General features: G+C 45.1%; 3 protein-coding genes and 1 pseudogene across 3 annotated transcripts; 2 read left to right on the plus strand and 2 right to left on the minus strand.

Annotated features, from left to right (window-relative positions):
* Positions 1-3978: 3978 nt before the first annotated feature.
* On the minus strand, positions 3979-12175 carry LOC144099257 (uncharacterized). Its single transcript, XM_077632428.1, has 3 exons — positions 10712-12175; positions 9952-10120; positions 3979-4303 (listed from the first exon to the last, which is right to left on the minus strand). Exons 1-3 carry the CDS (start codon positions 10725-10727, stop codon positions 4162-4164), a joined length of 327 nt encoding a protein of 108 aa, XP_077488554.1. The 5' UTR covers positions 10728-12175; the 3' UTR covers positions 3979-4161.
* Positions 12176-20655: 8480 nt separating this feature from the next.
* On the plus strand, positions 20656-41251 carry LOC144115474 (protein argonaute-2-like). Its single transcript, XM_077649875.1, has 6 exons — positions 20656-21353; positions 25864-26279; positions 31305-33338; positions 37620-37847; positions 38824-39176; positions 41162-41251. The coding sequence occupies exons 1-5, from the start codon at positions 21296-21298 to the stop codon at positions 39136-39138; spliced, it is 3051 nt and encodes a 1016-aa protein (XP_077506001.1). The 5' UTR covers positions 20656-21295; the 3' UTR covers positions 39139-39176; positions 41162-41251.
* Positions 23704-23846, plus strand: LOC144116823 (U2 spliceosomal RNA; annotated as a pseudogene).
* Positions 41252-58470: 17219 nt separating the features above from the next.
* LOC144099264 (uncharacterized) lies at positions 58471-68013 on the minus strand. The gene is made up of 3 exons (XM_077632443.1): positions 65209-68013; positions 64448-64616; positions 58471-58798 (listed from the first exon to the last, which is right to left on the minus strand). Exons 1-3 carry the CDS (start codon positions 65222-65224, stop codon positions 58645-58647), a joined length of 339 nt encoding a protein of 112 aa, XP_077488569.1. The 5' UTR covers positions 65225-68013; the 3' UTR covers positions 58471-58644.
* Between the last annotated feature and the right edge of the window lie 4076 nt (positions 68014-72089).

Raw genomic sequence — 72089 nt, forward strand, 5'->3', positions numbered from 1 at the left:
CCCCCGCACCGCCTTCCTCTCCGTTTCTCTCGTTTCGCCATCTCCTTTTTTTACCCCATCCTTCCTGACTATAATAGTCCCCCCCCCCTTTTTTTTCTTTTCTTTCTATTTTTTTGCTTCCTCCCTCAATTTTGTCCCTGTCTGCTCCCTGCCCCCTATCTTTATTTTTTTTACTTTTTTGTTCAATTTTTTTTAACTGTTGTTGCTATTTGCTTGTTACACTCCTTCTGCCCTCCTCTGCAGCTCACAAACTTAAAACGTCCATTTGTTTTGGGTGGGGGGGGGGGAAAGAAAATGGCGCAGTATATGTCTCATATATCGTTGGACACCTGGACCGCGCCGTAAGGGAACGAATAAAGGAGGGACTGAAAGAAGAAAGGAATAGGTGCCGTAGTGAAGGGCTCTGGAATAATTTCGACCACCTGGGGATCTTTAACGTGCACTGACATCGTACAGCACACGGGCGCGTTAGCGTTTTTCCTCCATAAAAACGCAGCCGCCGCGGTCGGGTTCGAACCCGGGAACTCCGGATCAGTAGTCGAGCGCCCTAACCACTGAGCCACCGCGGCGGGTCCCCAACAGCCAATTTTCATGGATTGGATTGTAAAACATTTATTGCGTCGAAAACAGATTGCAGGAGACATACTAGATGGCCGCTAGCCCATGGCTAGCGGCGACTTCATTGGCTCGCTGGAATGTCCATACTTGAATCTTGGGATCCGACCTCACCAGCGCGGCGTCCCACCGCTCGGGAGAAGGGAGCTGTATCAACTCCGCCTGAAGCGTATCATTTGCGCAGTTTCACAGAATGTGGTCGTATTTGGCCCTTTCACCACATTTATGGCAGTTTGGGTCGTACTGGTCGGGGGTCCTTGAGGGGAAGCACTGCCGGATTCAGAAGGGAGCGTGTTTGCAGTCGGCGCCAGGTAACTTCCTGCGCTTTTGTGAACAACTTGTGGGGAGGGGCATAAGCGCGCCTCTCCAGTGTAAAGTGATGGGTGATGTCATGAAATGAGATAAAGCTGTCCCTCGTAAAATTCGGGTCGGAGGGCGCGCTCACTGCCCTAATGCGAGAGCCCACCCTCTTCGATGACAATCTTGCCACCTCTCTCGGCGAAGGAATGGGACAAGCTCTTGGCAAGTTCAAGAAAACAGCGCAGCTGGCCACCATCACGCGAGCTCAAGAGGCCGCCCCCGACTGGAGGCCACACTGCCTCGCACCAGCCCCAACTAATCCAGGCTTCCATTTTGTGGCAATAAAGTTGCAACCATCACCTTATTGTAGCAGAACACTACGGCGGTACCAGCGCTCCTATTTTCGAACGGGCGCTGGTTTGAAAGCGGATTGTTCCACCGAGAAGCGAGACAATTACATCGCCGTTTCCTTTTTTCAAAACCAATTTTTCATAGCCCAGCGCTGCGGCATCAGGTCTCAGCGCTTTGCGAACTACACGACATTCGATCAGAAGCGCTCATGAAGAGTGTGGCGGCAGCACAACGCTGCAGTAACGGAGTTCCATTATCATCTAGCGTTCCTAACATCAAAAAAAGGAAGAAAACATTGTTTGGTTTGGTTTGAGGGGTTCAACGTCCCAAAACAACTCAGACAATGAGAGACACCGTAGTGAAGGGCTCCGGAAATTTCGACCACCTGGGGTTATTTAGCGTGCTCTGAGATCGCACAGTACACGGGCATCTAGAATTTCGCCTCCATTGAAATTCGACCGCCGCGGCCGGGATCGAACCCGTGTCTGTCGGGTCAGCAGCCGAGCGCCGTAACCACTGGGCCACCGCGGCGGCTAAACGTTGTCACGTGGCGCTTCCTTTCCTTGATGCTGGCGTTGCTGTGGTAGGCAGCAGTGTTCGACCCAGCATAGCCTCTTTCCCGAACACGAGGTGCCGACAAGCGTTTAAGCTAAATATTTAAACTACACTTGCCGTTCGCGCTCATCAAGCGAAACGTGGCGACTGCATTGCCATTCTACTCGGCGCTTTGCCTGAATTTGATAGCCAGCATTAAACGCAGGTTCAAGTCAAACGTGGCCATCGTATAGGGGGGTACTGCAGTAACTTCGAACACACAGGGTTCTTTAAATAATTTCGCGTATACATCGAAACGGGGCCGTCGTTGTCAGGCTTTGTTCCCACGTCCTCTGGCTAAGGCACCTAACGCCTAATCACGAAGACACGCTCGGCACCATTCTTACATGAGCGCTGTGACGCGTGCTGTCGCTATCTTGCAAACGCCACACAACTGACTCTACAAACAGCGCCCCACCAGAACCACCGTCGCTCCGATGGTCGCAGTTGATCGAGCGCACCATTTTTCTTTCAGTAGTTCCTCTCACACCTCTGAACTGTCCTTTGTTTGCACGCGGCATTGCTTGGTTACGCATAGCTGGAGCCCGTCGGCAGGCCCGTGCACTTTCCTGTATCGTCCTGTAATCGCAACAACATGGATACCTTAGGGAATGTATAACCTCGGACATGGATGCCTGCGATTATCTTACATTACCATCAAACGCCCGCGGTAGATTGTCAGCGAGACGCGTATCAGATATTCCGGCTGAGCTAAGCCTGGCCTAGCGTCGCCGACTTGAGTTTTTTTTTCGCCTCGCACAAAGGGAGACGTCAAAGTTTGGCGGCTCCTCTTTGCCGAGCGAGTGCTACGGTTGTGACCGGCGAACCGTGCATCGGGGGCCTCCTTCGGGAGCAATGGCCACCGCAACGACTCGACATAAACTCTGATTGGCGCCCGTATGCTGTGCGATGTCAGTGCACGTTAGAGATCCCCAGATGGTCCGAGTTATTCAGGAGCCCTCCACCACGGCACCCGTTTCTTCCTTCATTCTTAGTCCCTGCTTTATCCCTTCTCTTACGGTCCGGTTCAGGGTTCCGCGGATATGTGAGACAGATACTGCGCCATTTCCCCCCAAATCCAATTTTTCAGACTGTCGCCTCACAGGTGGGCAGTAAAACACACTCCTTACTCCGAGACTTAACCACGCTAGCACGTGGGAATAAAATGAATTAAACGGATGCATTAACAAATACATAGAGACATAGGTAAAAGCCATAAATGTTGACAAATCGCTACAGTTCTTTATTCGCCGCTTTCTGGTGGCTCAGTCATGCGGATCTCTGAGCTGAAACCACGGACTTGGACAAAATTGGAAATGAATGCTAGGAGCACTCGTCCCATTTTTTCACTTTGTACGGCCGTGACCCCTGTATGCGCCTCTGTATTTTGCGAACTAGACCCTCTCAGCAAATAGCCTCTAGGACAAGTTGGGTTTCGAAGCGGAGTTACCCTCCACTGTAAGAAAAAATCCCGCATAAATACAGGACATGTGGCCGCTAACCTTTTTGCCGCAACATGTGCTGCACCACTCCGTTGTGCACACACCCCGTGGTAAAGTGGTGCGGTGCATTTTGCGGCAACAAGGTTAGCACACACACGCTACGCACCCTGTTATGATGTCAAATGTTCTGTATGCCACGGTGTATGTGCTGTTATTATGTCAACATAACACCAACCATCACAACAATGTATAGCATGCGTGCTGTAACCAAGTTAACATGACAGGATCTGTGTTATATGACTACATATCACGTTCTGTTCTCATGCTCTCCACTGCAAAGATGCTAACATATGCATGTCCCGTAGCATTTATGAGCAGCCCATGTTCATCTTTGAAAGCTGACTGAGCACATGCTGTTTAATGCTTGATGGCACATGATACGCAATATTACACTCCTGTATTTTCTGATCGGAGCCAGGCCCACGTTCAGGTAAGAGGCATGCTATGCATGGTAAATGTGTCATGTTTGTAGCATGCAAACAAATTTTTCTGCACACAGATTACGTATCAAAATGAACACACTTTGAAAGTAAATAGCTTGCGTGTGGTATTTTGCACCTCCTTCAAACACAATCTAGGAAGTGATAAAATTGCATAGAAGTGAATTAGTTTGAAACAGTTTTAATTATGAACACAAAAAGGTACAAAAATAGCAAAAACAAGCTACACATCAAATGATATACATTATGCATGTACTTGAAAATCGAATCTAATTTCCAATATCTAACTTCCGATATCAGAGTTCGTAATCTGAGCTACGCAATAAATCTGAAATGAAAGTTCAAAGTTCACAAACACACTAAATCCGAGACATGCAATCTTGCCACTTTTTTTTTAATTTGTCAAGCTGCTGAAGGGCACTGTGCACTTTTGGGTGGACTGAGGTGATCCTCCGGTTCAACTGCCGGCTCCCTTCCTCTGGGTTCATGCCCACTAGTTGCCTGAAAAGAATAAGACATATTAAGAAGCTAGATCATCCGAATTAAGACGTGCAGAATTATAGGGCGTCTAAATGTAGATCTGCCTTTGCTCTTCGCGCCACTTCTGTGGAAATAAGGGTTCATGTTAACATCATTTACATGGTTATACTAGCTTTTCAAGAAAAACCACGCATCACAAAACATGGAGGAAGAGATGCTGTGATGCCAAGAAAGCAAATGCCTCCAGCATTAGGCAGGCAACAGCAATAGCAATACTGCAGTTACTCACTGCATTCTGATTTAGCATGCTTTACACAGCAAATTTCTGGTGCCAGAGATATGCCTTGTGCGTGCTGTTGCTGCACAGCAGTACAGTGCTGTTGCTGCCTCATGCCTAAGCTTCTAATTTTAAGAAAAAGTTTTGAATTCTGTGAATTCCATATGAAGAATCTGCAATATTCTCCGCGGCCTTACAGCAGCGGCTCGCATGCCATCGCTTCCTTTTGTCACTGCTTCATGGTCCATGCGGCACAGTTCTGTGCTTGTTAGCAATTTTTTTCCTTCCCTACTACTCAAGGCTCTTTCAGTGCCTTCTATTCTTTCTCAGTAGTCTGCACGGTTTCCTTTCCACGTTCCTGGCCACCAAAAAGTTGGCTTACTCTCGCAGCTCAATAGTCTGTTGGGTGAGCTCGCTATGGGTGTAAAAAAGTTAGAAAAAAAATTGCTCTGTATTCATACCTTGGATCCAATATAACGTGAAGTGATTTCTGAAGCATATGATTTTAAGAATAAACTCGTGCTGCATTTGTGCATATATGGTAGTACTGCTTTTGGCAGGTGCCCGTGCTGTAAACCTCATACAAGAATGTGAGTGAGAGCATTGCTGCCAGTGCTACAGGAATTTTCTACACTTAAAAGCGTTTATGAAATAATCACTTTAAGATGTAATGATGCAGTTGTGGTACTTGTCTACAGACCACCAGCAGGGAAAATACCCTGTTTCATTGAATATTTAGACAATTTTAATGGAATTATCCCAAACTGATGGCAAGGCTATTGTTGGAGACATCAATATTGATTTACAAGTGTCCAGCAACGCTCAGAGTGACTTTTTATCAGTGATGATTTGTCGTGGCTTCAGAAATACTATAGCTTGTCCCAAGCTCATGCAAACTTGTACTAGTTTGCATGAGCAGAACGGTAGCAAATATATCAAAACATCAGCTGAACTTTTTTCATTGCCAGGTTGTACCCTTCATGATAAGTCACGTGACAAACAATAGCATTCGTATAGTTACGTCATCGTACTGATTACTGAAGACACAATATCGTCCAAAAAAGATAATGTGGCTGCTAGCCCACCATTGCACAGAAATGCTAAAATCAGCGGGTTTTTTTTCAAAAACTAGGGATCTTACACATGACTAGCCAATGCAGTTGAGCTCTGATTTTAATACTGAGCCAAATGATTAATGTAGCTTAAGAAAGTTATTAACTGAGCCATAGTCACATAAATGCTAGCCTTCAAGATTTCAGGAAGGCCATGAAGAACTGCCCTAAAGCACGATACACAATAAGCAGACAGGTTGAGCGCACGTGTGTGCATGCCGTCTTTTAGCACAACTCTTGCTGGGTGTGGAGAATAGAAAAAAACAAGCACCTTTCCCAAGACTTACTTTGCAACTACAGCACATTAAATTACAACTCATCTCTCGAGGAGGGCCGGCTCAAGGGCGGTAAGAATATGAAAATAAATATTCTTTCCTAGCTGCCTTGCTAAACTGCAGGCTTACATAAGCCATGCCCAACATGAATTCAAGAACAGCAGATACCAAAATATTGCTTGCATGTTTTCTTTTTTCAAATCATGTATTAGGCATTAGTATATATGAATTACCTTGTAGTATTTCCCTATTGCAGCTAAATTATTTATAATCATATTTTTTCTTGATGCTATTTATACTTCATGAACCGAACAATAGCCTCGACATGTGAGGAGTGAACTGCAGTATAATCACTGATTCCTAGTTATAAATCACTGTACATGTGTTGCACCGTCATAGCAGCTCCATGTTTGAAAACAGTCACTGCGGAAACCTGAGCATTTTTAAATCCACGTGTTACCGCCTGCTCTGACCTGCACTGCAGAAGCTACGCCTTGGACTCAATCATGGCATCTGTGATGTCACATGCAACCCATGTAAGCAGGGAAGCTGGTCTTAGAAAAAAAATTTCCAATCATAGTCACAACTATGAAAATTCCATGGAACGTGTTTCTACGCGGTGATTCCAAATATGCAACTGAATTTTATAGACATCTAGTGCTTGTGCACTTATATGTTAAGTAAGATTTTGGAGAGAAACTAAGAAATTTTGCTGCAGAAAACTTGCTGAAACGCATGCTATTATTTTTGTCTTGACATCAACAAAAGGTAAAATCATCCTGCCTATCATAAAACTTGAGTTATAAGGTTCTTGTGTTGCCATTTTAAAAACAAGAATATGTACACGCTTGCCTTCCCGTTTCTGAAGTGGCAACTTCAAACACCAACAACTTAATTTCTATGATAAGCAAGATGATAATTTTACCCTTATTGCATTCCCTGACATCACTACAAATGAATGGCATGCCTTTTAACAAAATTCCTCCAGCAAAATTTCTTACAATTTCTCTCCAAAATCTTACGTATTACATAACATAATGAAATTGAATGGCATATTTTCAATTAGCATACAAAAACACAGTGGACAGGGTTTTTACCTTCGGCTTTTTTTTGGCTTTTGGTATATTTTTTGATTTGGTATATTATTGGCCTTTGGTACCTTTGGTATTTTTTTGTCACTTTAATTATTGGAATAAGCCTGTGATACCTATGCTGGGGCACACATTCCCACACATTTACTTTTCCTTTCTTTGCCATGTTCCTTGAACATGAGACACCAACATAAGGAAATGACAGATGTTTGATTCTTACAGAAAAAATCACAACTGTGAAGCATTTCTTTCATTTACGAAAGTCCTGTTATACTTGTTTCAAAGAACAGAAAAGACATCTTGAGGATGATTACAGACAGTTAAGCATCCAGACTGACAGCGAAATGTACCTCCGAACACTTGTGATGAGCTTGAAAATCTAGCTAACGATGACGTTAATCATAAGCAGGGTGCTCAAGTGCAGTTAGGTGAGTGGCTGTTTCCTTATTCTTTTAGTTAATAGAAGAAGCATTCATCGCAAACAAGACACCTATAGAGGGTATAGATTTTTAGTACCGAAGTCAAGGCATTTGCCCATTACACCTTCCTACATAAACTTCAGTTTGTTTTACCAGTCCATTGTCTTTATGCATTTCATCCTGAAAATGGTAGCAAAAATCATGTAATCTGATAGCTAAACATAGAGATGCATATTACAAAAGTACGCACTTCAATATTATACTGAACATTTAGACATTATTATGCAGCTTCAAGAGTTGGCTATCCCGTAGCATTCACACCAGCAGAATATACGTCTCAAGTAGATGATACGAGCCTGAAATTTCATCTTAGATGTAGCACTTCGACTTACGTTATTAAATTGCAATATGGAACGTTATTTCCAATGCACCACATTACTCTTTCAACATAAATGGAAAGCAACGCGTTCTTAAATTTTATTGTGACCTCAAGCACAGCAAATGACAGCTTGGAAAATGCGAAATGAAAATCCTGCACACATTTTCTTTGCAAAAAGTTGATGTAGGGCTACAGAAAAGACTCCGAATAAGGTGCAGCCAACTTGACATTATTCTGTAATTAAACCACATTGCCTGGCAGGTCGTCTTAACACAATGGTGAAACATTGCAATGGCATGCAAACAAAGCAAAGAAAGGGCGTAGCACTCCTGTACATTAGCAAATCAGTGCGTTACATCCACTGGTCTCCACTAAGGGGCTGAATGATGCAAAAGATGCCTGAGCATGAAGTCACTGTAAGTGAATGGGCTTGTGCCAGAAGCCAGCCTTTCACAGTACACTGAATGGGACATCAGCAAAGTTCTGAGGGGTTCCGTTTCGCATCATTCATTACACATTTCGTCTTTCCGTCACTTTTGTCTTTTTTTCACAACAATGCGTGGTTGTTGCACAATCAACTATGCAAGAAGACTAGAAAAGTTTTTGAGAAAGACATTTCAGGAAGAAGGGGCCTTCAGAGTGCAACGGAACAACAAGTAGGAGAGCCGACGACATGACAGCGCTACAGGCAATCTAGAGCCTTGTCTCCTAGGCTCTGTGTTGTCCTGTTGCACTACAAAATACCCGTCTAATAATATGCACCACGAAGCCCAGCATGAAGTTTTGCTTAGTATTCAAGTTCTAATTTGCGTGATACCGCTTATTATGTTGCAGTTACCAGGTTGCAAACGCTGATTTTTATTGTCATGTAGTAAGTGGAAAACTTCCGCAGCTAGCCAACCACTTTGCCAAGTTGTATTCTTTTGAGCGAAGCCGACAGAGGATGTACCTACTACCCAATGTGACGTCAGTGGTGTCCTGGTACAAGAGGGTATCAAGTACTGCTTTGTATTGTAGCAGATAAAGTACTATGCCTGAATGGGCTTTTATTCATGGGGCTTGGTGCAGTTGGCTTAAAGCAGCGCATGTCCTCTACCACTCTCTCCTGTTGGCCATTTCTCTCGCGCTGCACATATCTAAAATGGCACATGCTGCCGTAAATATTCATCGTTCTCACAAGTCGTTCCTTTAGCTCATGACTAGCCCAAAAACTATTTTGCGTGCTTCAGGTAGGTGCCGCTAGATAAACTTGGCTGTGCTATAGGCATGTCCGGTAGTTTAATGAACGCTTAAAGCAATGAACATCTTCATCCACCATCGATGTCAGGAGACATCGGCTGTTTGCAACTTCTAGCGCTGTATATTTGAAGTATTTAAAATCGAGCGGCTGTTCAAAGGACGGGTGCCCTGGTTTCTGTCATGGTTCGCCTATTCTCTGCTATGCGAAAATTCAGTTATAAGATGACCTTAGCCTCATTGTCATTCTACTAGTACTCCATTGCACTCTGAAGAAAAGAACGCAGAGTGCTATGCAAGCACCTCTTTACCGCAGCATTTGCATGGATATTTTCCTGGATTTCCCTGAAACTGGAAGGTATGACAAGCGATGCTCATATTTCTCGTGTTCATATTTCTTATTTCTGTGATACAACAGCAGTTGCCACCAGAGAGTGGCATAAAAACTATGTACGAAAGGATGAAAGCTGTGGTTGCATTCACTGAAAAGCACAGCAGCCTTCCGTCTTCTGACACAAGCCATCCAACTTCCAGTGGCTTCACGTATGCTCAGCTCATATGAGAGAATGTGCCATCCAGCCACCTAGTGAAGATTAGTAGTTACTTTCTTTTTTTGTCCGTGTGCCACTGCACTGTTTCACCATAGTGTTAGACCAACTCGCCCATCAGTTCGTGTTATTAAGGTTGTCAAACTATGCACAAAATGCACGTGCACAGTGAATCGGAACAATGTCGAGATGCTGCAGGAGGGATGCCAGGCATATGCAGTTTACATGCTATTTTTTTCCTCACGTCTTACTGAGTATATACTGCAACAGTCATAAAGAGATAGATATGATAAAAACTTGTCTATACACAAGAGAAAAATTTATGTGGTTACCTCTGAATGAATTCCAATGTGGCTTGTACTTCTTGATTGTATTTCATGTTGAGACAAAAGTACGCAGCATACAGGGTCTCCACGGCGGCCAGAAAGCTCAGCCCTTCAAAGCACTTTGCTCCGTCGAGTGTCACAATGCACGTACAATCACAGTCAAAGATGCTTGTGCCTGAAAAGAAAATTATCAACGACTGCATCAAAAACTGAGTTCGGATTAAATATTAGCAATTGTGGAGCAATTCGTTTTTTTTAATGCTACAGCTCAGAAGAATAATTTTTAGCATGATAATATGAACATGAGGCATACAAATCTTTCTCACATAGCTGGTCATGTCAGCACAGCTCACAAAAAAAATATGACGGCACCTCTATGTAGATGCAAATGCTAGACACTGAAGGTATTTATAAAGCAACGGACAAGAGCAGATGGATGAATGGCAATGCATGCGATATTCTCAAGTTAATATTATAGGCCACAAACCTGAATTTTATAGCTACACTAACAAGGTTCTAGCAGCGGGTTATGCTGCCAGGTACAATCTCAAAGAGAAGACTGTGGCATGCGGATGGTTAATTTAGCTTGCTTGGCATGCCTCATCGAATTCTTGAAGCTGCATTGAGTCTGACATACAGGGTAATTCACAACAACCTCCTTCGTTACCACGCTCTAATTCTTTGTGATCAATGAGGTTTCATACTTCCATGCTTTTTAGAAGGTTATACTCTGCTCAAAGCATTCAGAAAATTATTAAAATCTTACCAAGTACAACCACCATTGGTGTAGGAGGCAGGTCACTAATCAGTTCAGAAACACAGGGTGACGTCTGTGGAGGTAAGAAGCCATTATCATAAGCAGATGAATATAAGGAAACTGCATGTTCAACACAAGGGCACACAGGTAACAAGTGTGCTGAAGAATCACAGGAATAATGAACACCTGGCTAATTGCAGCAGCAGGACTACAAAAAGGAAAGTTCACAGCTTTTTGCACTTCGGTAAACTTTGAGGTGGTGCCCATAAAATTCTACTGGAACAATGACGCATGTTAATTGTTAATTTTTCGTTGCCACTGGCTACAATTTCTGTGAACTCAAATGATGGAGCAAGTGCTCTAGAATTTTACAGAGATATGTGAAAGTTTCATCTACGGTCATAAAGCAGAAATTATGTTAATGCTGAGAGGCTACCAAATATCCATCCCCGCAATAATCTCACCTAAAAAACACTAAATAGGAACTCTGTCTTTTCCTTGAAGAAAATGCACAGCAATGGGAACACCCCACTGAGCAGAGCTTTTGGACGGCCCATGTCCTGCCCTGTCTGTCATAAGGAGCCATTGAAGTGCCTCGTCTCCCTTCAGGCTGTGCCGCAGGAATGCATACAAGACCTCGAGGTCTGCAATTTCTTGATTGACAAATAATCCTTCTAGCTGCGTGTCCGTTAGCCTAAAAAAAAATGATGTTTAGCTGTAAAGCCTTCTTGACATTGCTGAAAACAACCATAACAGTGAGTGAAAGGTAATTTGTGTGCTTGCACAATACATTCACCCTTTTCAACCTAACGATCCAGTGCTGACCAATTTATCAACATCTACAGGGTATGCCCTCTCTTCTTTGTGTCATGCATTACCCCTTCATTTTTTGGCCCTGCCATCTTGGTGCGAAATTGATGGTCATATGCAATGTGTTTCAGGGAAGCCTGCCACTAATTTTTAAAAATCGGCTTTTTGAGTTATGAAGACTTTCTGCGGCAGAATAATACCAGTGTAAGCGGGAAATGCAAACAGGTGAATAAAGTCTGCTAGTAAGTTGGTTAAATAATTTCTGATAATTAAATTCATAACTATCGCAGTCAGGCAACTGGCAGTAATTAAAAATTGTAGCCGGTCATTAGTAAGAGCCATATCAGTGTTTGAATTTCGAAAACACGATTACTCTAGATGCTGTGGCCCAGAAAATTTTAGCTAGATCATGCCAAGATACAAGCACTTTTGAAATGCATGCAGACAAACCAATCCCTCTTGTGCACGTAACTATACATTCGAAATAGCCAAACTTTCCATGTCACAGCGCCAAAGGTAATCGTGTTTCAAAATTCTAAAAATTGACATGGCTCTCAGTAATGACCAGCTAGAAATCTCTAATTGCAACCAGGTGCTAACTGTGACAGTTTTATCAGAACTTAGTTATGCACCTAACTAGTTAACATGCGGGCTTCCCTGAAATATCTGGTATACACTTATATGCATGACCACACTAATACTTCATGCCTACTGCGACATACTATCAACAACAAGAATAAATGGACTGCAAAAATTGTTGATCTTGTACTGCAAGGTAAGGCTCTCAGAAGGCAGCACGACAGACTTACAAAGGCAACTGCACCAGGTGCAGTCATCATCATCATCAGCCTGACTACACCCACTGCAGGGCAAAGGCCTCTCCCATGTCTCTACATTTAACCTTGTCCTTTGTCAACTGTGACCACCGTACCCGGCAAACTTCTCATCCGCCCACCTAACTTTCTGCGCCCCCTGCTATGCTTGTCTTCTCTTGGAATCCACTCCGTTACCCATAGGTGCAGTCTACTCCCGACTATATTAACTACTGTTGCACCGAGTTTCAAATTAAGTAAAATTTTAACCCAATTTTTTAATTTTGTTCACTTTTCAGACATGATAATGAATGCTCACAGCCTGTAATTTATGGATTCCTTATTACCTAAACAGTTATTGCACTAATTGTTGGAAGTTATTCTTTGACATTGCATCTGGTAGTAGAAGTGCCCTAATCCAATACGTGGCTTACCCTGCACATTCGGCATCCAGCATTACTTTAACACACACTCAGCAACAGTTACTTTTCCTGAAACCTCAAACAACACTTCAATTTACTGACATGCAGCTTGCAAATACAGTTGCATACATGCCTTCTAATATGGGCCAGGAAGTGCCGTTGCGTGAACAGCAAGGGCCACTCTTTCTGTACATCACAAGCTCGCTTGCCCTTAGTGTTGATGGTCGCTCGAATTGCTGCATAAGCACGCATCAAGAGTTCTTCTTGCAGAGGAATGTTTTGCTCCTCTAGAGCTTTCAGCAAGAAGCATTTTTTTTTGCTTCCTCACAATCATTGAAGTCTATGGCAGTGACTGGTGGCTGCCATTCTGTGCAGCCATAAGTTGTCCTTGCTGTTGCCCTCTTCAGAGGCCCTCCGCACAATTCCTCAGAAAGGCGCTTACATCCGCGCCTTGCGTTTTCAATTCGGCACTTAATTTTGTAAGCAAGTCCATGAAACGTTTTACCCCCTGAAGAGGTGGACAGTGCGTCACAGAGTGCTGACGAATATTTCTGGCCGACACGATTGGCCACTGACCGGATTTGCTTTGCAGTTGGCCTTGAGGCCGCTTTGCACATTGCTGTTGCTATTAGTCTTACTACTTCTTGATATTGACTTCGGTCAAGTGGATTTGGTGCACTCAGGGCTGTTAGAGTTTCATGAGACAGGGAGTTCTATGGAATCGTCAATGACTGAAAAGCTTCCAGTGATGGCTGGGGGGACGACGTTAAAGGCTCCTCTGTAAATTCAAATGAAATCAGACTTGGCAAAGGAGTTGAGTGGCAACAATACCAGTACCTACAGCAGCCGAACAAATTGCAAGATGGAATTTATTGCACAGCATTTAGAATCATTTAAACCTCTGCCCCATATTTTTGATCAAGTCGGATAGTCCAGCGTGATGTATCATCATCATCACCATCAGTCTATGTCCACTGCAGGACAAAAACCTCTTCCATATCCCTCCAATTAACCCTGTCTTGTGCCATCTGCGGCCACTTTAACCCTCAAAACTTTCTAATTTCATCTGCCTTCCTGACTTCGTCTCCTGTTATGCTAGCCCTTGTAGCACTACCCTTTAAGGACTATAGACAACTAATTTTATTACGTGTTTTCTTTTTTCAAATGATGCATCAGACATGGAATACATGGATTACCAGATGGTACTAAACCTACAACAGCTAAATAATTTATAATTGAATTTCTTCTCCCATGCTGTTTCGGCTTCATCGACCAAACGATGACTGTGACATCAAGTTGATGTTTTGGTCACGTGATCAACTAGAAAAGCTAACATAATCAGCAGATATGTAGATTTAATTCACTACGACATTTAATCCAGCTTCTTCCAACACCTGAAATGACAAAAATGATTTCTCACTTGACGTCAGAGTCTTCGTTCGGTCAATGAAACCGAAATACATTAGAGAAAAAATTCAGTTATAAATTATTTAGCAGTTGTAGGCAAATACCACCTGTTTCATTCTGTCACCGAATGTTACAGCTATCAGTTTCTTTTCCATAGCTTACTGAATTGCCCTGAATTTAAGTTCACCGAACTTGTTAGCCTCCACACTTCTGCCCCATAGGAGAGTACAGATATGGCTGTTACTTCCCTCAGAAATGCTTGTAAACTGCCATTCATCACCTGAGAGTACCTGCCAAGTGCACTCCACCCCATTCTTATTCTCCTAGTTATTTTACTCTCATAATCCAGGTCTGCAGTCACTAACTGTCCAAAGTAGGTGCATTCCTTACAGCTCCAATCTTAACCACATTTCTGCATATTATTTTTAGATGCACTGCTCTACTTTGCCTGCCTAGGTCATTGACCATGCTTTATGAGAAATGTTGTGGTGGGGAGCTTCAGATGATTTGACCACCTAGGGAACTTTAATGTGTACTGGCATCACACAGTGTACTGGCGGTTTTCTATTTTACCCTTTTTAAATTTGGCTGCAATGGCCAGGAATCAAACCTTTGAACTCGTTGACCTTTGACCACTCACAGAGTTGTGAGTGGCACTCCGTCCCATTATCTTCTCTTGTGTGTGTTTTGGGCGCCTTTAAATAATTACAATGAGCTGCTTTAGCAAGGACATGTGGTTTGCTGTGTCCAACATAGGGGCAGCAGAAGTCAATTATATGAGCAGGATGCAGCTTTGCTTTTTGTAGCTGCCTTTGCTTAATTTACTCTGGCCTTATGTCAAGCAGGTGCAGTCATTTGAAAAAAGCTAATAACAGCAGCCACACCAAAATAATATTGTGATAGTACAAGTTTTGCTTGGCAGAAATTGCTCCAGCTCTCTTTTCAGATTATGACTACACTGGCATTTCTCATTACACTCAACCTGCTTTCCACTCATTTCTGTAGCACTTTCCTTTCTTCGAAATAGAAAAGGATACAATCAAGCTTGGGATGACAGTATGCCAAACTCTAGTGCCTTTCCTTTTTTCACCTTTAATTTTTTCTCTGAGAGACGTCTTGGTCCAGAGAAAAGTATAGCAACTATAGCACTATGTTATAATTTTTCTGGTTTTCTTACACAGCTTGTTCACATGTACAGTCATACACAAAAGCCTGTGTGTTGCAGATTCGTGGCAATAAATGTATTCCTGTGTAGCCAGGCAAAGCACGGCAATGAAAAGTACACACGCATGATGACATATGCGTGCTCCATTTGCCGGAATGAATAGCCGACTTTCTAGCGAGGTAATGCTATTTTTTTTTCGGCCAATCTGCATCCTGCAAACTTTTGTCAATGACTGTACAACCATCACATCGGAGCTCTGGTGTCATAGTGCAGTAGCAGGGCTCTTAATCAAAACTCACGGATCTTCTCACTCAATATAACTAGGTGTAGTGGCTACAACAATGCAGACAACAATACAATGCATCCTTGGCATGCAGTTTGCTTGCTTCAAGATTTACCAGTCATGAGAAAAAATTTATTAAAGCAGAACTGTTTGTGCACATAGTTTGGTAAATACAGTTAAACCACTACAGTCCACCACTCTAAACAGATGCTGTTGATCACTTGACCCCATCGTTAGCCTAGAATAAACTTGATGCTCAGGCTAATGCTTGCTTCAAGTTATCACATATACTGATAGCAAATCTAAATTACTTCATAATTAACATGCCTGCCGTTTGTGTACATCAGGGTATAATAAGAATGCATATTAGTCAGGTCAGACCCATAGAGCCGCATAACTCTACTGATGCAAAAGGTGCGCATTCTGTGCGATGCCAGTGCCTGTATATTAAAGAATCCCAGATGGTTGAAATTATTTCGGAGCCCTGCACTAAGACATCTCTCTTAGCCCATGTGCAGCTTCGGGATCACAAGCCATACCAGCCTAATGAATGCAAAGCAATGTGTAACAACACACTTCAATGCACACTCGAGAAATGTTATGTTGTCAGCCTCATCTGTGAATCCTCTGAGTACCAGGGCTTGAAATTTACCTTGGCCAGAAGATAGGTGGTGCATGTGCTTATGAATAGCGACAGAGTGTTGCATGCACTGAAAGCATCATACCTGCATTGAAATGATCTGAAGTGAAAGCACTGGAGCCAAGTATGAATGTGCAGCCCAAATTGCCACCAAAGTTTTCTTGCATGTACTTAAAGCTTTCCTCATCAACTTCTGTGCTGTCTTCAAGAAATACCTAGAACAAAAAAGGAAATTTTAGAATGTGAATTTTTAAAGCAAGGATCCATACGGTCTAGCAGGCTGGTTAACGATCTCGAGGCTAAAGGGAAGATGTGGATCTTAAAAATGAAAATGTTTATTACAAGATATAACGTAAAGAAATTAGCTGTGGATATGTAATACTTCCTTCTATTTTCGAACATGTAATTAGTTTCAGAACATCTAAATCGGTTTTCATATTATGGAAAAATAACTGAAGCCTAATTACGTAATTTATTACAGGTTGTTCAGACACTTTCCCTCAACCATGCAAAGCTATGCTATTTGTATTGTTATTGAGGTACAACATCATACAGAAATGTTCAATTTTGTTAAAGCATCATAATTACAAAATATAATTAGGTGACATTAAAATTTGATATGTTCGACCGAGCTACAAAAATATAGCATAGCTCCATGGTTCAGTTCTTTCTGATCTCGACAGTGTAAGTTTAATTGAAATTGCACCACAAAAGCATAATGAAAACATCTGTAAGGGTAATCAAGTTGGCAAAAACACGAAGTGGAAAAAACTGCATTTGAGATGCGCATGCCAGGCACTCTAGAGGCCCTTGTAGAGGCCGCAGAAAATGGCAGAATGCAGATATTCCTAGAGAACTTCCCCATACTAAGTAATACTTAAATGTAGGGAAGAGCGGCAGTTTTCAAACAAGAGCAAAATGGTGGCCATTGGATATGCGGTTCTGCCGCATTTTGCCCCGAAATCACCATTTCAGTGTGTTGGTGGCATCAAATATGTCATTTTTAATTTGGTAGCTGGAGGTCAAATAATCATGACAATATAGCACAGACAAGGACGACGAAACAATACGATGGCACAAACGCTGTCTTTCAAGAAGGTTTACTGCAAACCATGTCAAATATATACATTGCGCCCCCCCCCAAAAAAAAACAATGAACAAGGTATGCCTTACATATTCACACTGGACGCGTTGAAAACAAAACAAAAATTGATTATGGGGCATTTAACCACACGAACTCTTTCTTAGTGAGTGTGAGTGACACAAAAGGTGCGCTACCACAATGATTGTGGTTATTTTAAAATTTTCGTAGCCTTGGTTATCTCAAACATCAACTTTTCTCTGTGTCTGTCTAGCACAATACAGCGCATGAATTCCAGCACACAGCTCTCAGGATCTGGCAAATGATCGTAATCACGACAGTGAATCATCAAATTCTCCCTCACAGCTTTGTTCACATCATAATGGCGCTTTTTTAACCTCTCATTGGCACACCTGCCAGTTTTACCATTGTAAACATAGCCACAATTCAAGGGGATCAAGTACACTATGCCCTCTGTTTCTGAGAATGATAAGAGTTAAACAAGAACAGTACTGAGAGATGCATGTTTAAAACAGTGCAATGCACATATACCTTTAACCAGAACAGCCAGCCATTCCAAACTTGTGATCAAGTTGGACTTTTTTTTTCTGAACTGCACTTTCCGGAACCCAGAGGGTCTCCTTTGTGCAGCATCTGCTCATGTGAGAAGCTGATAAGGTGTCGTGATGTGGCCTTCGTAAGGTAAGACTCTGGTCGCCCGAGGCGATCATATTCGCATTTGTGGATGCCCCCTCGAGCCACCAGATTCCGTCCTCGCACCTCGCAGAGCATGGCTTTTATAAAAACAGCACACCAAAGCATCTCCCAAGTAACAGTGCAGAACACAGACGGGTGCACGAGATGAGAAGGTGACACAACAAGCGCTGACTTGCAATGTTTGTTTTGAGAAATACAGAACTTCATATACCCTTCCATAAAGTCGCCACATGTTCCAAGGACACGTGGCTTGCACACTGTGTGGCACACGCACTCCTGCACAGTCGTGAAAATCAGTGCACGTTTGACAGCTCAAGTTCTTTTTTTGTTAGCAGTAGGGACGGTGTGCTGACGCATTGTTCTCGTAGTCTGAATAATCCTAGCTGCCCCAATAATCTCACAGACCACCTGTTCACTGTGTGTTTTCAGCACTTTGCATCGATGATTGATTGAGGAATTGATTTTGCACCGTTGCATTGAGCACTACAGCATATTTTTGTCTGGATACACAGCACAATGCACTTTTTCGCAACTTTGGAACTTTTTTCCTGAAAGTTATTCAGTTTAATTTTAGTGTAAACAATTTATCCATGTAGTACATGTTTTGGCGAGGCAATGAAAAGTTTTATATAGCTCATAAATGTCGTGTGGACTTTTTAAAAAAAGTTCCGAAATGAAGCATTTTGAGCTAAAAAACAAACTACAAAAAACAAAAACCTTGTGCAGGCATTGTCTTGACACATGATAAAAAATACAACTCATATAAGTTGTCCAAAAAAACTTTGGAGGCCAAAAAGAAAATAAACATTTTATCATGAATTTTGTACGGAGACCTACTTTTGCACTAGTCTGGAAAATTCAAAGGGCTGTCAGATGATGAGAAAAATTTTTTCTCATTCGATATTAAGAGAAATTTCTTTTGTGAGTTCAATAAAAAGACAAATTTTTGGACCAAAATCAAAGAGGGTTATGAGCAAACATTGGTGCGTTTGGCATGAAATGACCCATGTAGTCAGCTGCATAAAATTTAGATGAGCTATATTACATGCACACATCTTTTTTTTTAAACAATGTTACTGCCTCAGGGCATATAAAGGGGGTATGTTTGGGTGGTTTCGCTAGATGCTAAAATAAACTGATGACCACTTGCTTTGAACATGTATAGCAGACCTACTAAAATGACAACTTTGGTCCAATACACAAAATTCAAATGTTATGCTCATTAAATTTTTCTGGTGCTGGCGAGAACGGTGGTAGAAGCCGCGTCAGAACTTGAACATTTATTGTGCCAAACACAAAACAATTGAACACTTGGAAATTCAGAAGTGGAAATATACCAGTATTACAAAAATGGCAACCCTTATCATTCATTTTAATTAATGAAATACAACCAAATTAACCTATTCAGTTCAAATCTGCATTAGCTATTATAATTTACTCAAGTTCTCTCATGGCCCATGCAGAGGCAGTAAGAGAGGGGAGTGAGCGGTTGCAAAGTGATACATAAGAACAATGCTGAACTGCAGGTTTTTCCAGGAAAAATAAATGCACGTATATATTAAAATATTGCAACATCATTATACAGGTTTACGGGGCAAAGGAAATACACATTACACATTGCTATAAAAAATATGTCTTGTACAAAAGATATTAGGGTGAGAAACAAAACAATGCAAGCCGCAGTATCATAATTGGTTCAATATGTTTAGAAACAGGCGCAACAGCAGCAACCAACAACACCACAATGGCAAAACAATGTATAATTAGTATCAAGAACAATAAAAATAATGCTCAAACATGAAAAATCGGCTCAGTGAATTCGGCAGAATATTTCAATTTAATTGTTTCAATTTGCTTGGAGACGAGTATTGCACTTCACTTAATTAATACATTAATTAATTACTGAAATAATAAAATTCGATTCAGCTATTGCAGGCACTTAATGACATGTTCAATTCTAAGAGATTCACTTGTCACATGGTTTCACTTGTATATAGATTCACGAAATTATGCAGACAAATAAAAATGCGTACATGTTGTCCTATAGCTGCCTCATCTGTCGAAGACAGGATAAGGTGCGGATTACCTCCCAGGCGCAAAAAAAAAAATGTAATAACGGTATGTATGGCATGTGCCCATCACCTTGTCACTTCAATACGGCGAATCGAAACCATGTGCGCCCGCGCTTCGCATGTATACGGTAACGAGCCACGATACTCGATCATGCTGTATTTCGAGCTGGCCAGGTTTACTGATACGCCGATGCGAGGGCCATTTTGGGGCATGCATATATGTTTTCTTTGCATTTCACGCGACAGTACGCGCTAACTCGTTCGGATGGTTTCTTTTTCCCCTCTCGTTGCAGCTGCCGATCCCTACAGTGAGTTGTTCGCCGCGACAACTGACAGTGCTGTCTTGATAATCGCAGCGCTGATAAAAGCTGAATGTATACATACCTTGAAAACGAGCAGCACTTGCTTTGTCCGGCCAAGAAATGCTGTCTTGTTTGGCAAACAGCTGCAGTCGCCGTCAAACGACGTGCTGTTCACGCGCCATTAGTGGCATCAGCAGCCGCGTTTTGTGGCACTCCGCGCTGTGTGCTGCGGCTCCAGGGGTGGTATCACTCCGCAAGACAATCATGTTTCGAAGAATAAAAGACGCTATTTGCGCTTACGAACAGCCTGACAGTGCGTGACGCTTATAATAAGCGTGCAATCGCTCTGTGTAGCGCTGAGCATAATAGCACGAATGTACCAAGTCTTTCGCACTTTAGTTGCACATTTCTGAATTGCGCAGCAGTTCCCGTTTCGAAACCGAAACTACACTTTGGCGATTACGCCGACGTGCGGGACGGGAGCCGTTCAGCTTTTCCCGTAGTTTTACAGAATTTTCTAACAGTGTCCATTTGCAGTCTTCGAGTTCCACAGCGCGCGTGTTCGAGACGCGCCGTGACTGCGTTCCCATAAGGAGCAGTGGTAACGCGGTATCGTACGACGATTTCCTTTGGATCCATTGTTTTTTTTCTTTATGCGTTCTTGGAGGCAGTAGCGCCGGCACGCGCATGACGTCTCCAAGCACAGCCAATGACGACGGAACACGTGCAGCTCGTGGCGAAGCATATGAGCGAATCACGGAGCGGAAAAGGTCACTATAAAAGAGTAACAACGCAGCCTTTTTGCCTTTCTGAAGGGTCTCGGCAAACAGTCAAGACGTCCGTTCCGGTGATTGTCATTTGTGTTTGTGGCCCGCTATCTAAATGGGGAAAGGAGAGCGCAAAGACAAGAAGAAAAACGACTCAGCTGGTGGACCTCCAGGTGCGTAGCGAATTTCCTTTCGGTTCTGTGGCCTCCGCCGCTGTCGTTTGGGTGCTCGATCCCTTTGTTCATCTGGCGTCACATGGTGGGCGCTGTAGGCCTAACCTCGTGGGCTAGGATGATTCTGTTCTAAAGCATTAAATTTTTGCGAGAAGGCTGAACGAAATTCACGAGCTTCGTTACCCGTTTGTTTTCGCTATCATTTTTATTTGAGCGTGAGTGACCGTGACTTGAGAGAAAAAAAAAACCGCGTTTGGTTGAGCCGAAGCGACCTCGAGAGCCTTTATATCGCGTTAAGGTTGGTTCACGTGCAAGCGACTGAGCGAATACAGCGATTGAGCAACGCGTTGCAGCGAAAAATGTCGATATTTTTAATAATAATAATAATAATTGGTTTTTTGGGGAAAGGAAATGGCGCAGTATCTGTCTCATATATCGTTGGACCCCTGAACCGCGCCGTAATGGAAGGGATAAGAGAGGGAGTGAAAGAAGAAAGGAAGAATTAGGTGCCGTAGTGGAGGGCTCCGGAGTAATTTCGACCACCTGGGGATCTTTAACGTGCACTGACATCGCACAGCACACGGGCGCCTTAGCGTTTTTCCTCCATAAAAACGCAGCCGCCGCGGTCGGGTTCGAACCCGGGAACTCCGGATCAGTAGTCGAGCGCCCTAACCACTGAGCTACCGCGGCGGGTCAACGATATTTTTGGAACCTCTTCACTCTGGCCGCTTCCCCCGCCGCGATGGCTCGAAACGGCTTTGTGCGCCGCGGCGGCATGCGCTTCTGCACGCGTCGCCCGTGCGCCTGCATGGTCCGGCCATGCTGCTGACCTGACACGGAGCAGGTGCTGTGGAACGCTCTTCCGCTTGATGAGTGCCTTTATCTACGGCATGTTTCCGAGCGCTGCCGTCTCGTTTTAGTCCGTTCTTGATGCATAGCAACACCTCCGCAGCTCCGCACCCTAATCCCCTAAGCGCATTTACGATTTCTTTATGGTTTATTTGGGTTTAACGTCCCAAAGTGACTTAGGCTATGAGAGCCGCCGTAGTGGAGGGCTCCGGAAATTTCGACTACCTTGAGGTTCTTTAACATGCCCTGACAACGCACATAACACGGGCCTCTTCAATTTCGCCTCCATCGAAATTCGACCGCCGCGGCCGGAATCGAACCCGCGCCTTTCGGGTATCGCTTTTGAGCTTCCTTAATCTCTTTACGCTGCATTTTTTGCTTGGCCTATCCGGATTACCCGCAGCGGTGGCTCAGTGATTAAGGCGCTCGGCTGCTGATCCGGGGTACCCGGGTTCGAACCCGACCGCGGCGGCCTCGTTTCGATGGAGGCGAAACGCAAAGGTTCCCGTGTGCTGTACGATATCGGTGCACGTTAAAGATGCCCAGAAGGCCGAAATTATTCCGGAGCCCTCCACTACGGCACCTCTTTTTTTCCTTTCTGCACCCAGTCCTTCTATCCCTTCCCTTACGGCGTGCTTCAGGTGTGCGCCGCGATATGCGAGACGGTTACTGCGTCTTTTTTTCCTCAAAAACCAATTTTCAATTTTCAGCAAAGGTCTCTCTTTCCCCGGATTGTGGTCGCTGTTTATCGCGACTGCGTCTCTCTTGTTTCTAGGTATGAGTGCGCACTCTATGGGGCTGCCGGATGAAATCAAGCCGGCTTAACAGCTTGGCGTCCCGCTGTGTGGTGCGATGTGTGGCAGAGTTTTGTTGTCGTTGTTGAGACTTAGGGAAGAATGAAAAGTTCACGGACCCGCCCACCGGCTCAAGCTGATCCACAGTAGCTACCACGTGCAGGTAATCACTGACACGTGAAGATAATCGCTGCTACGGGCAGACATTTGGAGAGTTAAACGAGATTTGAGAGAAAAGATTGGCAGAAAGGACTCGCAACAGCCGCCTCATCTGAAGCGACGACGACGGTTTAGCAACAGGTACTTCCGGTGACAAGCAGCCCTCGCCACATGTGCGGCAGCCCCTACATCGCAGCTCAATAGGGCCGGGCAGCCATCTAATCGTCCCCTTCCTGTGAAGGGAATGCTTTACTACTACCTTGCGTAGCTGCTTCGCCGTGTAGGAGAGTTTTACCTTGAACCGAGGACAAACCACGTGACAGCTATGACGTCATTCAGCCGCCACCGCCGCGTTCATTGTGATCATTGGCATTGGCGTTGACGATGTTCTGGACTCCGTCGATTTTGAGGAAAGGCAGGGATTTGGGGAAACGTTTCTCACAACCAGCATGTGTTGACATTCTCCGTGACAGCAAGCGTTGTCAGCGGTACGAAAGGTGCATTCTTTACGCCCGATATATAAATTAAAAAAAAATTGACGCCCCATTATAGTTGTCCGGACCCGTGGAGTATCTCTTACGGGTCCAAGTTGGACTTATTTTTGGAAATGTGGCGGGGAGTTTGAAGGATGCTTCTTTCCCGCCACCGGTTGGCCCAGTATTGCACTACCTCCGGGATCGGCCTTGTCTTTAGCGCGTCTTTACTATCCTGTCTTTCTGTCCCATCTTTCAACTCTCCTACTATCTGCACGTGGTAGCGATTGTGGCTCGGCTTGAGCCAGTGAACAGGCCTGTGCACTTTCCTTTCTTTCTTCCAGGCAGTAACAGACAGACAGACGACCCATTATGACAGACGGTAATTCGGAATTTGAGCGCAGCTCTTCGCAAGCCGCTTGCTACCGCTTGGCAGGTTCCTGTTGCGTTGCTAGCGACCCTCCGGCATCGTCCCGTAGCAGCCGCCTTCCGGCTGTCCATTCCTCTCGTGTGTCAGGTGGCGCTTCGCTCTGGTGCTACCTGCCAACACGTCACCTGTCACACTCCGTAACACGTCACCTGTCAGGTAGCATGTTACAGCGACTACGACGCGGAACGCAGCAACGGGCGAACTGGGCTCTAAAAGGAATGAAACTAAAGAAGTCACGGCAGTTGAACACGAAGCGAAAAGCTTCACCACGTTGGTAAAGAAGTCGCATAGGCCGGAGAATAGCCTTCAATGACTTTCAGCCCAACCATGTTAGCCATGTATGACCGTACGTGGTACAGTTATGGCGTGGAACTCTTGACCTCTGCCCTTGACCCATGACCTTTAGTTGACCTCTGATCTTTGACCTTTGACATTAGGTGACATTTGGGTTCACCTTTGACCCTGAACACATTTGATGGGGGTGTAAGACCATGAGATACGTCTAAGCCACGTGGTCGTGTGTGTATATACTATAGAACGGCTGTCCATGCAGGCGCTGCCGTGGACGAGCCACAGGTGCTTAGCAAGCGTCCTTGTTTTCGCTGAATTCCAGGGTTAGCGAAGTTAAATTTAAAATTGTTTTTTTTTGTTCTCAAGTATACAACTAGAAGGAAAGCGTGCGCGTGTGTCGCAAATATATTGAATGCGCGGCGGGACATTTGTTGCTTCTTCGTTGCTGTGGGGGAGGGCTGATCGCATTTGTGTGAAAATTAAGACCCTGTGCGACAGCTAGGGCCTCACACTCAGTTCTTCCGTGCAAAGGGTATACGACGCTGTTTGGGGGCGCTGCGTGTTTAGTCGTGTGTAGTTACAGAGCATGCCATTGTCGGCTTGCACAGCTGTCTTAGTTGGGACGGCCATTGCGACGTATGCTCTCGACCACAGTATACTGAATTTTCGGTCACTGACCATGTCAGATATGTTAGCTGAAGTCAGCTGACCATATTCACATGGTCAGTAAACCGAAGATTCATTCTGCTGACCTGACCAGACGGCATTCCGTCAAACCCTCGACTAGGTACTCTATACCATCTGTCTTTTACCGTTGAGCAGACAAGGGAAGGGACAAGTGGTGCTCGTTATGACATACATGATGGAGGCCAACAGTGACCGAACCAAGAAGCATAAGGGATGTTTTTTTTAATAATATGTGGTGTTCATCCGTGGGGTCTTAATACGGCAAAAACTTGTTAAAGAGTCTGGGTCCTTGGAGTACGCCTTCATCGCAGAGGACAGCTTTGAAGGCACCTTTAAAGTTCTTGAAAGACTCAGGACTGAGTGCAAGATTGTGAACAATCAGTGTGTGCCCTGTGTACCCTGCAAGTAACGGCCGACGGACACGTGGAAAAGTGATCATATCCCTTTGTTCTCTCCCTTTTCTATCTCTCCCTTCGTTCTACTTCCCACGTGTAGGGTAGCATACCGGGTGTTGCCTAGTTAACCTCCCTGCCTTTCCGTCTTTCTCTGTCTCTCTCTTTGCGACGTTAAACCCCCATGAAGAAAAAACGAAACTTTTTAAAGATAATTGATTATAAAGCAGAAGGAAAACAACCACATGCCACCGTTGGTATCCGAAACCCACTACCTCTGAATTTAGCGTCCGGTGCTCTACCAACGGAGCTCCGGCGACGGCTGTCCAGTCTTCAGCTTTCGGCGGTGTATATATGCGTGTCGTAGCGATCGCTATGATCGCAAACGCAGCAGATGTATGAACGCTACGTTAAACGGGCATTTTCGGCTCGCAGCGGTGCCTTCGGCCAGCGGTGGCAATCAAGCCACCGCTCCTGCTCCGTCGCCCGCCGGTACGCCGCGGGATTTGTTCGCGCAAGTACTGCAGCAGGGCGCCGCGCCCAGTCCGCAGCCGCGCGCCGTCAGCCGCGGCCCGGCCCCTGCCGCGGTGCCCAGAGCTCAGCCCACCGCGCAGCCCACCGCTCAGCCCAGCGCCTCCCGTCCCAGCTACGGGGCCCCCGCCGCCGCAGGTGACGCCAACGTAGCGGCCAGCAGCCCGCGGCCTGCATCCGCAGCAGCCGCCGTGAGTCGCAGTCAGCCGGCAGCAGCTGCCCTACCACCGTCGCCACCATGTACGTCGCCCGTTGCAGTAACAGAGCAGACCCCCGAAGCTGGAGACCAGGCCACTCCAGGCGGCGATGTCAGTATCAAGGTGCGTACTGTTTTCCGAAAAGGGCTTCACCTTGGGCTATGGCATGTAGCTCGCTTAACCTCGTTATAACAAAGTAGAAAGTGTGTTCGCGGCTGTTACTTCGTTATATGCAGTGTTGACCGAGCTTCCACGGGGAATCGTAATTCCTTCGTTATATCCATTATTTCGTTATAAACCATGCTGTGCAGCTTGTTATGCCAGGGGTCCATATAAAGTTGCACCTATTAAAGCGGTTGAACCTCTTTACCACGAAGTTGAAAGTTTCCGGCGATAACTTCTTTGTAAGGGTAGCTTCGTTATAGCTCCTGTTGGCTGAGCTTCCACGTGCAATCATAATTTCTTCGTTATATCAGTTGATTTGTTATAAACCGCTTCGTTACAAAGGGCTTTAACTGTTAGTTTCAAGGCAAGAGGAAACATCACATTTCCAAAATATCGACTTGCACAGACGGTACGAGAACCAAACCCCGGTATAATACAACTCAATAATAATAATAAAATTAATAATTGGTTTTTGGGGAAAGGAAATGGCGCAGTATCTGTCTCATAGATCGTTGGACACCTGAACCGCGCCGTAAGGGAAGGGATAAAGGAGGGAGTGAAAGAAGAAAGGAAGAATAGGTACCGTAGTGGAGGGCTCCGGAATAATTTCGACCACCTGGGGATCTTTAACGTGCACTGACATCGCACAGCACACGGGCGCCTTAGCGTTTTTCCTCCATAAAAACGCAGCCGCCGCGGTCGGGTTCGAACCCGGGAACTCCTCCGGATCAGTAGTCGAGCGCCCTAACCACTGAGCCACCGCGGCGGGGCATACAACTCAAGAACGAAACAGCATGTTCCTCTCGAAAGAGGCCCTCCAGCCAAAGGCGTCGACTGGTTCTCATGACTTCATGGTTAGTCAATCCTCTTGGACCTGCGTGACATCTCAGGGAGTGGCATATGAAAGGAGATGAACCACCGTTTAATCAGATTGAGAGCGGCGTCCGGAGAATTGGCCGACGCCGTTGGCTGCAAGGCTTCCTTGGTAGGGCATCCGTCGCTTCTTTCTCGAATTGCAGCCGACTATGCAGGGCTTAGTTTTTACTAACAAAAAGTTCTGTGGGTAGCAAGCATCGTGGTAGTGATTGACGTATAGGGCGCTCTGGAAGTGAAACATCAGATTTAACCGCTGAGAAAGTCAAGATAGAGAACAACGTTTGGGAACCGCAATGAGTTCCTTGGTCAACAATGATATAGACAAGTCGAGTGGGCGAAATTTAAAAGGAAAGTTTGTATTTCGATGAGTGGTTTGAACCCGACCGCGGCGGCTGCGTTTCGATGGAAGCGAAGCGCTGAGGCGCCCGCGTGCTGTGCGATGTCAGTGTATGTTAAAGATCCCCAGGTGGTCTAAATTATTCCGGAGCCCTCCACTACGGCATTTCTTTCTTCCTTTCCTCTTTCACTCTCGCCTTTTGCCTTCCCTTACGGCGCGTCTCAGGTGTCCGCCGATATGTGAGAAAGGTACAGTGCCATTTCCTATCCCCGATAACCAATTTTCAATTCTCACAGTTTCTTCTGTGAGGTTCAGGGCCTCAGTCGTCGCCTGGATAAAGGGTGGCTCGAGGAATTATTGCGTCGTCAGGTTTAGCCTTTGGGTTCACTACTTACGCACCAGCGGCTGAGTGTTGTGTTGCCAGCGTGTGAAATTCTTTTTAAAGCGGAAGCTTTACTGACCGCAGGTTGAGCAGTTTCGCGTGATTCCTGGAGAGCCGTGCTGCGCATGCACGAGGAGCAGTGACGACACATGGCGCATTTCTCTCTCTCTCTCTCGATCCCTACTCACTACTGCGCATGCGCCACTAGTAACACCGAGCCACAGATGTTCAGCCGCTGCGCACCGCCGCACATTTCCTAAAAATCCAACTTTAAATTTAGTTTCCTCTTTCCCTCCCTCCTTTATCCCTTCCTTAATTCACGGCGCGGTTCGGGTGTCCACCGAGATGTGAGACGGTTACTGTGCCATTTCCTTTCCTCAAAAAACCAAACAAAACAAGTGAGCCGACGGCGTTCATAGAGTTCATTGGCGTGGACAACTTTGCAAAGACCGTTCATTTTCACGAAACGAAAAGCGCACAATCGGCTCCGTGGTTCAGTGGAGACCTCAATCTCGGTTTCGCTTTGTATATCCTGGATTAGCGGGGCTAATCCAACCCGCCGCGGTGGCTAAGTGGTAAGGGCGCTCGGCTACTGATCCGGAGTTCCCGGGTTCGAACCCGTCCGCGGCGGCAGCGTTTTTATGGAGGAAAAACACTAAGTAATAATAATAATTTTGGGGGAAAGGGAATGCGCAGTATCAGTCTCATATATCGTTGGAAACCTGAACCGCGCAATAAGGGAAGGGATATAGGAGGGAGTGAAAGAAGAAAGGAAGAGAGAATTGCCGTAGCGGTGGGCTCCGGAATAATTTCGGTCACCTGGGGATCTTTAACATGCACCGACGTCGCACAGCACACGGGCGCCTTCGCGTTTTTCCTCCATAAAAACGCAGCCGCCGCGGTCGGGTTCGAGCCTGGGAACTCTGGATCAGTAGCCGAGCGCCCTAACCACTGAGCCACTGCGGCGGGTAAACGCTAAGGCGCCGGTGTGCTGTGCGACGTCAGTGCACGTTAAAGATCCCCAAGTTGTCGAAATTATTCCGGAGCCCTCCACTACGGCACTTCTTTCTTCCTTCTTTCACTCCCTCCTTTTCCCCTTCCCTTACGGCGCGGTCAAGGTGCCCAACGGTATATGAGACAGATACGGCGCCATTTCTTTTCCCCCAAAACCGATTATTATTATTATTATTATTATTATTATTATTATTATTATTATTATTATTATTATTATTATTATTATTATTATTGGGCTACCTTTCTCTCATATCGGCAGACACCCGTACCGCGCGCCGTAAGAGAAAGGACAAAAAGGCGAGGGAGTGAAAGAAGAAAGAAAGAAGCGCCGTATTGGAGGGCCTCGGAATGATTTCGACCACCTGGGGATCTTTAACGTACACTGACATCGAACAGCACACGGGCGCCTTAGCGTTTCGGTTCCATCAAAACGCAGCCGCAGCGGTCGGGTTCGATCCTGGGAACGCCGGATCAGTGATCGAGCACTCTAACCACCGAGCCACCGCGGTGAGTGTATTGTCTTTTTTTAGTCACTCGTTAAATGCTCTTTAACTCGAAGCGAAATGGTGCACCGTCGAGCCCGAACATTCACTCTGGCAAACTGATGTTTCCTTGGACTGCAGCTGTTGATGCTTATAAATTACGCGTCTGCACATTCTCAATTCGCAGAAAAATTCATGTGAATGTTGTTCATCTTTCGCTGTTAATGGGCAGCTGCGACGTCTTCTTTTGGCCTCCACGAATGCCGAAATTTCCAAGGTAGTTCCTTGTGCCGAGCTTCGCCGCCGGGCGTCGGTTTGTTTCAGCACGAATAATTAAATGTTTCCAATTTTGTCGCCCCAATCGGGACGATTTCTGTGGGAGACCTTGCACGTGTGACGTCACCAGCTGCATGCCCTTCCATATTTGCTTGGAGTTTGCGCAAGAAGAAGAAAATGAAGACCTTTGTTTTTGGTCATTTCACACAAACGGTGGTCTGTCGCTTACAGTCTCCAGTTTAGTCAGTCAACGCGCCGAAAGTTTTTGTGACAGTATGCATGACGACAAGCTTCTATCTTGACGTCATTCTTTGGGAGAAACCCAGTTTTAGTTTCGGTGTTCTTTGCTTTTGCTGGTTTAAAGGGCTTCTACTCAGGATTTTGAAAAACGCTTTTAAATTCACAGAGAATTGACTCCCAAGAAATGTTATGCGAATAGGAACACAATACTACGTCTAAAACATTCAAAATCGCCCACAGTTGCCCTTTGAGTGGTTCTGAAACCTTGGAAGAAATACTTCAGCACTGGCGCTATCATGGGCTGGGTTCCCTGAATAAATAAATTAAGGCACAGAAAGAACTAGTACTGACTGTCTCGCTTTTGATGTACACCACGACCACGCAGTGCTGTTCCTTGATTTTGCAGTCGACCCGATCGCCCCTGTCATATGTGCTCAAGATAGAACAAGGCTTTGAAATACCTTCCGAGGAAAGTACAGGGTAGGTCAAAAGTTCCCAGGCCATAGGGTCTGCTTTTGAGCTGTATAATCAGGCAGACATGACACACCCAAAGACTCAAAATATCCGTAGAGGGCGGAAGAGGTATCGTTCTATACTCTGCGAACCTTGATAGCTTTAATCGCACCTTAAATGCCACGATATACCGATGAAAGAAGCAAGCCCTGTGGCCCCGGTACTTTTGACCACCCGTGTACATAACCTCGCTCAAGTACTACGAGCTTGCGTCATAAACACCTGAACCATATATTCCTACATTGAGCACAGAACCCACAATCCCGAGCGAAGGTTGGCGAGCTCTTTCCAGCGATTTTTTCACGCCCGCGCATTTCTCCGTCTCGTGCTCCTGCGTATTTTTGTTCTGATGTGGCTGTCGGTTAGATTCAGAAGTATGGCAGCTACTGTGGCCGCTGCCAATAATAAGTGTCGTTTCGGCGGTTCAGGAAGCCCTCCTCACCCCCCCCCCCCACCATTACCGGGAAAATTCCCGAACGCGTCTGCAGCCGGCGGTGTGGCCGAGTGGGTAGGGCTGGCTGAAGAGCGCCGACCTGTGAGCATGAAAAGAGTGATGAAAGGAGATAGAAAGGCTAGAAGACGCTGTAATTTAGATATTGACTGCAGATAACTTCGCTTGCACAAAACATTTAAGACATTCTCAGGGGAGCTATAATAATGTTCAAGCGCCGTCCTTTAATAGGCTCGCTACAACACACGGGGTGCAGGAGGCTTTCCCCGTTAAGACTCACCGGAACCGGTCCTGCACTGTAGTGTAGATCGAAGACCATTCGGCCAAACTTGTGTGACGCTCAACACACGAAACAGTGCGTGCATACTTACTTCTTCATGCCCTGCTCTAATTACCACCAATCACGGCGCAGGAGCTCGAGCGAACCCTGCCCTCCCACTTCCCGCGGAGGCCCGCCCACGGCCAGCTGGGCCGGACCATACAACTTCTTGCCAACCACTTCAGCATTGAGATACCGACCGGCAGCGTCTACCACTACGACGTCGACATCTCCTCGGAGACTGCCAAGGAGACCAAGGTTCCTGAACAGAAAAACTACCGATGCCTCAGTACAAAGATCAACAGGATAGTCATCGAGCTCCTAGTAAAGAAGTACCGGCAAGACCTAGCCAACTGCATCCCGGCTTTCGATGGCCGCAAGAACCTGTACACGCGCCGCCAGCTCAACTTCCGCGAGCGGACATTCACAGTCGACATCGAGGAAGACCAGAGAAGCCAGAAGTTTATCATCAAGATCCAGTATGCCGCCACCGTGAACCTGGATGCCCTGCATGGCGTCTTCCAAAAGCGCGTACAAACTGTGCCCCAGGAAGTCCTCCAGGCCATCGACATCGTCTTGAGGCACAGCCCCTCGATCAACCTTGCGCCGGTTGGACGCTCGTTCTTCAGACCGCCGGGACCCAACGAGCACAATGACCTCGGAGGAGGCCGGGAGGTGTGGTTTGGCTACTACGCGAGTGTTCGACCCGCCCAATGGAAGCCCATGCTTAACGTCGACATGTCAGCAACAGCATTCTACGAGTCGCTTCCACTGGTAGACTTCATGTGCAGGTTCTTCAGCGACAGCCGGCGTGTGTTGACACCCGCGGACTTACGGTCATTGCGCGACAACCAGTACGCGCGGCTGAATAGGGAGCTCAAAGGACTCCGCGTAAAAGTGACGCACCTTCCGTACCCGCGCAAGTACAAAGTGGTCAAGATCACGAGGGAAGCTGCGAAGGACATCTATTTTGAATCAGAAGGTAGTCAGATCTCCGTCGCCGACTACTTCCAGAGCCGCTACAGGCGCTTGTCGTACCCGAACTTCCCTTGCGTGCAGAGTGGCAGCCCGACGCATCCGGTCTACATTCCTCTGGAGGTGTGCGAGCTGGCCGAAGGCCAGCACTGTCGGAAGAAACTCGAGGAGAGTCAGACCGCCGAGATGATCAAGCGCACGGCCAAGCCGCCAGCCAAGCGCTTCCTGGAGATTCGTCAGTCTGTGCGCGACATGGTCAGCACCTCGGACAAGTACCTGCGAGAGTTCGGCGTCAAGATCAACCCCGAACCCACTCAGGTTGTTGGCAGAATTCTCGACCCGCCGTCTTTGGTTTTTGAGAACAACAGCATGTGCAAGCCGCGCGACGGTACGTGGGATCTCCGAGGGCAGCGCTTCTACAAGGCGATGTCGATGACACAGTGGATTGTTCTCAACGTGAGCCGCTTCGCGCAGAAGGACTGCCTGGACAACTTCATCAAGATGCTGATCCGCATCGGCCAAGAACTGGGCATGCGCATTGCGCAGCCGCTTGCGGTCATCACGTTCGACACAAACCGCAAGCCCATGCGGACCGTTCTCACGGAGCAGCGCAAGCAGCGCCCGCAGTTGGAGATGGTTGTGGCTGTGATCACAAAAGCCACGAACTACGCTGAGATCAAGCAGGTGGCAGAGACTGAGCTCTCCCTGCGCACACAATGCATCTTGGACAACAACGTGGTCCAAAAGTGTAACGCAGCGCTCATCCAAAACCTGTGCCAAAAGATCAACGCCAAGATGGGCGGCATCAACAATAGTCTCCTGATCCAGGAGAAGCCGAAGCTATTACATAGGCCCGTGATCGTCATCGGAGCAGACGTGTCGCACCCATCGCCTGGGGACAAGATCAGGCCATCCATCGCCGCGTGCGTCGGAAGCTTAGACTCTGTACCGTCCAAGTTTCACGCCACCATTCGGGTACAGATTGAAGACTCCAAGGCTAAGGCGCGTGTGGAAATTATCAAGGACCTGAAGGACATGATCAAGGAATTGCTACTGGTTTTCTACCGCACCACCGGGCACAAGCCCCTGCGGATCGTCTTCTACAGGGACGGAGTGAGCGAGGGGCAGTTCTTGGAAGTCCGTAACCATGAGGTAAGCAACTGCGCCTACTACAATACTGTGTCCACTAAACTCTCATCTTGTTAAGACAGCTATACCGCATTCAATGCCGCTAGCGTCATTGGATAACCTTTTGTCTTATGACAAGCGGACTTCCTGTGCATATACGTAACGGCACCGAATAGATCTCCACAGCGCTACAATTTCAGGACATTCGGGACATTCATTTCTGGAGACGTCTTCTCGGTGTTAGTTGACGTCAGCTTGATCGTTTCTCTTCAAAAGGTGGTAAACATCCAAGACTGAGGCTTGTGGTTGGGTTTTGTGCGTGCCCGCTCCGTGTCTCACCCCTTTTACGCACGGGCGATATTAACGGCTGTGCAGTTTACCGTCCGTTGAACTGAACGACAGTTAGAGGTGCTATACCAGTTTCACAAGGTCATGTTTAATGTCATTAATTACTTAGTGATCAAGTTTTAACGCCATCGGAACAGTGTCACGTGCTCGTATTTAATGGCATTAGACAGACTAACTGCTGTTTGCGACCTACTGAGTTCGCCAGAACTCATTCGCCACAGCAGTGCATACTCTTGTCCCCATTCCGCATGCAGAAAGATATGCAACTTTTTTTGTGAAAAGTCACTATCCTGTGGATAATGGTTTATTCATAAAGAGCAGCATTTTTACCAGCAATTCTGAAGCACTGTTAGCCTGTGAGCTGGCACGCCAGTTCGACTTTTACGACTAGTCAAGCAAGAACAGTGGCATTTTCTACAAATTTATTTTTATATTATATTTGAATGACATTGCTGAGGTTCTGACTCATTGAAACTGTTTATATTCAGGTGATTTTTTTAGCCCCTTGAAGGCGTTATCATCACCGTGACTTTTTAAAATTTCGTTTTCTTTCTTTCTTTTTTTTTATTTTTTTATGTATTTAAATACACCTCACAGGTCTCCGCAAAGGCAGTGTGTAAAAATAAAAAGGGGGGGGGGTCAAATACAGAACATTGCGCAAAATATGTTACAAATAAAAAATAGTAAAAGTGCAGCAAAACACACAAAAAAACAGGTGAGTTCAGATAAGATATCGCAATTCACAAAAAGAGATAAAAGTAAAAACAACTGTGTCATGGAACAAAAACAGGGGAAATGCACGAAGTCGAGTTATACAAAAGCCAAAGAAAACATATCAGGCATAAATGAGCAAAGTTGCACATCCACGGAACCAAAGAGGCAATAGGTCTCAAGCTGCTGAAAACGAAGTTGTACGAATCCGGAGTATATAAATGACGTGCTAACCGTTATCAGCGAAGTGTTTGGGTAGATGTTCGCAAAAGGTGTCATGATTAGCCTGCAGGGCGATGCAGTCCGGAAGATTCTTCCAGAGACAGATGGCACGCGGGAGTGACCAGAAGTTGAAAGCATGTGTGTTGCCATAAATGCGGCATAGCTGTAGTTATTATGTAATCTATGTTATAAGTAGGAAGGACGTTGCAGATGTGCTGGCGGTGAATCAGTGGCATGGACGTATTTGTGAAAGATAGATATAAGGGCAGTCTTGCGACGAATTTGCAACGGATGCATAGAGCGAAAGTTTGATCTTTAGTTGGGTTAGACTAGACTGATAACTGCAATTTTGCGAAATGAGACGACAAGCCCCATTGTGGACAGCTTCCAACTTCTCTCTCAGATATTTCTGATGAGGTGACCAGATGGATGAAGCGTACTCTAGCTGCGGTGTGACAGAAGTAATGTAGGCTTGTTCACACACGTGAGGGGTAGTGCATTGCAGGTTACGGTGAATGAAAACTAGTTACCGGGAAGCATTAGCGAAAGTGATGGTTATGTGTTCAGCCCAAGAAAAGTTTGGTGAAATATGGACGCCTAGATGCTTATACTGCGTAGTCCGAGCCAATGTATCGTTATTATTGTGGTATGGAAAATTCGAAGTGACTGATTTTCGGCTAAAAGTAATTATCTTACACTTAGAAATGTTTAAAGTCATTAGACACGTTTTACACCAGTCGTTTATGCAATCGAGGTCACTTTGAAGTTCAAGGTGGCCATTAGTAAATTTTATTGGTGAATAAATAATGCAGTCGTCAGCAAATATGCGCACATAAGATAAGATTGTTGCTGGCAGGTTATTAATGTAAATTAAGAATAGTAATGGACCGAGGAGGCTTCCTAGTGCCGCGCCCGATGTAACATCGGAAACAGGAAATTAATAATTGTTAACAGCGGTGAACTGCTGGCGATTAGAAAGAAGACTACGGACCCATGACAGAGTTAAAGAATTCAATTTGAGAGCACAAAGCTTAGATATTTGTCGGCAATGTTCTACCCGATAAAATGCTTTGGCAAAGTCCAAAAAGGTGCAAGTCATCAATTTCCGTGCGAGTGTTTGTTAGTACTTCTGAAAACCGGTACAACCTTTCCTATTTTCCAACCGGTGGAAACCTCACCTGTAGATTTTGACTGCTTAAAGATATGACGGAAGATGATGCTGGAGACAGAAATGGCATTTCTTTAGTATTTTCAGTTAATTTCATCAACCCCAGAAGAAGAGGGTGCTAGGCTATTTATCAGGTGTACTAAGCCATAAAGTGTAATGTCAACCGGTGCCATGTACGGGTAACCAAAATCTGGTACTTACGGGATGTTAGGATTATCTTCTTGGTGAAAATATATGCGAAAAACGAATTAAAAGCTTTAGGACATTCAGCATCGAAGTAGGGGGCGCTGTGAATATCATGTATTGATATATCATTACTGACACTGTTCTGACGTATTGCTTTGAAGGGCTTGCTCTTATTGTTCCTAAGTAGCGCCGGAAGGGCTTTTGAAAAAAATATTTATTTTTTTCGACACAAAGGCCATAATAACACAGCTTTAGGTAGGTTTTATATTTACCCCGCGTGCAGGGCGAACATTCGTGCTATGCATTTTTGTACAACCGTTTTTTCTTATTTCTCATTTGTCGATGCTTTCTTCTAAAGCAAAGCTTAGATTTATGATTTGATAGCGTGACAAGCGGGACACGTTTGGCTACATGTTAGGCGAGCTTGTCTCTAAATTGAACCCGCGGTTATCTAATACGACCTATATTGTAAAGAGGGCGTCAGAATATTATCAGAAAACATTTGAATTTCGATCGTCATTGATTGGATTGTAACCTCCTCTTTTATAGTTGCGAATCTGTAATATCAATAAATCTGCCAATAAATTGTAATGTCGTTAAATCTGGACGTGTAGCGCCAGCTCCGAAAATAATGGCATAGGCAAACTTAAGGCTACAAACATCTGCGGTTATTTCTAGTGCGCATGTGGCACGGGTAATAAAAGGCAGCGCCACCTGCAGTTGAGGTCTCAGCTCAGTAGGGGGTCGCAGTTAGACCAGTCTACTGACCCGCTTCATCGGCCGAGTGCTATCCTGGCTCATATAAGTCTCACTCTACAACTTCCATTAAAGTCGGATACAACTCAAGAACCAAGCGTCTTTTCCCCCTGAAAGGACTCTCTTGCAGCCAATGGCGTAGACCATTTCTCATGAGCCTCCTAAGGTAACCATGTAGGAAGTCGCAAAAGGAAGGGGTTAGTCTCCCCCCTCACAGGAGAGACTATTGTCATTGTCACCGCGCTCGCTGCATTGTCCACCTTGCAGGTTCGTGAAAACCAGCCGACGCCATTTACTGGATGGGGGTCCTTTTACGGGGAAAAGCGGCTTCATTATTGAGTTGTATCATTGGAATTAGTTTAGCCACAAAAAAAAATGCCACGAAGTGGCACCAGGAAAACAACGGCTGAGCGGTGAAGCCGGGCGTTCCTCTACTGAATTTTCTTGGCTTTGTGTGGTTGTTCACTGACGGCATACTCAAACGCCACGCTTGCACAGAAACTTTAGTTGAGTGAAGTCAAATAGTAAGTCAATGCCTAGAGTTATGTATATAAACCGATCATGTGATCCAGAATGTGGACCGCGTGAACTCAATTTAGCGGAGTGTGCGAGTAACTGCAGCTGACTGCTGTTCATTTCGGCGTTGGTTGGAAAAGCTGCACTTCCGTTGAGTTGAACAGTTGCTGAAACTGCTCGTTTAACCAGATCACAACCGATAATAGCGTTGCTAAAAAAACGCTGCTCTTCGCCATAGAGTTTTTTCCCAAACGACAATTATATAAGATAGGACAGCAGAGTTCGTGTAGGTCCAAAGCGTTTTGTTTACATTCTGTACCAAGTATATATCGTGATTCGTCGAATGGCCTTTAAACCCTGACCAAGTTTTTCTTTGTTTCCGCTCTCGAATCTCTCAGGTGAGCGCCATCCGGCTGGCGTGTGCGGAAATGTGTCCCACCGAGACCTACGAGCCACCGCTGACGTTCATCGTGGTCCAGAAGCGACACCATACGAGGTTCATGCCTGCCAACGACCGCGACGGCGTGGGCAAGTTCCGCAACGTCCCACCAGGCACGACCGTAGACTCGGTGGTCACGCACCCGCTGGACTTCGACTTCTTCCTCTGCAGCCACTTCGGCATCCAGGTAGGCGACCTCTTCTCCGCCCTTGTTGCTATTGTCAGCGGGAAGAAATGGTCCGCGGTGTTTTCGTTTATCAATTTGCGGAGGAAATAGTCCGGGCGCCGGCGTCGCCACAGTCGCGTCGCGTCTTTAGTGCGCTACAAATACCAGGAGCGCCTGCGGTGGAGGCCTTCCGCAGCTTGAGGAAAGGGAAACATGGCCTCCGAGATCACCTGCAAGCGGTACCGTGGCGGAAGCATTCCGCTTCACATCGAGGCCACCAGGAGCGCTATGAGTGACTGTAACGTCATCGTTCGACCTTGAGGAAGCGGTATCGGAAGTTGCGCACGGGGGGCCTTATGTCCAGTGCGGATTGATGCTGTCATACGGATGTGGTCATTAGTTTTTCTTTTCAGGATGGCGTCTGCTCAGACAATGAATGCATGGGGTTGGGTGAAAAGAGAAGCGCTTGATGCTCGCCTGGGCCTGCTTGCTCGTACGTTAAAGCGGGACGCGGCTTTGCAGTCTCAAGAAACGGCCAAAAAACTGATTTTTTAAATAGTCGTGTCGGCTTGTATGCCTCGTTTTTTTATGCTGTACCGAAGTCGGGACAGCGACATAGATGACGATGACCGACCAATGCGCTGATGACAGCCAGGCAGGAAATAATAGTTATTCACGGTATTTAACGGCGCGAGGGCATCTAAGGTCAAATAAAGAGAGAAACATGTTGTGCACGCAGCATTAAGAGCAAGGCGAGCACGTGCTGTGCTCATAGGCACTGCCAGTTTTTTGTATATTGCGTTTAAACACTCTCCTTCCCACGTAATGTGTGCTAATAAAATAAGTGTATTCAAACCGCACACACCATCCCACATCACATCGCACCACAAGCAGGACCACACCGCACCACCACATACCACGATGCGAAGCGACCCAGCCCGACATGGCACTCGGAATCTGGGCATGTGAATAACTTTACTCCTTTGCGCTCCCGCAGGGCACCAGCCGGCCGGCCCACTACTATATCGTGTGGGATGACTCCAACTTCAGCGCGGACGACCTGCAGAAGCTCAGCTTCTACCTGTGCCACACATACTCCCGGTGTGCAAGGAGCGTGAGCATCCCGGCCCCTGTGTACTACGCGCACCTGGCCGCCTTCCGCGCAAAACACCACATCGCCAGCAAGCTGGAGACGTCAGGCGCGGTCAGCCAGTCGTCTGAGGGCGGCGGGGACGCAGTGTTGACCACTGCCCAATACGTGGAGGCCGTCAAGGTGCTGCAGGAACTGCAGGCCTCCATGTACTTCGTGTAATGAAGGAGGTTCTCCGCTGCCCCTGCATTCCGGTTACGGTGAGCCTGGAGGAGTACCACTGACGTCATACCCAACAGTTCTGGATTCTGGAGAAAAACATTTTTGAACGGGAAAGCGTTTAAAGGCCTTTGCAGGGAGGGTGTTACATAGGGTATAGGGAGGGTATTATGAGCTCAGTGTTCCTCATATTTTGTAAGATTCTACTACAACGATCAATATATCCCCAACCTCCCGCCTGCAGGCTTGCATTTTTTGCTATTAACGTTTTTGCTACAGTCCAAAGCGTTCCTCATTGGTTTTCTATTACAGTCATAACTGCTCGATGCGAGCGATGGAAACAGTATAAAAGGAAGGTTCTTCCAGATATTGGAAGAATTGACCTTGAATATTTCAATACCAGAATCTTAGTTTCCCAAATTTCATTTTTTTTGTCCAAGAATGTTGGACATGTGCGCAACACGTAGAGGACAAGATATACGTGACACGAAGTGGACATTTTCTCCAGTTCCTCTTGGCGCATAGCAACAATTTTTAATGCGTTTTGTCGGAGTGAGAGACGACTTAACTGTGAAGTGCTGCTCCGCTCACATTCAGGACTGCTGCTTCGAATTCCTCCACGAAGAAAAAAATTAGTCGGTTGTAAATTCTTTTTGTGTTACCTAAACAAGACGTTTACCACCAGACGAAATTAAAAACGTGAGAATTTTGATCCAAATTCTATGATCGAAATTTAAAGTTTTTCAGTTTGGTTCATTGTAAGCTACACGTACATCACAGAGGCGCAACTGAACAGGGACATGAACACACAGCGCCTGCCCTGTGTTGTGTGGCTTTCACGTGTTTGTTTAATTGCGCTTAGTTCATCTGTGAATCTTTTATGAGCGCACAACTAAAATTTTGCGTAAAATGTAAATGCGCCTACTATGCTTTTTTTTTTGTCTTGTTCTAACAAAATGTTATTGACCACTGTCCGGCGATATTTTCTCTCTTCCTCGCTGCCTGCGTCCCGACTTGCTATACTCATATATGCTGTATGTATTGCAGGCAGAGAAGAACCTGAACTAAATTTAACCGGATTTCTGCTGCTTGAGAGCATTTCGTAGCTGCACAAAAATGCGATCCAACTTTAAAAACCGCAGCCTTCGCGACGTTCAACTGCATAGCCGTCAGCTAGTTGTCAAGCACCGCGGGTGTCACTTTGCGATAGATAGAGGGAGAAGCCCTATAATTTAAACAAGAGATTTTAGCTCGCATGCTACACTCTAAACACAAATATACGCCCGTATGGGAGTAAATAAGAGAGTAAGCTGTCTTCTAGCGCATAGGAAAGCTTACTCCCCTTTCTTACTCCCTTTTTACTCCTTTCTGTTTAGAGCATACTCTGCGTGGGGCAAGAAAGTCTCGAGGAGAGAAGCGCAGAAAATGTCTTTAAAGAAGTAAAAGAATAAAATAGAATAAATATGATCAAGGCATAAATGGGCAGTTAATTTGGACTCAGGTGCACGGACAAGTAACGCTACAAGATATTAAATGGTGATGCGCAGTATCTCCCACGAAGGGGCTGACAGTGTTCACTGCATGAATAGTGCATAATGGTGAGAGTTCAATTCATAGCGGTGATTTGTTTGCTATTTGCCTATTTAGATGACATTGGCCTTTTCGAGCGGAAGCATGGATCTCGGAGTCCGTTCTGTGAGATTGCTGTATGTGCCACTTGTCACTGTTTTGCAGCATTCTCTATAGACACCAATGTGATGAACATAGAGATCAAAAACCGTTCTTTGCGATCAGAAACAATGGCAAACAATCAGAGACGATGAAAAAAGGTGTTTATTTTCTTGGAAGAAATGCATGATCAGTATATTTCAGTTGTAGTTCCTCGAGCCTGGTGTGAGCAACTACTAATCGGTGGTTTTCTTTGTTAGAGGTTCGGGCTTGCTTTGATTCAAATTCGACGGAACAATTTCGAGGTTAGCGTGAGTCAGCCACGCCGCCACTAATTGCACCTTTTATTTTCTTGCAGGCTCGCAAGGCGAAGGATTTCCTTGGTTTTGTTGTTTCATGGGCTGTCCGAAGAGTGCGGGTGCCAACATTCTTGTTTGTTGTTTCTGTGCCTTGAAATTTATAACTTGCATTAAAAAAAAATTGGTCAATAAAGTTGGCCGTTACATGAGGTTTCCTTGCTTTGCAGTCACTGGCGCTTGCATTGGCCATGCGTTGGCCGAAGCCAGTCTGTTCTGCTACAACACATGCTAAAAAAGTGATCGGGTTTCGAGACGTAGCTAAACTGAGTAGACGTGTGAAAGCATGTGTTTAGCTTGGTTGGCTCATGGTTTTGCTCTCCTGGATGGGTTGGTTTTTGGCCTCGGACGCCGAGGCGTGCGGACGTGTATTGCGTGGTTTTTCGATGTTCCTGGCGGATTTATGCTTGTGCTCAAGCCAACTTCGATTGGAATCATCAGCGGAAGTCGCCAGGATCACCTGGATTCCGAAATTGCAGCAAGTGGATCTAATTTGCGGCTATTTTCGATTTCGACGCGTCGTCCCAGCGGCTGCGTTCGACCTAGCGTCGACTCCGACCACTGCCCGCCGGCCAAGCGTCGGTGCGCCTCGCCGCCGACCCCTGGGGCTTAGCATGGCCGGATATTTTCGGCGAAAATGCAGGTTGTTGTTCAAGGGGAGGATATTTCTCCCGAAGAATTTTCCGAAAAGGTCGGTTGGTTCACGATCAACACAAACCAGCAACGCGGCAGCCAAGATGGCGGCCGCGAGGGAGAAGGCCAAGGTGTCGGCTCGGACCGAGGAAGGAGACAAGATGGCGGCCACGTGAGCACCAAATCAATCAAGATGGCAGGGAGGAAGTTGGCGCTGCGCTCTTATGGAGGAAAAACGCTAAGGCGCCCGTGTGCTGTGCGATGTCAGTGCACGTTAAAGATCCCCAGGTGGTCGAAATTATTCCGGAGCTCTCCACTACGGCACCTATTCCTTTCTTCTTTCACTCCCTCCTTTATTCCTTCCCTTACGGCGCGGTTCAGGTGTCCAACGATAAATGAGACAGATACTGCGCCGTTTCCTTTCCCCTAAAAAACAATTATTATTATTACTCCGTGGCGTCACAGCAACCACGCCTACCCACTGGCCTGCATAAGGTGATAATCAGACCGAGCGGAGGATTGAAAGCTCTATCTTTGGGTGGAGACGTGAAGCTTATGAGATTGTGCGAGCCGCTGCGGGCGTGAATCTGAAGGAGGCTAAGGAAGACTTTATTCAACTTAACACCAAGCAAAACACCATTTTGTTGGGCACCATGAGTGAAGAAAGAATGCATCTGTACCTGAAGATAAAAACACTTCAGGTTGATCAGAAAAAGTACGACGTAAACGCCTACCTGTCATCCCCCGAGGGTATTGGCAAAGGAGTTATTCATGGGATTCCGGTGGAACAAACGCAAGCACAAATTCTGGACACCTGGATTGTTCAAGGAACCCCAAAATCAGAGGGATCAGAAGAATAGGGAAGACATCGACCTCAGTTCTGTTACTCTTCGTCGATGAGAATGTGCCGTTTTGGATTTATTATAGAGGCGGGCTCCTCAAGTGCTTCCTCCACAAAAAGAAGTTTGAAGTGTGCAACGCATGCGGATCGACACCTTGGGCACCGCTCTGATGTGTGTCCGGACCCGGACAACGTCAAGTGTCGTGGCTGCGGTACGGTGAAGCCACCGGATGGACACTTGTTCGATTCCAAATGTGCTGTTTGTGGAAATAGACATGAACTGGGAAACAAGAAGTGTCGCGAGATCTACCGAACTCCGTACGTCGTCAAGAAACGCCAGCGGGAGCGGAAGCTCCAGGAAGAGGAGGCGAAGAAAACACCCCCGCCTGGGCGGAAACTCAAGGAGCCGGGAGGGCTTCCGGAGCCGATCCGACTCCTTCCCTCGCCTCGATCTCCCGGGCCGTTCCAGCTCCAAGGGCTGCTCCAGCTCCGGGGTCGCTCTGTCTCCAGAGGCCACTCCGGCTCCAGGGCAAGATCATCGTCAAGGCCGAGGACTGAAGCCAACAGGCAAAGGGAGGTGAGCTGGGTAGATAAGGTCTCCCCAAAAAATACGGAGTCCGAGGAACTAGCCAAGTTGAGAATCATGGTAGAGAAACTCACTAAAAGAGTAGATGACCTCGAAAAGGAAAACGCTATGCTAAAAAGGGAGAAGAAAGTAGCTAACGCAGTCAAAACAGCTAACACGATTAAAACCCACTCAACCGATGAAAGCACTGTGGAGATGCAGGTAGATGATACCCGCTCCCCACCTCTGAAAAGGAAACTAGGCGCGAACGCGTCGCAAGAGCCCACAATGGCAGATCCATGCAAGAAAATGGACGACTTCCAGGCGAGCTGGGAAGCAGAGCTCGCAGCAGTCTTCCAAGCCATCCAGGCGCTATCGGAAGAAAGCCAGAAACACAGGGCCGAGTTGCTGAGCAATATTAATTGGCAGAGGGAAACAGAGCAGAAGGTACATGGTGGATCACAGACGGCTGCGACCCTAATACCATCGGGTGACAATCCACAATCCAATCATGGCCAGTCACAATAAACACTCGATTTGGCAGTGGAATTTCCGCGGGCACCGTCGCAAAAGGGCGGTCCTGCAGCAGCTCCTTCTTGGCAAAGACAATCCAGACGTAATCGCTTTACAAGAAACTGCGGGGATGGCAAAATTATCGGGCTACATATCATTTAGTACAGATGATGGAAGATCCGGGGTAACCACCCTGGTCAGGAGAAACTTAGCAGTCGTTAAGCATGACACGGAGGTTATCAACGTAGACCATGTCCTTGTTGAACTTATTCCAGCAAAAAAGAAAGAAGGCAGCCTTTTTGTTCTTAATATCTATAGCAGCCCGAAACAGAGGAAGGCCCGATTTGGACCTCTTCTCCAAAAAACTCTGCGTATTGCCAAAAGGCAAGCTTTGGTAGTGGTGGGTGACTAACGCCCAACACGCTGCCTGGGGTACACAAAGAAAGAGTTAAGGGAAGGGAACTCTGGCTGGATGCACAGCAAGAGGGGCTCACGTACCTTAATGACCGACCCCCGAACCCCCACTAGAACGGAGAACAGTGTCAGCGTAGACACCTCACCCGACCTCACCTTCGTCAAAACAAGCGTTTGTGGGTCGGTAGGCTGGAAACGCTGATAGGTCAAAAAAATGTTACGTCACGTTTGTAACGTCATGTTCACGTATTTTTAATGGCGTCATGTCCGGTTGGGGACAGACACATTTTCTTTAGGTTTTTCTCGGAATTCCCCACGTTTCTCCAACGCGCGCGGGATAAAAAAAAAGCGCATCTTGCACGTGTGCACGTGTCTCTAGTTAAGCTAACTGCGCCGCTGATTCCGCATTGAATATTCCTGCCGAAGAGGCTCCAAGGAAGTCTGCCCTGTCTGCGTTTGATTCTGTTTATTTGTTTACTCGTTTTGGCCAGCGGCACGCGAGTACACGCATCTATAATTCTTATCTGTTCCGCGAATCCGCCACCGTCTGTTTCTGTACTACCCGCCGCTCTGCCTTGAGGGCGCCTATTCTCCCCTCCTGCTCCTCGTTTTCCTTTCTTTTTTATTTCTCTTTTTTTCTGCCCGCTCCCCGCGGCTGCTCGGTGGACAGGGGGCGACAGCGCGTTTCCCTTTTTCTCTTTATTTCTCATTCTCCTTTGAAAAACGCCCTCCTTCGAGCAAACAAACAGATCACACAAGAGACAAACAGCGAGCGACCAGACTCCTCTCTTCGACTGAGGGAAAGGAGGAGGGTGGTCAAAGGAACAGCGAAAAAAAAAGGGGGGGGGGGAATAGAAAGCAGAGGTTAGAGACAGGGGGGGCGGAAGGGGTGAATTGTCCGCAAGGAAAATGGGGGGGGGGGGGTCGCCAAGAATTAATATGGGGGAAGCTTCCTTCGGCGGAAGCGAGAGGTTCGAACACGAGGAAAGAAAATATTATAAACAAGAAAACAGCAAGAAAAGAACAAAGGAACGGAAAACAACACTGAGCGCATATGCCTCAGAGCGCGATGCGCTCCCCGCGGGTGCGGCTGTTAACAGTTAAAATGTAAGTTACGGCGGCGGTGCGCCCGGCCAAACGCACCGCAGAAACCCGATCCCGCAGCCCGGCGCCGCAAAGCGCAAATGTCTCCGCGCTGCCTCGCGTCAGAAGGGCGCCTCCGCCCCGCGTTCCGTCGCGGAGACAAAAAGAGGGCTCCTTCCTAGAAACTGAGAGAGAGAGGAGAGTAACAGATTGAAAATGGGGAACGAAGGCGCGAAATCGCCCAAGTGTCCGTTATTGTAATGGGTTACTGTCCTATATGGAGCATCGGCGCTCTACTATCTGCAAAATAGGAAAAAAGAAATAAAGGAAAATAAAATATATCAAAATATAAAAAGTTGAGGGGCAATAGGCAATATGCTTTGCTCTCAGAACTGTTTTCTCTGGTCATAAGCAAGAAAGATTGGCAGGGGGAGGAGAAGGGCGGCATGTGGAAGCAAGCACGCAAATTGGCATGACCTCAGGCGATGCAGTCGGGGTGCTGTGAATTTCAGTAGGGCTAGGACTATGATCTCTGAAGTGTGGAGGGAGTACCAGGGTTTTCATTTAAATCGGCCTGCACAGTATTAAACTGATATATAAAGTATGATTCTCGTTGCTCACGCTCACGGGTATTTTGGAAGTCGCTGTGTAGCAGCGTAACTTTTAGTTTGTGAAACTCGTGACCTTCCTGGGAAAGTTGTTTCGACAAGGGGGAGGAGAGGAAGAGATCTGGTGTTCGCGCGGTGGTTGTTGAATCTAATTCGGAAGGAATTCTCGGTTTGGCCAATGTATTGCATCTGACAATCGCCGCACTCGGGCATACCACGTTACTACTGTTACAATTAAGTTTTCACGGGCGGAGTGTGTGCTTTGAGCTAGTGTTGTTGTCCGCATATGCTGGCAAACTTGACATTGATGCTTCCTGCAAGGTAGGCAACCAACAGGTTTTCCTTTATAGACAGTAGAGTGAACTACATAATCATGTGTGTTTTTTTTGGTAGCCTGTAGGTAACGTGTGGAACTGTTGGAAAAATTTTTGACAGTCTATCGTTTTGTTCGATTATTTTGAAATGTTTTTTTTTAGAATTTTGTTGACATTAGGTGGGTTGCTTGCGAAGGTTAAGACGAGATTAGAGCGGTGTCATTTGCGGTTGCTGATGGGGTATCCCCAAACATTTCGTTACGTCTTTTTGCTTTCGCTTTCCTAATGGCATCATCAAAAATAGAGGCCGCGGATAGCATTGATCCCTCAGAACCTCCAGCATACGGTTAGAATTTTCTTTGAAGTCTTCTGGTCGTGAGCAGGTCCTTTTGAATCTGATGGCCTGGGAATATGGAATAGAACTTTTGCAGTGGCGTGGGTGGCAGCTCTTGTAATGAAGGTACTGTTGCCTATCCGTGGGCTTTCTATAGACACTGGTGATTAAGCTACCCTTCTACACTCGAACTGAGACGTCCAAGAAATTAATTTGATTGGTGGAGTAAATGTGTGTGAAACAGAGGTTTGGATGTATGTCGTTAAATGCTGAAATAAACTGGATGAATTGGTCCTCGGTTTTCGTCCATACCATGAATATGTCGTCTAGGAAGCGTTTGTAAAAAGCCGGTTTTGTTGGGTATGAGCGGATAAACTCTGATTCAATGCTATGCATATATATGTTGGCATAGTTTGACGCCATTTTCGTTCCAATAGTGGTACCACTCGTTTTGTAGGTAAAAGGAGTTGTAGAACTTTCGAAAGAGTTGAGTTTGAGGACCAGATTAGTAAGTGCAGCGATGGTACTTTGGCTAGGAGCATCAGCGCTTGTGTGTTTTCCATAGGATGCGACCAGAGCTCGGATGTCATCATCATGCGGTATGTTGGTGTACAGAGACACTACATCAAGGGTAACTAATGTGTGTGTGTGTGTGTGTGTGTGTGTGTGTGTGTGTGTGTGTGTGTGTGTGTGTGTGTGTGTGTGTGTGTGTGTGTGTGTGTGTGTGTGTGTGTGTGTGTGTGTGTGTGTGTGTGTGTGTGTGTGTGTGTGTGTGTGTGTGTGTGTGTGTGTGTGTGTGTGTGTGTGTGTGTGTGTGTGTGTGTGTGTGTGTGTGTGTGTGTGTGTGTGTGTGTGTGTGTGTGTGTGTGTGTGTGTGTGTGTGTGTGTGTGTGTGTGTGTGTGTGTGTGTGTGTGTGTGTGTGTGTGTGTGTGTGTGTGTGTGTGTGTGTGTGTGTGTGTGTGTGTGTGTGTGTGTGTGTGTGTGTGTGTGTGTGTGTGTGTGTGTGTGTGTGTGTGTGTGTGTGTGTGTGTGTGTGTGTGTGTGTGTGTGTGTGTGTGTGTGTGTGTGTGTGTGTGTGTGTGTGTGTGTGTGTGTGTGTGTGTGTGTGTGTGTGTGTGTGTGTGTGTGTGTGTGTGTGTGTGTGTGTGTGTGTGTGTGTGTGTGTGTGTGTGTGTGTGTGTGTGTGTGTGTGTGTGTGTGTGTGTGTGTGTGTGTGTGTGTGTGTGTGTGTGTGTGTGTGTGTGTGTGTGTGTGTGTGTGTGTGTGTGTGTGTGTGTGTGTGTGTGTGTGTGTGTGTGTGTGTGTGTGTGTGTGTGTGTGTGTGTGTGTGTGTGTGTGTGTGTGTGTGTGTGTGTGTGTGTGTGTGTGTGTGTGTGTGTGTGTGTGTGTGTGTGTGTGTGTGTGTGTGTGTGTGTGTGTGTGTGTGTGTGTGTGTGTGTGTGTGTGTGTGTGTGTGTGTGTGTGTGTGTGTGTGTGTGTGTGTGTGTGTGTGTGTGTGTGTGTGTGTGTGTGTGTGTGTGTGTGTGTGTGTGTGTGTGTGTGTGTGTGTGTGTGTGTGTGTGTGTGTGTGTGTGTGTGTGTGTGTGTGTGTGTGTGTGTGTGTGTGTGTGTGTGTGTGTGTGTGTGTGTGTGTGTGTGTGTGTGTGTGTGTGTGTGTGTGTGTGTGTGTGTGTGTGTGTGTGTGTGTGTGTGTGTGTGTGTGTGTGTGTGTGTGTGTGTGTGTGTGTGTGTGTGTGTGTGTGTGTGTGTGTGTGTGTGTGTGTGTGTGTGTGTGTGTTAGACAGATTTATTTTGAGCCGACGTTTCGGACAGAGCCTGTCCTTTCTCAAGACTGAAGTTACAGCGATCTTCCTCCCCTTCGTAAGGAGTTGGAATTAGCACACATGTCCGCCACATGAACAGAGCAACAAACAATCAGATGCTGAAAAGAAGATGGGCACAATAGAGAAATACTAGAAAAGGAAGAAAGAGAAATGAAGAGAGAGAGAAAAACGCGCTGTCTCCCCCTGTTCCCCGAGCAGTCGCGGGGAGCGGCAGGAATTGTCGAAGTCGCAATTCTTCGCAAGTTCGCGTAACTGAGCAATATAAACCTCTGACAGGCTCACCAGGGTTCTGTAAACATATCTTGAACCGCGGTGGCGTTCTGTCGTGGCTCAGAACAGACGGTCGCAAGTACTGAGCGCGGTTTGAAACGCATCTTCGCCTTTCGTAACTTCACTTAATTGAGGCCTCCTTCGTTTTAAAATTGCGCTCGTGGTGGAAGGCGTTCCGGAACGGCGCTGACCTTCGACGCCGCGCGAATGCAGGAGCATAGCTTTGCGCCGGGATGCAGCAAACTCAGGAGCCAGACGCCTCTAAGTAAGTAGAAAACAGTGCCTTTCACTGGTTCCATAGTATTGGTGGTCGGCCCGGGGTTCCCAGGAATGTACGAGGGGGCGTAAGATCCCGTGAAACACAGTAAAGGTTTACCTTGTCGGCACGTTATTGTAATGTAAATGCAAGATCGAACGACACACCGGAGCGAATGATGTCATGCTGACGCCAAGTTTCCGCCAACCCCCCCCCCCCCACCCTCTCTACTTTTCCTGCGTCACGTGTACGTGGTGTCAAGCAACATGCATGTGACTGAAACTGAAACTCTGAAGAAGAGAAACTGAAAGTAAGAGAACTGAAACTGAAAATAAGAGAAGAGAAACTGAAACTGCCGCACAGTTCATTACCTGATCGACACAACGGTATCACGTATTACTTAACGTCTTCATAAAACCGCTGTTTGTTCTTCTATAGGATTAGCAGCATTAGTATATGTTTGCTATTAATGACACCCAAGTAATGAACATGATTTACCAACTTAAGTAGTGTTGGTTCTGGTGTAACGCACGAATAATTTACAGGCATGCCTTTGTGTATACGTCAGAAATGAAATTGTGAAGCAAGCCTTGAAACTGCCTGTGCATTTCTCATAAAAAAAGGAAAAAAGTGTCTTGCTTTCATAGCATGCGTGTCATCTATATCAGATGTGATTGTAATCTTGAGCTATAACTTGAAATGATCCGTGCTAGCTGCCATCAAAAATCACTTTTTTAATTGTTCAACAAACCTCATAACTCATTTCTGTCACGAAAGGAATGAAATGCTTCACTTCTGTCTCATTGCTTTGGTACAGTCATGGTTCATTATGCAATGTAAAATCTGATTTTGCAATATTTTTGTTACTTGTTGCACGGTCTGTTCCTGAAATTCAGCACATCCACCAGTGTAGCGTTCCCGCGTCATTTTCATTTTTGTTAATTGAGTACAGATGAATAGCCACCGGATTCTTGGCCGATCGCCCAGTGTGGGTATGTGCCATCTTTTGATAGGCTAACAATATCAACAACATTCGTCTTTCACTTTCAATCATATATGTGCTGCACTATACTTTTTCTTCTACTTTGTATTGATTCCATCTCTAATGATGTCAGAGTTTAAAGGCAAATCCTCAATGCTTGCAGATATTTACTATGTGCCAAATTTTTGTTATTGCGACAATGATGGCACAATATGTAATGAAGAAGTTAATATATATTTCACCACTTAAGTTCGCAAAAAGACTATGAGAGAGAAAGGGCAAATCACTCACAGCCAAAGTACCTTTCACATACTTCTAAGCTGTGCAGATAAAACGACTAAAAAGGTAATTTTCCCTAAAGTCATTCCATACTACGGCCGGCTTTCAGGCTAATTGTGAGAAATGTCTGTATAAGCATGGGGAAAGGGTTGAGCCGGAATGCTGTCATGATTCAAGGAAGAAAAAGACAGTAGGCATGGGAGGCACTGGGTCATGATTCAAGGAAGAAAAAGACAGTAGGCATGGGAGGCACTGGGGAGAAGAAGAAGAAGAAGAGGCACTGGTCACGCTATCACCTTCCGCAAGTTAGGTTCACGCAAGCTCCGCTGCAGGTTGATCTGATCTCCTTGTAACGAGTTGCTGATACGCAGGCTGACCCCGTCTTCTATTACGGCCATATCTACCCGTCCCATGCGAAACATATGCCCGCAAATATCATAAATGGTCTTCTGTTTGAACACCTACACAATTTTTCTCATCATACTGTTCTCTCCACTGATGCCTCCGGCAGCTGTGAGAAGGCGGCGATTGGGATATATTCGCAGGATCTGGCTTGGAGCTATTGCGTTCGTATCCCTGATTATACTTCTATATTCTTCGTAGAGTTTTTGGCTATTGGTTTGGTTCTTCTCAAAATTCCCAGACATGTAGCACGGGTTCTTATTCTTGCAGACTGCCTTTCAGTTTTAGACTCTCTCCAAAACTCCGGAAAATCTTTATTAAATCGGCCGCTTAGGCTTTTGTTCCGTGAACAGTGCGTGAGATACGCTTTTTCCGGGTACCTGCAGGCATTCGGGTGTCTATTTAAACGAGGTGGCTGATTTATTGGCAAGGTCAGCTCTCAGCGCTCCTGTAATCTATCCCGTCCCTCACCTCATTCTGTTGGAACCTTCACGTTTCCAGTGGTTCCAACATATTTCAGCCAGCTTGAGTGATCCGTTGCTCAATACCGTGGATTTTCGCCACTTAAAGTAATCATGGGATGCCCGGTAGTGTAAATCAAGGCGTTTTGAGGTGTCAATGACGCTTCTGCGATGCAGAATCCCTCACTTAAATTTGTACTTACGCAGATACGGGTTCCCTGCGATAAACCTTTGTGTCTTATGTGGGCCAGTTGAAACATTAGACCATTTTCTCCCCACTTGCCGGCGGTTGTTCAAGGAAAGCAGTATTTGCAGGTTCAACTTTCAAGGTTAGGACTCCCTCTGTCTCTTACAGTTCTTCTCTCGTTCGGTGCGAGCTCAAAGGGATTCCCGTTAAGTAGTGTTTGTGGCTACCTTCATTACATAAGTGCGACTGATTGGTTACCTTGTTAGCTGTATACAAAATTCTGTCGCATGTCCAAAATGCTTGATTCTATTCTTGGTAATTCATATTTCTTAAATTTAATTGAATTTTCCTATCTTTATCTTGATTCAGTCTTCTACGCCGCCGCCTCACGTCTATTTTTTTCCCGTGCAAATACTTCATTGGCAAATCTTCACTGTACCTTGGCCAATCACCCCGCGTGGGTATGTGCCATATTTACTGAGGTGAAGAAGAAGAAGAAGAGTGTGGACTACAAACACTATCTGTACTTGTGCTTTGTGTGTTCTGTTTTTTTTGTCTGTTTGCATTGTAAGCCATTACTAGGTGGAAAGGCAGGCACGTAATGGGCATACCCTGTGCACATGAATGCGGAAAGCTGGCCATGGTTGTCCAAGCATTGCCGACAAAGCAACGGGACCTTCAAGAAACAGGATAGGGTTGTGACCACTCACATGCAATGATTTTCATACAAATTGAAAATGTGGCAAGTTACAGCGGTCCCGTGGTTATATTGTTGCAAAACAAGCCAGCTCATTTAGGTGGAAACATTTTTAGAGGCTGCCAAAAAGGAACATGTCAAAAAGTTACACATAGCATCCTGTTTCATTGATGATGTTTATATGTGTGGTAAACGATATGAACAAACATCTCTGTGTTAACGGCTCTGCAATCAACGCACTCTCATGCAGTACATACACAGTCACAGTCCAGTGATTGCAGAGCGGTCTGCAACCAGTAACTTGCAACTATACTATGCAGCAAGCTTCTTTGCACGGTATTTGTTACATTTATTGAACGATGAGATGGAATTGGTATGGCTATTTCTACACAGTGCATTTTCTAAAGACTCCTTTCTGCCGTACTGTACTTTTTACCCAAAAAGCTTCCTACAGACTCATCTAAATTGCTACGTATAAAGATGTTTGTAGCAGGTGTGTGAGCCCGAACAAAAAAAAATGCTTTAATTTTTCTTAATTCTTCAGTATTCCTGATTATCACGACATGGGCATTTATATGTTGGTACAACTTTTTTCAGGCATCACAACTGATGCACCGATGTGTTTGGTACTAATTCATCTTCAGACCTTTCATGTCTGTTGGGTCAAAAAAAACAACGAAATAATAGCTGGCGGCATTAGTTTTCACTGAGATAACTAGCATCACACCGCATGGTCTTGAAATTCCTCTAGCTGTCTGTAATTGGCTTCATTGTATAACTTCATACTTGTTTCATTTAAACTCTGCACACTGATCTTTTCACCGCACATGGCGACATGGCACGCGGAGCCCCGTGGGAATGGGCGAGGAGGTTTCAGACGTCGGCTGCTACTTCCCTGGAATCCAAACACAGCTATAGGCACCTGCAAGTCACGGTCAATTTCGGAAAGGCAGCTTTGTCCGCTTCCTTTCGTCGTTTTGTCCATCTTGCGTCGCGTGTCGCGGCGAACCCGACAAAGGGGAGGCCAGCAACCCCCCTTCCATTCCCCCTCCCCTCCTGAAGCAGAGTAAAGATCCCGCATATAGTTTCCTAGAGACGTCCTTTTTTCCCTGGTGTCAACGAGGGGTCAAACGACAGGCCCAAGCAGTGTGAGGCAACGTTCTCTGTTCATTCTAGAGAGCAAGCTTACACTGCAAAATAAAGCCTTGTCTTTCTCTTCCAAATGCAATTTCATTTCATTTTTACAGAATGCAAGTTACATCCTAGAGAGATGCAAGGGCTAAAAGCTGCTAAAAAGCAGCTTGACTGCTCCCAAGTGCCTCTGAAATGGCAGTACACAACAAACGCACTTCAAGCAAAAAAAAAAAAATGTTTACGTGCTCTTAAGGCAGCGCTATCCACGTTCTTTTATTGATGACGCCGTAAGCAGAGCTTCAAATCTGAACCGTAGTCAAATACTCCAGGGGCGCCGAAGAGATAATCGAAATGATTACACTACAAACCTTATTCTCACATTTAACAGTAACGCACCGAACATAAACAGAATTCTTAATAAGCACATTAATATTCTCCAGCAAAGTCAACGACTATCGAAAATATTTACATGCGCACCCCGCGTGATTTACAGGCATGCCAAAAACATTTAGAACCATCTAGTCCACTCCAAGGAACACAAAACCCCAAAATATGGATGCCAGCCCTGTGGTAAAGGTCGCTGCAAGGTTTGCAAACACATGAAGACTACGTGCTCCGCAACTAGTACGAGGTCAGTTTTCCAGCATTCAATCAACGGCAAGTTTGACTGCGACTCATTAAACATTATTTACCTCCTTTAATGCACCGTGTGTAACCAGCAATACATAGAACAGACAAACACTGCATTCCGCATTCGATTTAACAATCACTGCGCACACACCAAGTCTCTCTCAAATTTTCCCCTATCCAAGCATTTAAACTCAGAAGGACACCCATTTGACCAACTAAAAGTAACAATTATTCAAGGGGGCTTCAAAAACAAGCGAGAACGTGAACAACGTGAATTCTATTTTATCCACATGTTTAATACTATTCAAGAATGTCTTAATGAAAAGCCTGGTATCCTTTATTTTATTCACAACCTCCAAACAAAATAATACTACACCTCTCGTTAATTGGCTAACTCTGATATACCCTTTATAACTCCTAGTGTATATCCCAGGCAATCATACCCCTCCTTAGTTACACTATCCTGTCTCGTGCAGTATTGATAAGCTTTGACGTTATTTCCTTACTTTTTTTCGATAATTTCAAATCTTTGTACACAGCTAGCCCAGCCCTCCACCCCTACAAACAAGTATTCCCGACGAAGTAGGTTCAACGAGCCGCCCAGGGAGGGGGGTGCACCGTTCATTGAAACCCAGACCCCCTGAGTAAGTTCTTACACATGTGCTCGTTAACGTAGCCCACTCCTTCCTTAACGTTCTAGCCCTCGGCTCACCGGAAATTAGTGAGACCCCCAAAAGGCGCCTGGTTTGGCCTGTTCGTCGCTGCCAGTGTCATTTGCGCAGCGGCGCCTCTTTGGCCACGCATCTGCAGCGGCGCCCATCTTTGTGTTTGTGCATTTTGTTTGTGTCTTGTTTGCACGTTTTGCTTTCGTACGCCTGTGGTTGCCGCGCTGCCCATGTCCCCCGCACCGCCTTCCTCTCCGTTTCTCTCGTTTCGCCATCTCCTTTTTTTACCCCATCCTTCCTGACTATAATAGTCCCCCCCTTTTTTTTCTTTTCTTTCTATTTTTTTGCTTCCTCCCTCAATTTTGTCCCTGTCTGCTCCCTGCCCCCTATCTTTATTTTTTTTTACTTTTTTGTTCAATTTTTTTTAACTGTTGTTGCTATTTGCTTGTTACACTCCTTCTGCCCTCCTCTGCAGCTCACAAACTTAAAACGTCCATTTGTTTTGGGTGGGGGGGGGGGGGGGAAAGAAAATGGCGCAGTATATGTCTCATATATCGTTGGACACCTGGACCGCGCCGTAAGGGAACGAATAAAGGAGGGACTGAAAGAAGAAAGGAATAGGTGCCGTAGTGAAGGGCTCTGGAATAATTTCGACCACCTGGGGATCTTTAACGTGCACTGACATCGTACAGCACACGGGCGCGTTAGCGTTTTTCCTCCATAAAAACGCAGCCGCCGCGGTCGGGTTCGAACCCGGGAACTCCGGATCAGTAGTCGAGCGCCCTAACCACTGAGCCACCGCGGCGGGTCCCCAACAGCCAATTTTCAATTTTCATGGATTGGATTGTAAAACATTTATTGCGTCGAAAACAGATTGCAGGAGACATACTAGATGGCCGCTAGCCCATGGCTAGCGGCGACTTCATTGGCTCGCTGGAATGTCCATACTTGAATCTTGGGATCCGACCTCACCAGCGCGGCGTCCCACCGCTCGGGAGAAGGGAGCTGTATCAACTCCGCCTGAAGCGTATCATTTGCGCAGTTTCACAGAATGTGGTCGTATTTGGCCCTTTCACCACATTTATGGCAGTTTGGGTCGTACTGGTCGGGGGTCCTTGAGGGGAAGCACTGCCGGATTCAGAAGGGAGCGTGTTTGCAGTCGGCGCCAGGTAACTTCCTGCGCTTTTGTGAACAACTTGTGGGAGGGGCATAAGCGCGCCTCTCCAGTGTAAAGTGATGGGTGATGTCATGAAATGAGATAAAGCTGTCCCTCGTAAAATTCGGGTCGGAGGGCGCGCTCACTGCCCTAATGCGAGAGCCCACCCTCTTCGATGACAATCTTGCCACCTCTCTCGGCGAAGGAATGGGACAAGCTCTTGGCAAGTTCAAGAAAACAGCGCAGCTGGCCACCATCACGCGAGCTCAAGAGGCCGCCCCCGACTGGAGGCCACACTGCCTCGCACCAGCCCCAACTAATCCAGGCTTCCATTTTGTGGCAATAAAGTTGCAACCATCACCTTATTGTAGCAGAACACTACGGCGGTACCAGCGCTCCTATTTTCGAACGGGCGCTGGTTTGAAAGCGGATTGTTCCACCGAGAAGCGAGACAATTACATCGCCGTTTCCTTTTTTCAAAACCAATTTTTCATAGCCCAGCGCTGCGGCATCAGGTCTCAGCGCTTTGCGAACTACACGACATTCGATCAGAAGCGCTCATGAAGAGTGTGGCGGCAGCACAACGCTGCAGTAACGGAGTTCCATTATCATCTAGCGTTCCTAACATCAAAAAAAGGAAGAAAACATTGTTTGGTTTGGTTTGAGGGGTTCAACGTCCCAAAACAACTCAGACAATGAGAGACACCGTAGTGAAGGGCTCCGGAAATTTCGACCACCTGGGGTTATTTAGCGTGCTCTGAGATCGCACAGTACACGGGCATCTAGAATTTCGCCTCCATTGAAATTCGACCGCCGCGGCCGGGATCGAACCCGTGTCTGTCGGGTCAGCAGCCGAGCGCCGTAACCACTGGGCCACCGCGGCGGCTAAACGTTGTCACGTGGCGCTTCCTTTCCTTGATGCTGGCGTTGCTGTGGTAGGCAGCAGTGTTCGACCCAGCATAGCCTCTTTCCCGAACACGAGGTGCCGACAAGCGTTTAAGCTAAATATTTAAACTACACTTGCCGTTCGCGCTCATCAAGCGAAACGTGGCGACTGCATTGCCATTCTACTCGGCGCTTTGCCCGAATTTGATAGCCAGCATTAAACGCAGGTTCAAGTCAAACGTGGCCATCGTATAGGGGGGTACTGCAGTAACTTCGAACACACAGGGTTCTTTAAATAATTTCGCGTATACATCGAAACGGGGCCGTCGTTGTCAGGCTTTGTCCCACGTCCTCTGGCTAAGGCACCTAACGCCTAATCACGAAGACACGCTCGGCACCATTCTTACATGAGCGCTGTGACGCGTGCTGTCGCTATCTTGCAAACGCCACACAACTGACTCTACAAACAGCGCCCCACCAGAACCACCGTCGCTCCGATGGTCGCAGTTGATCGAGCGCACCATTTTTCTTTCAGTAGTTCCTCTCACACCTCTGAACTGTCCTTTGTTTGCACGCGGCATTGCTTGGTTACGCATAGCTGGAGCCCGTCGGCAGGCCCGTGCACTTTCCTGTATCGTCCTGTAATCGCAACAACATGGATACCTTAGGGAATGTATAACCTCGGACATGGATGTCTGCGATTATCTTACATTACCATCAAACGCCCGCGGGAGATTGTCAGCGAGACGCGTATCAGATATTCCGGCTGAGCTAAGCCTGGCCTAGCGTCGCCGACTTGAGTTTTTTTTTCGCCTCGCACAAAGGGAGACGTCAAAGTTTGGCGGCTCCTCTTTGCCGAGCGAGTGCTACGGTTGTGACCGGCGAACCGTGCATCGGGGGCCTCCTTCGGGAGCAATGGCCACCGCAACGACTCGACATAAACTCTGAGATTGGCGCCCGTATGCTGTGCGATGTCAGTGCACGTTAGAGATCCCCAGATGGTCCGAGTTATTCAGGAGCCCTCCACCACGGCACCCGTTTCTTCCTTCATTCTTAGTCCCTGCTTTATCCCTTCTCTTACGGTCCGGTTCAGGGTTCCGCGGATATGTGAGACAGATACTGCGCCATTTCCCTCCAAATCCAATTTTTCAGACTGTCGCCTCACAGGTGGGCAGTAAAACACACTCCTTACTCCGAGACTTAACCACGCTAGCACGTGGGAATAAAATGAATTAAACGGATGCATTAACAAATACATAGAGACATAGGTAAAAGCCATAAATGTTGACAAATCGCTACAGTTCTTTATTCGCCGCTTTCTGGTGGCTCAGTCATGCGGATCTCTGAGCTGAAACCACGGACTTGGACAAAATTGGAAATGAATGCTAGGAGCACTCGTCCCATTTTTTCACTTTGTACGGCCGTGACCCCTGTATGCGCCTCTGTATTTTGCGAACTAGACCCTCTCAGCAAATAGCCTCTAGGACAAGTTGGGTTTCGAAGCGGAGTTACCCTCCACTGTAAGAAAAAATCCCGCATAAATACAGGACATGTGGCCGCTAACCTTTTTGCCGCAACATGTGCTGCACCACTCCGTTGTGCACACACCCCGTGGTAAAGTGGTGCGGTGCATTTTGCGGCAACAAGGTTAGCACACACACGCTACGCACCCTGTTATGATGTCAAATGTTCTGTATGCCACGGTGTATGTGCTGTTATTATGTCAACATAACACCAACCATCACAACAATGTATAGCATGCGTGCTGTAACCAAGTTAACATGACAGGATCTGTGTTATATGACTACATATCACGTTCTGTTCTCATGCTCTCCACTGCAAAGATGCTAACATATGCATGTCCCGTAGCATTTATGAGCAGCCCATGTTCATCTTTGAAAGCTGACTGAGCACATGCTGTTTAATGCTTGATGGCACATGATACGCAATATTACACTCCTGTATTTTCTGATCGGAGCCAGGCCCACGTTCAGGTAAGAGGCATGCTATGCATGGTAAATGTGTCATGTTTGTAGCATGCAAACAAATTTTTCTGCACACAGATTACGTATCAAAATGAACACACTTTGAAAGTAAATAGCTTGCGTGTGGTATTTTGCACCTCCTTCAAACACAATCTAGGAAGTGATAAAATTGCATAGAAGTGAATTAGTTTGAAACAGTTTTAATTATGAACACAAAAAGGTACAAAAAAAGCAAAAACAAGCTACACATCAAATGATATACATTATGCATGTACTTGAAAATCGAATCTAATTTCCAATATCTAACTTCCGATATCAGAGTTCGTAATCTGAGCTACGCAATAAATCTGAAATGAAAGTTCAAAGTTCACAAACACACTAAATCCGAGACATGCAATCTTGCCACTTTTTTTTTTAATTTGTCAAGCTGCTGAAGGGCACTGTGCACTTTTGGGTGGACTGAGGTGATCCTCCGGTTCAACTGCCGGCTCCCTTCCTCTGGGTTCATGCCCACTAGTTGCCTGAAAAGAATAAGACATATTAAGAAGCTAGATCATCCGAATTAAGACGTGCAGAATTATAGGGCGTCTAAATGTAGATCTGCCTTTGCTCTTCGCGCCACTTCTGTGGAAATAAGGGTTCATGTTAACATCATTTACATGGTTATACTAGCTTTTCAAGAAAAACCACGCATCACAAAACATGGAGGAAGAGATGCTGTGATGCCAAGAAAGCAAATGCCTCCAGCATTAGGCAGGCAACAGCAATAGCAATACTGCAGTTACTCACTGCATTCTGATTTAGCATGCTTTACACAGCAAATTTCTGGTGCCAGAGATATGCCTTGTGCGTGCTGTTGCTGCACAGCAGTACAGTGCTGTTGCTGCCTCATGCCTAAGCTTCTAATTTTAAGAAAAAGTGTTGAATTCTGTGAATTCCATATGAAGAATCTGCAATATTCTCCGCGGCCTTACAGCAGCGGCTCGCATGCCATCGCTTCCTTTTGTCACTGCTTCATGGTCCATGCGGCACAGTTCTGTGCTTGTTAGCAATTTTTTTCCTTCCCTACTACTCAAGGCTCTTTCAGTGCCTTCTATTCTTTCTTAGTAGTCTGCACGGTTTCCTTTCCACGTTCCTGGCCACCAAAAAGTTGGCTTACTCTCGCAGCTCAATAGTCTGTTGGGTGAGCTCGCTATGGGTGTAAAAAAGTTAGAAAAAAAATTGCTCTGTATTCATACCTTGGATCCAATATAACGTGAAGTGATTTCTGAAGCATATGATTTTAAGAATAAACTCGTGCTGCATTTGTGCATATATGGTAGTACTGCTTTTGGCAGGTGCCCGTGCTGTAAACCTCATACAAGAATGTGAGTGAGAGCATTGCTGCCAGTGCTACAGGAATTTTCTACACTTAAAAGCGTTTATGAAATAATCACTTTAAGATGTAATGATGCAGTTGTGGTACTTGTCTACAGACCACCAGCAGGGAAAATACCCTGTTTCATTGAATATTTAGACAATTTTAATGGAATTATCCCAAACTGATGGCAAGGCTATTGTTGGAGACATCAATATTGATTTACAAGTGTCCAGCAATGCTCAGAGTGACTTTTTATCAGTGATGATTTGTCGTGGCTTCAGAAATACTATAGCTTGTCCCAAGCTCATGCAAACTTGTACTAGTTTGCATGAGCAGAACGGTAGCAAATATATCAAAACATCAGCTGAACTTTTTTAATTGCTAGGTTGTACCCTTCATGATAAGTCACGTGACAAACAATAGCATTCGTATAGTTACGTCATCGTACTGATTACTGAAGACACAATATCGTCCAAAAAAGATAATGTGGCTGCTAGCCCACCATTGCACAGAAATGCTAAAATCAGCGGGTTTTTTTTCAAAAACTAGGGATCTTACACATGACTAGCCAATGCAGTTGAGCTCTGATTTTAATACTGAGCCAAATGATTAATGTAGCTTAAGAAAGTTATTAACTGAGCCATAGTCACATAAATGCTAGCCTTCAAGATTTCAGGACGGCCATGAAGAACTGCCCTAAAGCACGATACACAATAAGCAGACAGGTTGAGCGCACGTGTGTGCATGCCGTCTTTTAGCACAACTCTTGCTGGGTGTGGAGAATAGAAAAAAACAAGCACCTTTCCCAAGACTTACTTTGCAACTACAGCACATTAAATTACAACTCATCTCTCGAGGAGGGCCGGCTCAAGGGCGGTAAGAATATGAAAATAAATATTCTTTCCTAGCTGCCTTGCTAAACTGCAGGCTTACATAAGCCATGCCCAACATGAATTCAAGAACAGCAGATACCAAAATATTGCTTGCATGTTTTCTTTTTTCAAATCATGTATTAGGCATTAGTATATATGAATTACCTTGTAGTATTTCCCTATTGCAGCTAAATTATTTATAATCATATTTTTTCTTGATGCTATTTATACTTCATGAACCGAACAATAGCCTCGACATGTGAGGAGTGAACTGCAGTATAATCACTGATTCCTAGTTATAAATCACTGTACATGTGTTGCACCGTCATAGCAGCTCCATGTTTGAAAACAGTCACTGCGGAAACCTGAGCATTTTTAAATCCACGTGTTACCGCCTGCTCTGACCTGCACTGCAGAAGCTACGCCTTGGACTCAATCATGGCATCTGTGATGTCACATGCAACCCATGTAAGCAGGGAAGCTGGTCTTAGAAAAAAAATTTCCAATCATAGTCACAACTATGAAAATTCCATGGAACGTGTTTCTACGCGGTGATTCCAAATAGGCAACTGAATTTTATAGACATCTAGTGCTTGTGCACTTATATGTTAAGTAAGATTTTGGAGAGAAACTAAGAAATTTTGCTGCAGAAAACTTGCTGAAACGCATGCTATTATTTTTGTCTTGACATCAACAAAAGGTAAAATCATCCTGCCTATCATAAAACTTGAGTTATAAGGTTCTTGTGTTGCCATTTTAAAACCAAGAATATGTATACGCTTGCCTTCCCGTTTCTGAAGTGGCAACTTCAAACACCAACAACTTAATTTCTATGATAAGCAAGATGATAATTTTACCCTTATTGCATTCCCTGACATCACTACAAATGAATGGCATGCCTTTTAAAAAAATTCCTCCAGCAAAATTTCTTACAATTTCTCTCCAAAATCTTACGTATTACATAACATAATGAAATTGAATGGCATATTTTCAATTAGCATACAAAAACACAGTGGACAGGGTTTTTTACCTTCGGCTTTTTTTTGGCTTTTGGTATATTTTTTGATTTGGTATATTATTGGCCTTTGGTACCTTTGGTATTTTTTTGTCACTTTAATTATTGGAATAAGCCTGTGATACCTATGCTGGGGCACACATTCCCACACATTTACTTTTCCTTTCTTTGCCATGTTCCTTGAACATGAGACACCAACATAAGGAAATGACAGATGTTTGATTCTTACAGAAAAAATCACAACTGTGAAGCATTTCTTTCATTTACGAAAGTCCTGTTATACTTGTTTCAAAGAACAGAAAAGACATCTTGAGGATGATTACAGACAGTTAAGCATCCAGACTGACAGCGAAATGTACCTCCGAACACTTGTGATGAGCTTGAAAATCTAGCTAACGATGACGTTAATCATAAGCAGGGTGCTCAAGTGCAGTTAGGTGAGTGGCTGTTTCCTTATTCTTTTAGTTAATAGAAGAAGCATTCATCGCAAACAAGACACCTATAGAGGGTATAGATTTTTAGTACCGAAGTCAAGGCATTTGCCCATTACACCTTCCTACATAAACTTCAGTTTGTTTTACCAGTCCATTGTCTTTATGCATTTCATCCTGAAAATGGTAGCAAAAATCATGTAATCTGATAGCTAAACATAGAGATGCATATTACAAAAGTACGCACTTCAATATTATACTGAACATTTAGACATTATTATGCAGCTTCAAGAGTTGGCTATCCCGTAGCATTCACACCAGCAGAATATACGTCTCAAGTAGATGATACGAGCCTGAAATTTCATCTTAGATGTAGCACTTCGACTTACGTTATTAAATTGCAATATGGAACGTTATTTCCAATGCACCACATTACTCTTTCAACATAAATGGAAAGCAACGCGTTCTTAAATTTTATTGTGACCTCAAGCACAGCAAATGACAGCTTGGAAAATGCGAAATGAAAATCCTGCACACATTTTCTTTGCAAAAAGTTGATGTAGGGCTACAGAAAAGACTCCGAATAAGGTGCAGCCAACTTGACATTATTCTGTAATTAAACCACATTGCCTGGCAGGTCGTCTTAACACAATGGTGAAACATTGCAATGGCATGCAAACAAAGCAAAGAAAGGGCGTAGCACTCCTGTACATTAGCAAATCAGTGCGTTACATCCACTGGTCTCCACTAAGGGGCTGAATGATGCAAAAGATGCCTGAGCATGAAGTCACTGTAAGTGAATGGGCTTGTGCCAGAAGCCAGCCTTTCACAGTACACTGAATGGGACATCAGCAAAGTTCTGAGGGGTTCCGTTTCGCATCATTCATTACACATTTCGTCTTTCCGTCACTTTTGTCTTTTTTTCACAACAATGCGTGGTTGTTGCACAATCAACTATGCAAGAAGACTAGAAAAGTTTTTGAGAAAGACATTTCAGGAAGAAGGGGCCTTCAGAGTGCAACGGAACAACAAGTAGGAGAGCCGACGACATGACAGCGCTACAGGCAATCTAGAGCCTTGTCTCCTAGGCTCTGTGTTGTCCTGTTGCACTACAAAATACCCGTCTAATAATATGCACCACGAAGCCCAGCATGAAGTTTTGCTTAGTATTCAAGTTCTAATTTGCGTGATACCGCTTATTATGTTGCAGTTACCAGGTTGCAAACGCTGATTTTTATTGTCATGTAGTAAGTGGAAAACTTCCGCAGCTAGCCAACCACTTTGCCAAGTTGTATTCTTTTGAGCGAAGCCGACAGAGGATGTACCTACTACCCAATGTGACGTCAGTGGTGTCCTGGTACAAGAGGGTATCAAGTACTGCTTTGTATTGTAGCAGATAAAGTACTATGCCTGAATGGGCTTTTATTCATGGGGCTTGGTGCAGTTGGCTTAAAGCAGCGCATGTCCTCTACCACTCTCTCCTGTTGGCCATTTCTCTCGCGCTGCACATATCTAAAATGGCACATGCTGCCGTAAATATTCATCGTTCTCACAAGTCGTTCCTTTAGCTCATGACTAGCCCAAAAACTATTTTGCGTGCTTCAGGTAGGTGCCGCTAGATAAACTTGGCTGTGCTATAGGCATGTCCGGTAGTTTAATGAACGCTTAAAGCAATGAACATCTTCATCCACCATCGATGTCAGGAGACATCGGCTGTTTGCAACTTCTAGCGCTGTATATTTGAAGTATTTAAAATCGAGCGGCTGTTCAAAGGACGGGTGCCCTGGTTTCTGTCATGGTTCGCCTATTCTCTGCTATGCGAAAATTCAGTTATAAGATGACCTTAGCCTCATTGTCATTCTACTAGTACTCCATTGCACTCTGAAGAAAAGAACGCAGAGTGCTATGCAAGCACCTCTTTACCGCAGCATTTGCATGGATATTTTCCTGGATTTCCCTGAAACTGGAAGGTATGACAAGCGATGCTCATATTTCTCGTGTTCATATTTCTTATTTCTGTGATACAACAGCAGTTGCCACCAGAGAGTGGCATAAAAACTATGTACGAAAGGATGAAAGCTGTGGTTGCATTCACTGAAAAGCACAGCAGCCTTCCGTCTTCTGACACAAGCCATCCAACTTCCAGTGGCTTCACGTATGCTCAGCTCATATGAGAGAATGTGCCATCCAGCCACCTAGTGAAGATTAGTAGTTACTTTCTTTTTTTGTCCGTGTGCCACTGCACTGTTTCACCATAGTGTTAGACCAACTCGCCCATCAGTTCGTGTTATTAAGGTTGTCAAACTATGCACAAAATGCACGTGCACAGTGAATCGGAACAATGTCGAGATGCTGCAGGAGGGATGCCAGGCATATGCAGTTTACATGCTATTTTTTTCCTCACGTCTTACTGAGTATATACTGCAACAGTCATAAAGAGATAGATATGATAAAAACTTGTCTATACACAAGAGAAAAATTTATGTGGTTACCTCTGAATGAATTCCAATGTGGCTTGTACTTCTTGATTGTATTTCATGTTGAGACAAAAGTACGCAGCATACAGGGTCTCCACGGCGGCCAGAAAGCTCAGCCCTTCAAAGCACTTTGCTCCGTCGAGTGTCACAATGCACGTACAATCACAGTCAAAGATGCTTGTGCCTGAAAAGAAAATTATCAACGACTGCATCAAAAACTGAGTTCGGATTAAATATTAGCAATTGTGGAGCAATTCGTTTTTTTTTAATGCTACAGCTCAGAAGAATAATTTTTAGCATGATAATATGAACATGAGGCATACAAATCTTTCTCACATAGCTGGTCATGTCAGCACAGCTCACAAAAAAAATATGACGGCACCTCTATGTAGATGCAAATGCTAGACACTGAAGGTATTTATAAAGCAACGGACAAGAGCAGATGGATGAATGGCAATGCATGCGATATTCTCAAGTTAATATTATAGGCCACAAACCTGAATTTTATAGCTACACTAACAAGGTTCTAGCAGCGGGTTATGCTGCCAGGTACAATCTCAAAGAGAAGACTGTGGCATGCGGATGGTTAATTTAGCTTGCTTGGCATGCCTCATCGAATTCTTGAAGCTGCATTGAGTCTGACATACAGGGTAATTCACAACAACCTCCTTCGTTACCACGCTCTAATTCTTTGTGATCAATGAGGTTTCATACTTCCATGCTTTTTAGAAGGTTATACTCTGCTCAAAGCATTCAGAAAATTATTAAAATCTTACCAAGTACAACCACCATTGGTGTAGGAGGCAGGTCACTAATCAGTTCAGAAACACAGGGTGACGTCTGTGGAGGTAAGAAGCCATTATCATAAGCAGATGAATATAAGGAAACTGCATGTTCAACACAAGGGCACACAGGTAACAAGTGTGCTGAAGAATCACAGGAATAATGAACACCTGGCTAATTGCAGCAGCAGGACTACAAAAAGGAAAGTTCACAGCTTTTTGCACTTCGGTAAACTTTGAGGTGGTGCCCATAAAATTCTACTGGAACAATGACGCATGTTAATTGTTAATTTTTCGTTGCCACTGGCTACAATTTCTGTGAACTCAAATGATGGAGCAAGTGCTCTAGAATTTTACAGAGATATGTGAAAGTTTCATCTACGGTCATAAAGCAGAAATTATGTTAATGCTGAGAGGCTACCAAATATCCATCCCCGCAATAATCTCACCTAAAAAACACTAAATAGGAACTCTGTCTTTTCCTTGAAGAAAATGCACAGCAATGGGAACACCCCACTGAGCAGAGCTTTTGGACGGCCCATGTCCTGCCCTGTCTGTCATAAGGAGCCATTGAAGTGCCTCGTCTCCCTTCAGGCTGTGCCGCAGGAATGCATACAAGACCTCGAGGTCTGCAATTTCTTGATTGACAAATAATCCTTCTAGCTGCGTGTCCGTTAGCCTAAAAAAAAATGATGTTTAGCTGTAAAGCCTTCTTGACATTGCTGAAAACAACCATAACAGTGAGTGAAAGGTAATTTGTGTGCTTGCACAATACATTCACCCTTTTCAACCTAACGATCCAGTGCTGACCAATTTATCAACATCTACAGGGTATGCCCTCTCTTCTTTGTGTCATGCATTACCCCTTCATTTTTTGGCCCTGCCATCTTGGTGCGAAATTGATGGTCATATGCAATGTGTTTCAGGGAAGCCTGCCACTAATTTTTAAAAATCGGCTTTTTGAGTTATGAAGACTTTCTGCGGCAGAATAATACCAGTGTAAGCGGGAAATGCAAACAGGTGAATAAAGTCTGCTAGTAAGTTGGTTAAATAATTTCTGATAATTAAATTCATAACTATCGCAGTCAGGCAACTGGCAGTAATTAAAAATTGTAGCCGGTCATTAGTAAGAGCCATATCAGTGTTTGAATTTCGAAAACACGATTACTCTAGATGCTGTGGCCCAGAAAATTTTAGCTAGATCATGCCAAGATACAAGCACTTTTGAAATGCATGCAGACAAACCAATCCCTCTTGTGCACGTAACTATACATTCGAAATAGCCAAACTTTCCATGTCACAGCGCCAAAGGTAATCGTGTTTCAAAATTCTAAAAATTGACATGGCTCTCAGTAATGACCAGCTAGAAATCTCTAATTGCAACCAGGTGCTAACTGTGACAGTTTTATCAGAACTTAGTTATGCACCTAACTAGTTAACATGCGGGCTTCCCTGAAATATCTGGTATACACTTATATGCATGACCACACTAATACCTCATGCCTACTGCGACATACTATCAACAACAAGAATAAATGGACTGCAAAAATTGTTGATCTTGTACTGCAAGGTAAGGCTCTCAGAAGGCAGCACGACAGACTTACAAAGGCAACTGCACCAGGTGCAGTCATCATCATCATCAGCCTGACTACACCCACTGCAGGGCAAAGGCCTCTCCCATGTCTCTACATTTAACCTTGTCCTTTGTCAACTGTGACCACCGTACCCGGCAAACTTCTCATCCGCCCACCTAACTTTCTGCGCCCCCTGCTATGCTTGTCTTCTCTTGGAATCCACTCCGTTACCCATAGGTGCAGTCTACTCCCGACTATATTAACTACTGTTGCACCGAGTTTCAAATTAAGTAAAATTTTAACCCAATTTTTTAATTTTGTTCACTTTTCAGACATGATAATGAATGCTCACAGCCTGTAATTTATGGATTCCTTATTACTTAAACAGTTATTGCACTAATTGTTGGAAGTTATTCTTTGACATTGCATCTGGTAGTAGAAGTGCCCTAATCCAATACGTGGCTTACCCTGCACATTCGGCATCCAGCATTACTTTAACACACACTCAGCAACAGTTACTTTTCCTGAAACCTCAAACAACACTTCAATTTACTGACATGCAGCTTGCAAATACAGTTGCATACATGCCTTCTAATATGGGCCAGGAAGTGCCGTTGCGTGAACAGCAAGGGCCACTCTTTCTGTACATCACAAGCTCGCTTGCCCTTAGTGTTGATGGTCGCTCGAATTGCTGCATAAGCACGCATCAAGAGTTCTTCTTGCAGAGGAATGTTTTGCTCCTCTAGAGCTTTCAGCAAGAAGCATTTTTTTTTGCTTCCTCACAATCATTGAAGTCTATGGCAGTGACTGGTGGCTGCCATTCTGTGCAGCCATAAGTTGTCCTTGCTGTTGCCCTCTTCAGAGGCCCTCCGCACAATTCCTCAGAAAGGCGCTTACATCCGCGCCTTGCGTTTTCAATTCGGCACTTAATTTTGTAAGCAAGTCCATGAAACGTTTTACCCCCTGAAGAGGTGGACAGTGCGTCACAGAGTGCTGACGAATATTTCTGGCCGACACGATTGGCCACTGACCGGATTTGCTTTGCAGTTGGCCTTGAGGCCGCTTTGCACATTGCTGTTGCTATTAGTCTTACTACTTCTTGATATTGACTTCGGTCAAGTGGATTTGGTGCACTCAGGGCTGTTAGAGTTTCATGAGACAGGGAGTTCTATGGAATCGTCAATGACTGAAAAGCTTCCAGTGATGGCTGGGGGGACGACGTTAAAGGCTCCTCTGTAAATTCAAATGAAATCAGACTTGGCAAAGGAGTTGAGTGGCAACAATACCAGTACCTACAGCAGCCAAACAAATTGCAAGATGGAATTTATTGCACAGCATTTAGAATCATTTAAACCTCTGCCCCATATTTTTGATCAAGTCGGATAGTCCAGCGTGATGTATCATCATCATCACCATCAGTCTATGTCCACTGCAGGACAAAAACCTCTTCCATATCCCTCCAATTAACCCTGTCTTGTGCCATCTGCGGCCACTTTAACCCTCAAAACTTTCTAATTTCATCTGCCTTCCTGACTTCGTCTCCTGTTATGCTAGCCCTTGTAGCACTACCCTTTAAGGACTATAGACAACTAATTTTATTACGTGTTTTCTTTTTTCAAATGATGCATCAGACATGGAATACATGGATTACCAGATGGTACTAAACCTACAACAGCTAAATAATTTATAATTGAATTTCTTCTCCCATGCTGTTTCGGCTTCATCGACCAAACGATGACTGTGACATCAAGTTGATGTTTTGGTCACGTGATCAACTAGAAAAGCTAACATAATCAGCAGATATGTAGATTTAATTCACTACGACATTTAATCCAGCTTCTTCCAACACCTGAAATGACAAAAATGATTTCTCACTTGACGTCAGAGTCTTCGTTCGGTCAATGAAACCGAAATACATTAGAGAAAAAATTCAGTTATAAATTATTTAGCAGTTGTAGGCAAATACCACCTGTTTCATTCTGTCACCGAATGTTACAGCTATCAGTTTCTTTTCCATAGCTTACTGAATTGCCCTGAATTTAAGTTCACCGAACTTGTTAGCCTCCACACTTCTGCCCCATAGGAGAGTACAGATATGGCTGTTACTTCCCTCAGAAATGCTTGTAAACTGCCATTCATCACCTGAGAGTACCTGCCAAGTGCACTCCACCCCATTCTTATTCTCCTAGTTATTTTACTCTCATAATCCAGGTCTGCAGTCACTAACTGTCCAAAGTAGGTGCATTCCTTACAGCTCCAATCTTAACCACATTTCTGCATATTATTTTTAGATGCACTGCTCTACTTTGCCTGCCTAGGTCATTGACCATGCTTTATGAGAAATGTTGTGGTGGGGAGCTTCAGATGATTTGACCACCTAGGGAACTTTAATGTGTACTGGCATCACACAGTGTACTGGCGGTTTTCTATTTTACCCTTTTTAAATTTGGCTGCAATGGCCAGGAATCAAACCTTTGAACTCGTTGACCTTTGACCACTCACAGAGTTGTGAGTGGCACTCCGTCCCATTATCTTCTCTTGTGTGTGTTTTGGGCGCCTTTAAATAATTACAATGAGCTGCTTTAGCAAGGACATGTGGTTTGCTGTGTCCAACATAGGGGCAGCAGAAGTCAATTATATGAGCAGGATGCAGCTTTGCTTTTTGTAGCTGCCTTTGCTTAATTTACTCTGGCCTTATGTCAAGCAGGTGCAGTCATTTGAAAAAAGCTAATAACAGCAGCCACACCAAAATAATATTGTGATAGTACAAGTTTTGCTTGGCAGAAATTGCTCCAGCTCTCTTTTCAGATTATGACTACACTGGCATTTCTCATTACACTCAACCTGCTTTCCACTCATTTCTGTAGCACTTTCCTTTCTTCGAAATAGAAAAGGATACAATCAAGCTTGGGATGACAGTATGCCAAACTCTAGTGCCTTTCCTTTTTTCACCTTTAATTTTTTCTCTGAGAGACGTCTTGGTCCAGAGAAAAGTATAGCAACTATAGCACTATGTTATAATTTTTCTGGTTTTCTTACACAGCTTGTTCACATGTACAGTCATACACAAAAGCCTGTGTGTTGCAGATTCGTGGCAATAAATGTATTCCTGTGTAGCCAGGCAAAGCACGGCAATGAAAAGTACACACGCATGATGACATATGCGTGCTCCATTTGCCGGAATGAATAGCCGACTTTCTAGCGAGGTAATGCTATTTTTTTTTCGGCCAATCTGCATCCTGCAAACTTTTGTCAATGACTGTACAACCATCACATCGGAGCTCTGGTGTCATAGTGCAGTAGCAGGGCTCTTAATCAAAACTCACGGATCTTCTCACTCAATATAACTAGGTGTAGTGGCTACAACAATGCAGACAACAATACAATGCATCCTTGGCATGCAGTTTGCTTGCTTCAAGATTTACCAGTCATGAGAAAAAATTTATTAAAGCAGAACTGTTTGTGCACATAGTTTGGTAAATACAGTTAAACCACTACAGTCCACCACTCTAAACAGATGCTGTTGATCACTTGACCCCATCGTTAGCCTAGAATAAACTTGATGCTCAGGCTAATGCTTGCTTCAAGTTATCACATATACTGATAGCAAATCTAAATTACTTCATAATTAACATGCCTGCCGTTTGTGTACATCAGGGTATAATAAGAATGCATATTAGTCAGGTCAGACCCATAGAGCCGCATAACTCTACTGATGCAAAAGGTGCGCATTCTGTGCGATGCCAGTGCCTGTATATTAAAGAATCCCAGATGGTTGAAATTATTTCGGAGCCCTGCACTAAGACATCTCTCTTAGCCCATGTGCAGCTTCGGGATCACAAGCCATACCAGCCTAATGAATGCAAAGCAATGTGTAACAACACACTTCAATGCACACTCGAGAAATGTTATGTTGTCAGCCTCATCTGTGAATCCTCTGAGTACCAGGGCTTGAAATTTACCTTGGCCAGAAGATAGGTGGTGCATGTGCTTATGAATAGCGACAGAGTGTTGCATGCACTGAAAGCATCATACCTGCATTGAAATGATCTGAAGTGAAAGCACTGGAGCCAAGTATGAATGTGCAGCCCAAATTGCCACCAAAGTTTTCTTGCATGTACTTAAAGCTTTCCTCATCAACTTCTGTGCTGTCTTCAAGAAATACCTAGAACAAAAAAGGAAATTTTAGAATGTGAATTTTTAAAGCAAGGATCCATACGGTCTAGCAGGCTGGTTAACGATCTCGAGGCTAAAGGGAAGATGTGGATCTTAAAAATGAAAATGTTTATTACAAGATATAACGTAAAGAAATTAGCTGTGGATATGTAATACTTCCTTCTATTTTCGAACATGTAATTAGTTTCAGAACATCTAAATCGGTTTTCATATTATGGAAAAATAACTGAAGCCTAATTACGTAATTTATTACAGGTTGTTCAGACACTTTCCCTCAACCATGCAAAGCTATGCTATTTGTATTGTTATTGAGGTACAACATCATACAGAAATGTTCAATTTCGTTAAAGCATCATAATTACGAAATATAATTAGGTGACATTAAAATTTGATATGTTCGACCGAGCTACAAAAATATAGCATAGCTCCATGGTTCAGTTCTTTCTGATCTCGACAGTGTAAGTTTAATTGAAATTGCACCACAAAAGCATAATGAAAACATCTGTAAGGGTAATCAAGTTGGCAAAAACACGAAGTGGAAAAAACTGCATTTGAGATGCGCATGCCAGGCACTCTAGAGGCCCTTGTAGAGGCCGCAGAAAATGGCAGAATGCAGATATTCCTAGAGAACTTCCCCATACTAAGTAATACTTAAATGTAGGGAAGAGCGGCAGTTTTCAAACAAGAGCAAAATGGTGGCCATTGGATATGCGGTTCTGCCGCATTTTGCCCCGAAATCACCATTTCAGTGTGTTGGTGGCATCAAATATGTCATTTTTAATTTGGTAGCTGGAGGTCAAATAATCATGACAATATAGCACAGACAAGGACGACGAAACAATACGATGGCACAAACGCTGTCTTTCAAGAAGGTTTACTGCAAACCATGTCAAATATATACATTGCGCCCCCCCCAAAAAAAAAACAATGAACAAGGTATGCCTTACATATTCACACTGGACGCGTTGAAAACAAAACAAAAATTGATTATGGGGCATTTAACCACACGAACTCTTTCTTAGTGAGTGTGAGTGACACAAAAGGTGCGCTACCACAATGATTGTGGTTATTTTAAAATTTTCGTAGCCTTGGTTATCTCAAACATCAACTTTTCTCTGTGTCTGT

The sequence above is a fragment of the Amblyomma americanum genome, chromosome 1 (genome assembly GCF_052857255.1).
Source record: "Amblyomma americanum isolate KBUSLIRL-KWMA chromosome 1, ASM5285725v1, whole genome shotgun sequence".
Lineage (NCBI taxonomy): Eukaryota > Metazoa > Arthropoda > Arachnida > Ixodida > Ixodidae > Amblyomma > Amblyomma americanum.

Excerpts from the sequence above, each read along its gene's own strand:
- LOC144099257 (XM_077632428.1), bottom strand. Across the intron at positions 4,304-9,951 it reads ACATTGGAATTCATTCAGAG|GCAACTAGTGGGCATGAACC; the intron begins GTAACCACATAA and ends TATTCTTTTCAG.
- LOC144115474 (XM_077649875.1), top strand. The coding sequence starts at position 21,296 with ATGGGGAAAGGAGAGCGCAAAGACAAGAAGAAAAACGACTCAGCTGGT. Across the intron at positions 33,339-37,619 it reads TGGAAGTCCGTAACCATGAG|GTGAGCGCCATCCGGCTGGC; the intron begins GTAAGCAACTGC and ends CGAATCTCTCAG. Across the intron at positions 37,848-38,823 it reads GCAGCCACTTCGGCATCCAG|GGCACCAGCCGGCCGGCCCA; the intron begins GTAGGCGACCTC and ends GCGCTCCCGCAG.
- LOC144099264 (XM_077632443.1), bottom strand. Across the intron at positions 58,799-64,447 it reads ACATTGGAATTCATTCAGAG|GCAACTAGTGGGCATGAACC; the intron begins GTAACCACATAA and ends TATTCTTTTCAG.